This window comes from Sminthopsis crassicaudata, chromosome 1 (assembly GCF_048593235.1).
Source record: "Sminthopsis crassicaudata isolate SCR6 chromosome 1, ASM4859323v1, whole genome shotgun sequence".
Lineage (NCBI taxonomy): Eukaryota > Metazoa > Chordata > Mammalia > Dasyuromorphia > Dasyuridae > Sminthopsis > Sminthopsis crassicaudata.
In genome coordinates, this window is record NC_133617.1 from 18081799 (window position 1) to 18142917 (window position 61119).

Genomic DNA, 61119 nt, shown 5'->3' on the forward strand with positions numbered 1-61119 from the left:
ACCTGATACCATAGCACTGAGCTGACCCAAAGAAAGTCTCAGCCTCACATACTTACCCATGAGTGGCCTGGACAAGTCCTTGTAATCTCTGCTGCCCATTTATCCTGTATGCAGTTTGCTTTGTATGGATTTGTTTGCATGTGTCTCACTTATTAGATTGTAAGCTCCTTGTGGGCAGGGACTGTCTTTTGCCTTTTGTATGTGTTAGGCATTTATTGTGTTTATTAAATTGACTTGCCTTTTACATCTGTAAAACGGGGAGAAGACTCTTCTACTACTCTCCCAGGGTTGTTGTGAGAAAACAATGAGATAATAATTATAGTGTAATAATTAGAAAGTGCTTAGCATTAGGGACTGTACTAAGAGCATATAAATAGTGGTGGTAGTAGTAATAATGGGAGGAGGAGAAGACATAGTAATAGTAATAGCAGTAGCTGAAGTAGTATTCATAATAGTAGTAGTAACAGTAGTAATAGTATAAATAGTAATAGAAATAATAGTAGTAGTAGTAGTAGTAGTAATAGTGTAGTAGTAGTAGTAGCAGCAGTAGCAATAGTAGTAGTAGTAATAACAGTAGTAGTAATAGTAGAATAGTAGTAGTAGTATTATTAATAGTGTAGTAGTAGCAGTAGTAATAGTATAAATAGTAATAGTAATAATAGTAGTAATAGTAATAGTAATCATCGTAGAAGTAGCAATAGTAATAGCAATAGTAGTAGTAATAATAGTGTAGTAGTAGTAGTAATAGTGTAGTAGCAGTAGTAGCAGCAGTAGCAATAGTAGTAGTAGTAGTAATAACAGTAGTAGTAATAGTAGAATAGTAGTAGTAGTATTATTAATAGTGTAGTAGTAGCAGTAGTAATAGTATAAATAGTAATAGTAATAATAATAGTAGTAATAGTAATCATCGTAGAAGTAGCAATAGTAATAGCAATAGTAGTAGTAATAATAGTGTAGTAGTAGTAGCAGTAATAGTGTAGTAGCAGTAGTAGCAGCAGTAGTAATAGCAGAAGTAGTAGTAGTAATAGCAATAGTAGTAGTAGTAATAGTGTAATAGCAGTAGTAATAGTATAAATAGTAATAGTAATAATAACAGTAGTAATAGTAATAGTAATCATCGTAGAAGTAGCAATAGTAATAGCAATAGTAGAATAGTAGTAGTAGTAGTAATAGTGTAGTAGTAGTAGTAGCAGAAGTAGTAATAGTAGAAGTAGTAGTAATAGCAATAATAGTAGTAGTAATAACAGTAGTAGTAATAGTAGAATAGTAGTAGTAGTAGTAGTAATAGTAATCATTGTAGAAGTAGCAATAGTAATAGCAATAGTAGAATAGTAGTAGTAGTAGTAGTAATAGTGTAGTAGTAGTAATAGTGTAGTAGCAGTAGTAATAGTATAAATAGTAATAGTAATAATAACAGTAGTAATAGTAATCATTGTAGAAGTAGCAATAGTGATAGAAATAGTAGAATAGTAGTAGTAGTAGTAATAGTGTAGTAGTAGCAGAAGTAGTAATAGTAGAAGCAGTAGTAGTAATAGCAATAATAGTAGTAGTAGTAGTAGTAATAACAGTAGTAGTAATAGTAATAATAACAGTAGTAATAGTAATAGTAATCATCGTAGAAGTAGCAACAGTGATAGAAATAGTAGAATAGTAGTAGTAGTAGTAGTCATAGTGTAGTAGTAGTAGTAGTATTAGCAGTAGTAATAGTAGAAGTAGTAGTAGTATTAGTAATAGTGTAGTAGCAGTAGTAATAGTATAAATAGTAATAGAAATAATAACAGTAGTAGTAATAGTAGAATAGTAGTAGTAGTAGTAGTATTAATAGTGTAGTAGTAGCAGTAGTAATAGTATAAATAGTAATAGAAATAATAATAGTAGTAGTAATAGTAATCATTGTAGAAGTAGCAATAGTAATAGCAATAGTAGAATAGTAGTAGTAGTAGTAGTAATAGTGTAGTAGTAGTAGTAGTCATAGTGTAGTATTAGTAGTATTAGCAGTAGTAATAGTAGTAGTAGTATTAGTAATAGTGTAGTAGCAGTAGTAATAGTATAAATAGTAATAGAAATAATAATAGTAGTAGTAATAGTAATCATTGTAGAAGTAGCAATAGTAATAGCAATAGTAGAATAGTAGTAGTAGTATTAGTAATAGTGTAGTAGTAGTAGTAGTCATAGTGTAGTAGTAGTAGTATTAGCAGTAGTAATAGTAGAAGTAGTAGTAGTATTAGTAATAGTGTAGTAGCAGTAGTAATAGTATAAATAGTAATAGAAATAATAACAGTAGTAGTAATAGTAGAATAGTAGTAGTAGTAGTATTATTAATAGTGTAGTAGTAGCAGTAGTAATAGTATAAATAGTAATAGAAATAATAATAGTAGTAGTAATAGTAATCATTGTAGAAGTAGCAATAGTAATAGCAATAGTAGAATAGTAGTAGTAGTATTAGTAATAGTGTAGTAGTAGTAGTAGTCATAGTGTAGTATTAGTAGTATTAGCAGTAGTAATAGTAGAAGTAGTAGTAGTATTAGTAATAGTGTAGTAGCAGTAGTAATAGTATAAATAGTAACAGAAATAATAATAGTAGTAGTAATAGTAATCATTGTAGAAGTAGCAATAGTAATAGCAATAGTAGAATAGTAGTAGTATTAGTAATAGTGTAGTAGCAGTAGTAATAGTATAAATAGTAACAGAAATAATAATAGTAGTAGTAATAGTAATCATTGTAGAAGTAGCAATAGTAATAGCAATAGTAGAATAGTAGTAGTATTAGTAATAGTGTAGTAGCAGTAGTAATAGTATAAATAGTAACAGAAATAATAATAGTAGTAGTAATAGTAATCATTGTAGAAGTAGCAATAGTAATAGCAATAGTAGAATAGTAGTAGTAGTAGTAGTAGTTGTAGTGGTAATAATAGGAGCAGCAGCAGCAGCAGTACTAGTGCTAGTAGTGTTGTTCTTTTCTCCCTCTAGAAGTCAGTGTTTGCTATATATTTACGTGTTATATATCCCTGTGTCCCTCTTCATACGTTTACATTACATGTCCCCCTGCCCCCTCCTCCTCCTCCTCCTCCTCCTCCTCCTCCTCGTCCTCCTCCCCAGCAGGACACAGAAGGGTCGGATTGGTTCTGAGGTCGCGTTTCCAGCGGGAGTGCTCCCTTGATCACAGCATCTTAGTGGTGCTGTCTCTTGGCCCAGTCCGAGATTTATAATGAGAAGCCCTCGGAGGGTCTTCCCTCCAAGCCCACCGCCCTCACGTGATCACCCTCGGAGGCACCTGCACATCCCCCTCACTTTGCAGATAGGGAAACTGAGGCCAGAAGCCAAGAAGAGGCTCGCCCGCGTTCCTCTGGGAATGAGAGTTCTGGAAACCCTCTCTTTGGCCTGTGAGGAACTTCTGAGGTCGTTTGATCTTTTACAGATAAGGAAACTGAGGCAGACCAGTGAGATGGCCTCCCCCGATGCTTATTGAATTGAATTAACTTGTTTATAGACTAGGACCTAGAAGGGGCCTCCGCGGTCCTTTTATTCATGTGCTTATTTTAACAAATAAGGAAACTGAGGCCGGAGTAAAGTAATTCCCCCAAAAGGACGCTGCCACTCAGCATCAGGGGCAGGATTTGAACCCACGGCCCCTGCCTCTCAACCCGAATTCTTTCCGAGAACTCCAAAGGGTTTCGGGTGTCCCAAGTTGTGCTCCCTCTCTATGGCGGCACTTCTCGGGGTTCAGGTAACTGACATTGCTGGAATCCGCGAGAAGGAACTGGGAAAGGGCGTGGCGGCCGCCCTGCCCTCACTCAAGATGGCGCCGGGCGGCCGGGCGGCGCTTCCGTCCACGTGATGCGAACCCCGCCTTCGGGCGGGGCGCTGAAGTTGGGGCGCCTGCGCGCTGCGCCTGCGCGTTGCCGAGGGGGAGGTGCCGCCGCCGCCGCCGCCGCCGCTGCCGCCGCCGCCGCGGGGCTGCCAGCGCTGCCGGGAGCGGAGCCGTCGGAGCGGAAGCGCCGTCGCCGCCGCTGTCGGGGCGCCCGAGGCGGGAGCCATGTCGAAGCGGCTGCGGAGCAGCGAGGTGTGCGCCGACTGCAGCGGCCCGGGTGAGTGAGCGGCGCCGAGGCCGGCCGGGGGGCGCCGCCTCCGGCCAGTCAGGCGGAGCCCCCCGGGGCAGCCGCGGGGAGGCGGGAAACGAGCGGGGCCCGAGGCGGGCGGCGCCCCTGGCAGGTGTCAGGCGGGGGAGCGGGGCCTCGCAACTTCCACCCGGCCGAGGCAGCAGCCGCGGGGCTGGAGAGAGGAGGGGCCGACCCCGAAGGGGAAACTGAGGCCGGGGGAGGGGGAAACTGAGGCTGGGGGAGGGGGGCGGGGCGAAGCCAGTCCCAAGGGGCTGTAAGGTCCGGAGCCCGAGCTCGGAGAGGCCGTAGGAGGCCCTGCTTGTGGGGGAGGCCTGGCCAGCACTTATTAAACACCTTCTGTGTGCCAGGCCCCAGCGCAGACTTAGAGGGAGTCATGGGGCAAACTGAGGCTCTGGCGGGAGCTGGGGTGTGGGAGGTCACCGGCTGCGGCTCCCTGATTCAGAGTGGTCGGACCGTCTGGTCTGACCCTGCTCCGCCTGCAAAGTGGGGAAACTGAGGCAGGAGGGGCCCGGGCTGGCAGCCTTCATCTTACAGATGGGGAAACTGAGGCAGGAAGGATGGGAAGTCACCCATTTTATGAATGAGGAAGCTGAGGTACCCTGAGCCAAGGAGCGTCGGCGCCAGAGTTTGACTCCTGATCCTTCTCTGCTGCTCTCTGCAGAATCCGGAGTGCGGCAGGGTCCGGGCGGTGTTCCAGAGCCCTGTGACAGGGGCCCCTCCCCGAGGGGCTGTGAGCGGACCCAGGGGGGCTCCAGGAGCTGTGAGCCTTTGTTGCCTTCTGAGGTTCTGCAGGGTCACCGGGCCTCCTTTCCGTGGCCCGCTTGTTTTAAAAGAAGCGTTTTGTTGTTCCGGTGTTTTCAGCGGTGACCCCGTCCCGTGACCCCGCTGGGGGTTTGGCGGACTGTGGGGGGGGGTGCCGCCCTCCTCCAGGTGTTTGACAGAGGAGGAGTCTGAGGCCAGCGGTGCCGGGGCTTGGCTGAGGCTGGATTTGAACTCGGGAAGCGCAGGGACTGCAGCGCCAGCGTCCTCACCCCAGAGCGGCACGCTCCCGCCCGGCGCGCGCTCCTTGTCCCCTCGCAGCCGCGTCTGCGCTCACCGCTCAGGTGAAATTGACTCGGGGCTTCCCTTAGGTCTCAGTCACAGGGCTGTGGTTTGTCCTCAGGTAGCGTTCGATACCGGCCCCCCCAGCCTCCCTCCTGCAGACCCCCCTCGGCCTCTCTTTCTGGCTCGTCAGTATCTCCCCCCAACTGTGCGTCTGCCTCGGCCCCCTGCGTCGTCACTTCACGTCTCTCTGCCAGCGACTCCCCTCCCCCTCCGCCTCCTGACCTCTCACACCGGGACCTCCAGCCCAGCCTCCCGGACAGCGCAGAAGGCGTGCACGTCCCTGTGGCTTCCAAAGGCGGCGCTCCGGTCTCCATGTTTGAAGCTCTGGCCCTCACCTGTTGTGTCCAGTCAGGGGCAGAATTGGCCCCACTCACGCTCAGTCATTAGTGACTCCATCTCTGGTCACCTGGACAGAGGGTGTGTGTGTGTGTGTGTGTGTGTGTAGTGTGTGTGTGTAAGTGTGTGTATGGGTGGGTGAGTGTGTGTGTGGGTGAGTGTGTGTGTAAGTGTGTAAGAGTGTGTGTGAGAGTGTGTGTGTAAGAGTGTGTGTGTGTGTGTAAGAGTGTGTGTAAGTGTGTGTGTGTGTAAGTGTGTAAGAGTGTGTGGGTGTAAGTAAGTGGGTGCACGCGCCCACACCCATACCTCTCTCCCAGCAGAGCCCTAGTTGGGGTCAGAGGCAGCCGCCTTTTATCTTGGAGTCTCCGTGGCCGCTGTTGGTGCTTATTGATTGATTGATGCGTCTCCATGATGAGCGCAGTGAAATGGGATCCCGGGAGTTGCGGGAGTTACCGGCGGAGGGCCCAAGAGGCGGCGCATCGGTGGCCGCTGGTGGCACTTTCGCAGGGTAGGAAGCGGCCACGCCAGACTTCGGCCGGTCTCTTTCTGCTTGGAGGCTCCCTTGTTGGAGGCTCCCTTGTCGGACCCTCCGTCGGCCTTCCCTCCGTGCTCCTCTGTGGGGGAGGGGCGGTCTGCTGCTCAAGGTTGGGGTCGCTTTCCCCTGGACTTTGTATTGAGAGGGGCTCCGCGGGCCCTGGGGAAGGTTGTGCCTTATTTAAATCTATTCCAGCCCGAGCCGGGAGGGGACCCTGGATGGCTCCGCAGCCCGGCCCTCCACCTGTCCAGAGTCAGGGTCTTCTGTACAATTCTTGGCCGTCGGTGCTTCCGCACCATTTCTAGAACTTCATTTTTGTTGTTTTGAACTTTAGACAGAGTTAACTAAAACCTCATGTGGCAGTGTGAGTGCATGCATAGGAGCAGCGGGGTTATCCTTCCCTTTGAAGACAGGCCAAGTTTAAAAATGGCTGCTGCAAGAACCAAATGAGTTCACAGGTTCAGGAAGTGCATCTGACTGAGAATATCTTGATTCACTGAAATTGCACTTTTCCGAGCTCAGCTCTGCAAAGTTCTTGTCTCTCAGTTGGATTGAGTCACTGTGCGATTCCCGGGGGTCCCGGCTCTCCCCTTTATTTGGTCTTCTTTGAGTCTCCAAAAGATAATTTTTGGGCAGAGAAAAATTGCTTCCCTGGCCCCAGGATCGTTGCCGATGTGGCCTCGTCCTTCTGGGGCCTTTTCTGCTTTTCAGAGCCTCCTCACGTCCAGGATCTCATTGTAATGGCTGCTGTAGGCCTGATCTCTAGGGCCTTGAGTCACTTCCTTCCTGTTTTGAATATACTTAGAATACCTTGAAATGTGCAGTGCACTTGCAGACCAGGAGACTGGCTCTTTTGCTGCCAGCAGGACCCTCCCTCAGCCCCCAAGACTTTGAGCGGCTGCAGTTTAATATCTAACTTGTTGCACCTGTTGAAAGAGCGACTGTGGAGCCCTGACTCCGGCCTGTTGATGGCTTAGCTCCTTCCTTGATCACCGTCTTTTCCAAATTAACCCTGGTGTTTTCTAATACTTGGTGGTAGATGCTACTGCAGGATCCAAAGTTAAGAACGTGGGTTCTGTGTGACTGTCTCCTTATCAATCATCAGAAGGTTGGAGTTGTGTACATTTTGATTTACAATATTCCTATAGATGGGGCTCTTTTCTGGCATGTAAGAAAACAGATACTGCAGTTCTCTGCTGCTCTTTCTTACTTTCCTGTTCCCTTCCTGGACCCTCTAAATATGTGAGGGAAAGTGACTTATGTGGAGTACCAGCATAGTCTGCCAGGAGAAATGATTCTTTTTTTTTTTTTTTTTTTTTTCTGAGGCAATTGGGGTTAAGTGACTTGCCCAGGGTCACACAGCCAGGAAGTGTTAAGAGTCTGGGACCAGACAGATTTGAACTCAGGTCCTCCTGACTTCAAAGCTGGTGCTCTAACCACTGGACCACCTAGCTGCCCTGAGAAATGATTCTTTAAGTCAGCCGCATTGGTGAACTGGTCTGACCATTCTGAAACCCTATGATGGGCCAGAGCTCTGAACTTAAAATAAAGGATTCTTACAAGGTACTAAGTCAGTGGAATTGATAGAGACAATAATTACCTAATTTAGCATGGTTTAATCCTACAAGAAGATATTTCTTTTGGGCCAGAACTTGAAACAAGGTACTGAGTGGAATTGAGGAGACAATGGTTAAATCTAGTTTAGCATTGAGTTAATCCTACAACAAATAATGGTTTCTTAGAGATATAATGATTGGTGGATACTCAGTGTGGGGCATATAAGCGAGAAGCCTCAGCCAGAGGGACGTTTGGAGAGAAGCAAAGGACTGGTGGCAGGAGCTTAAGCTCTTGGAACCAAGGAGAGAGATAGGACTATAAGAAAGCTAACTGGTTTGGAGAAAGGAGACAAGACTTGGAAAGAGACAATAAAGGATTTGCACTTTAATCCCTGGCTGCATTTGGGGTACTTACTGAACTGAAAGGAAGGCTGCTTCCAGAGACCCCCTCAAGAAAACCCCAACAGAGAACATTACATTTTATTTTATTTTTTTTTTTTTTCCTTTTTTTTTTTTTTTTTTTTTTTTTTTATTATATATATATATATATATTTTATAATATTATCCCTTGTATTCATTTTTCCAATTTACCCCCCCTCCCTCTATTCCCTCCCCCCGACGACAGGCAATACCATACATTTTACATGTGTTACAATATAGTCTAGGTACAATACATGTGTGCGAATATCACTTTCTTGTTGCACAATAAACATTAGAATCCGAAGGTACATGCAACCTGGGCAGACAGATATTAGTGCTAACAATTTTCATTCCCCTCCCAGTGTTTCTTCTCTGGGTGCAGCTACCTCTGTCCATCATTGATCAACTGGAAGTGAGTTGGATCTTCTTTATGTTGAAGATTTCCACTTCCATCAGAATACATCCTCATACAGCATTGTTGTTGAAGTGTACAGTGATCTTCTGGTTCTGCTCATTTCACTCAGCATCAGTTGATGTAAGTCTCTCCAGGCCTCTCTATATTCCTCCTGTTGGTCATTTCTTACCGAGCAATAATATTCCATAACCTTCATATACCACAATTTACCCAACCATTCTCCAACTGATGGACATCCATTCATCCTCCAGTTTCTAGCTACAACAAAAAGAGCTGCCACAAACATTTTGGCACATATATGTCTCTTTCCGCTCTTTAGTATTTCTTTGGGATATAATCCCAGTAGTAGCGCTGCTGGGTCAAAGGGTATGCACAGTTTGATAACTTTTTGGGCATAATTCCAGATTGCTCTCCAGAATGGCTGGATTCTTTCACAACTCCACCAGCAATGTATTAGTGTCCCAGTTTTCCCACATCCCCTCCAACATTTGTCATTATTTGTTCCTGTCATCTTAGCCAATCTGACAGGTGTGTAGTGGTATCTCAGAGTGGTCTTAATTTGCATTTCTCTGATCAGTAGTGATTTGGAACACTCTTTCATGTGAGTGGATATAGTTTCAATTTCTTCCTCTGAGAATTGTCTGTTCATATCCTTTGACCATTTATCAATTGGAGAATGGTTCGGTTTCTTATAAATTTGGGTCAGTTCTCTATATATTTTGGAAATGAGACCTTTGTCAGAACCTTTGTTTTTAAAAATATTTTCCCAATTTGTTACTTCCCTTCTAATCTTGTTTGCATTAGTATTATTTGTACAGAAACTTTTTAGTTTGATGTAATCAAAATCTTCTATTTTGTGATCAATAATGATCTCTAGTTCTCCTCTGGTCATAAATTCCTTCCTCCTCCACAAGTCTGAGAGGTAGATTATCCTCTGTTCCTCTAATCTATTTATTATCTCCCTCTTTATGCCTAAATCATGGACCCATTTTGATCTTATCTTGGTATATGGTGTTAAGTGTGGATCCATATCTAATTTCTGCCATACTAATTTCCAGTTTTCCCAACAGTTTTTTCCGAATAATGAATTTTTATCCCTAATGTTGGAATCTTTGGGTTTGTCAAAGATTAGATTGCTATAGATGTACCCTTTTTTGTCCTTTGTATCTAATCTGTTCCACTGATCTACCGGTCTATTTCGTAGCCAATACCAAATGGTTTTGGTGACTGCTGCTATATAATATAGCTTTAGATCAGGTACACTTAGACCACCTTCCTCTGAGTTTTTTTTCATTAGGAGAACATTACATTTTAGAGAGAACACTGCAACTCCAAATCATTAAGCTGCACATGCCCTTTGACAGACACTCCTGTGTCTGTACCCCAAAGAGATCAAAAGAGGAAGAAGATCTCCATGCACAAAATTATTGGGAGCAGCTCTTTTTGAGGTGGCAAGGAATGAGAAACTGCAGGGAATGCCCATCCATTGGGAGATATGTGCAGGAAGGCAAAGGGCTCCAAATTGACCTTCTATAAAGGGCGTTGAGGAGACTTGGACCGACTGATGCAGAGTGAGGAGAATGATTTATTCAGGAACAGCAGTGTTGTGAAGACAAACAATTTAGGAAGTCTCCCGTGCTCTGGTTAATACAGGGAACAGCAGGGTTTATGCCTCCCGACAGGGCAGATGAAGACATGAATGTCTTTTTGGCCATAACAGTTTGGGAATCTGTTGCTTGACTGTGAATTTGTTACACGGCTTTGTTTTTGTTGCTTTTTCTGTGGGAAGTGGTGGTGCTGGTACTGTGGGTACTGGTGCTGCAGGTGCTGGTGCTGTGGGTACTGGTACAGTAGGTGCTGGTACTGTGGGTACTGGTGCTAGTGCTGGTACTGGTACTGTGGTACTGGAGCTGATGCTACAGCTGCAGGTGCTGGTGGTACTGGAGCTGCTGGTGCTTTGTCCTTTATTCTCGTCCTTCATTCTCAGGTCTATGACATCAGGGAGGGGATGCCGTAACGTGCAAGTGAATTGGATTTAAATGAGGGAGGGCAGGGCAACGTCACCAGCCTCACTTTCTCCTCCAGAGCCATCTGGAGCCAGTGGCCAGTTACAGACTAGAACACTTGAAGATAACCCTGGATGCAGTGGTAGATCTTGGAGTTTGCAAGCTGACATCTTTAACAGATTTCATTTTAACTGAGGCAATGCTCATTCAGTGCTTAAATGTAGGTAAGAAATAAGGCAGAATGACTTCTCTTACCTACTAAAAAAAAATCTGTGAGAGGGGAAGACCCTCAGGATTTTGGGCCAAAGTAGAAACAATTGCTATATACACTCACTGAGCCATCGGGCCCAAATTATGATACAGTGAAGCTTGACCTGTTGTTGGCCAGTCAATAAGAGCCAGAGTGATTTGGGGTTAAGGCATGATCCTTAAGAAAGAAATCCAGCATATATATATATATATATATATATATATATATATATATATATAGTATTTAATTTATACTTTAACATGTATTGGTCAACCTGCCATCTGAGGGAGGGAGTGGGGGGAAGGAGGGGAAAAATTAGAACAAAAGGTTTGGCAATTGTCAGTGCTGTAAAATTACTCATGCATATATCTGGTAAATAAAAACTATAATTAAAAAAAAAAGAAAGAAAGAAATCCAGCTCATACACCCCAAGATATCTTGCGAGGTTTCAGTGATCAAAACTTAAAAATTCCTCTGGGCACAGCCCAAGCAGATAAGACTATGGGAAGGAGAAGAGGTGGATACTGCTTCTTTTCCTAGTAGATGAGATGCTGATCTAACACTAGAAGGACCATTTATGTCAATTGGCACAAGAGTTTGATCGTAATTTTACTTTGAAATAACAATTTTCATTCTGTTTTCCTTAGAGCTTTGCATTTTGGTCCTCTGAAGTGTTCTTAAATTCTGGGCTTTCTAGTATCAAAGGATAAAATTCTATTTTTAAGATAACTGGAATGGTAAACTTTTTTCAGGCTGTCAGCTAAATGAAAGAGTAGGCTTCATTCATTTTTATTTAATATTTCATGGACTTTACTCAGATTTGTTTACTTAGTTAAGTCTCATTTATTTTGAAAATTATGAGGCTATGATCTAGGGATATATATGTGTGTATGTGTGTGTGTGTGTGTGTGTATTTTTTTTTTTTTTTTTTTGAAGCAATTGGGGTTAAGTGACTTTTTACACAGTCAGGAAGCATTAAGTGTCTGAAGCCAGATTTAACCTCAGGTCCTCCTGACTTCAAGGCTGGTGCTCATCCACTGTGCCATCTAGCTGCCTAAGGAATTTTATAGAGCACAGATAGGGACACTCAAAATGCAGCTTTCTTGATTGAAGTGTTTGCCTCATTTGGCTCCCTGTTTTTCCATGTCTGAGAATGATAAGTTTAAATTCCCTTCCACCTTTGGTGGCAGATTGTTCCCATTCACCACCACTTTCACCCCCCTTCCCCTCGTCATCCCCACTATCTCTTTTCTTCCTCCAACAAATATGCCTCTATCTCACCCCCATCCCCGCCAGCTCGCTATCTCCCTCCCTGCATCTCTCCTCCCCTTCTTGGCTCAGCTCCTTGAGAAAGCCATCTACCGCTGCTTCCTCCACTTCCTCTCTTCTCATTCTCCTCCGCAGTCCGGCTTCCCCCATCATTCACTTGTCCAGTGGCCTCGCAGGCAGATCACTCCTTAGTCTCTCTGCAGCCTTTGAGCCAGTCTGTCCCTTTGTCCTTCAGGCCCTGGGTTCTGAGGACAGTTTTTTCCTGCTCTCCTTCTGCATGTCTACTGCTGCTTTTTGGTCTCCTGTCCTCTCCTGCTCCTTTCCATGGCTCTGTGTGGGCTCTCCTGGCTTTTTGCTCATTGATCCCATCAGCTCCCTTGAACTTAATATGGCTTGTCCTGGATTCCCCCAGTAACGGGTCTTGCATTTGTGGTTGCCTCTTAGACTTTTCCAACGGCATGTCCAGGATGTCTTAAGTGCGTGTCCCACATGGAACTCGAGCCCTCCCACCTTCCAAACTTTGCTCTTATTTCACCGATCTCGCTGTCAGTCTCATCTCACCTGGGTGAGAGCAGTTGCCTTCTAACTGGCCTCCTGCCTCCCTTGTCTCTCTGTCTTGGAGCCAGGAGGACTGGGTTCAAATTCTCCTCCTGAGGTTTGTTGGTTGTGTGAACCTGGCCAAGTCACCGTATTTCCTCGGGTCTCATTTTCCTTCTCTGGAACATGGAGATAATATAATGCTACCTCATGTACCTGAAAACCCACTTGGAAAACTTTGAAGTGCTGTTGAGCTGTGCCTCATTAGCACATATTCTAGGCTTTGAATCCCCTGGACCAATCCCTGATTGAAGAGGGAGCCTCACGGGAACCCCCTAGAAGCGGCCTTCTGCTCAAAGACCTCTGGTGATTGAGCTACACATATCCTGTATATTCGTCCTCAACTTGTCTCCTTTCACCTTTGATCCATTACTCTTGAGCTACTCTCTCTCTCTCCAGGCAAAAAAAATCCCCTTTCTGGTCCTTTCACCCAATCCTGGTTGTCTTTCTTGGACTCTCCAACTTAACCAATGTTTTTCCTGTAATGTAATGTAATGACTGGAACTAGGCCTAGTACCTTAGAATTGGTCTACTCGGGGTCAGAAGACATAGGGACTGTTAGCCCCCTTTTCCCCCTTCTCTTAATGCCCCCCAAGGTCACATTCCTTTGTTTGGCTGTCCACACTAGAAACCTCAGATCCTTTTCAAAACCCTTACTGCCAAACTGTGACTTCGCCACCTTCTATTTGTGAAATGGATTTTTTTTTTCTTTTTTTGAGGCTGGGGTTAAGTGACTTGCCCAGGGTCACACAGCTAGGAAGTGCTAAGTGTCTGAGATCAGATTTGAACTTGGGTCTTCCTGAATTCAAGGCTGGTGCTCTATCCACTGCGCCCCCTAGCTGCCCCGAAATGGATTTTTCGAACCCTGGTGACATTTATCCCTAATGAACTTGCTTTAATTCATCTTACTAGCCTCAGCCCAGAGCTGTAGCCTGTCCGTAGCTTTTTGGATCCTAACTTGGCCATCTAGCTATTTGTGTGTCATCTGTAAAAGTGCTGAGTAGGCCACTTAGGCCTTTCTCCAAATCACTGATAAATGTGTTCCCCAGCTGAGCACAGTCCTTGGGGCCCGCCCTCCATCACCCAGGATGTCATGCTGACATTGGAGCATTAATGACCTCTTGAGTCACATCTCTTCAGCCAGTCCCAGATTCATTGAATTGCACTGTCTTTTGACCTCCAGGCCTGTTTTTCTACAAGAAAAGATGCTCTGCTAAAAATCTAGGTGGGGCGGCTAGGGGTCACCATAGTGCACAGAGCTTCAGGCTTAGAGTCCACTCTTAATGTTCAGAACCAGCTTCATACTTCCTAGCTGCAGGAGCCTGAGTAAATCATTTAATCCTGTTTGCCTCAGTTTTCTCATCTGTCAAGTGAGCGGGAGAAGGAAATGACAAATCACTCCAATGTCTTTGCCAAGAAAACCCCAAATGGGGTCATGAAGAGTCAGACATGACTGAAAAATGAATGACAAAAATCTATTATCCATTTTGCATCTTATAATGTTCTTTTATTTGCTTCATTATAAATTCCTTCTGTCTCCAAAAATCTGACAGATAAACTATTCCTTATTCTCCTAATTTGTTTATAGTATTACCCTCTATGTCTAAATTGGGAATCCATTTCTACCTTATCTTAATATAAAGTGTGAAATGTTGGTCTGTCTCTAATTTCTGCCATTGTCCTTTGCATTCTCCCCCACTCTCATTGATTTTTTTTAAAATTTAATTTTAATTTAATTTTTAAAATTTAATTATAGTTTTTATTTACCAGATATATGCATGGGTAATTTTATAGCATTGACAATTGCCAAACCTTTTGTTCCAATTTTTCCTCTCCTTCCCCCTCTTCCCCAGATGGCAGGTTGAATAATACATGTTAAAGATGTTAAAGTATAAATTAAGTACAATATATGTATACATGTCCAAACAGTTGTTTTGCTGAACAAAAAGAATCCGACTTTGAGATAGCGTACCATTAGCCTGTGAGGGAAATCCAAAATGCAGGCGGACAAAAATAGAGGGATTGGGAATTCTATGCAGTGATTCATAATAGTCTCCCCGAGTTCTTTCTCTGGGTGTAGCTGGTTCAGTTCATTACTGCTCTATTAGAACTGATTTGGTTCATCTCATTGTTGAAGAGGCCACGCCCATCAGAATTGATCATCATACAGTATTGTTGTTGAAGTATATAATGATCTCCTGGTCCTGCTCATTTCACTCAGCATCAGTTCATATAAGTCTCTCCAGGCCTCTCTGAAATCATCCTGTTGGTCATTTCTTACAGAACAGTAATATTCCATGATATTCATATACCACAATTTATTCAGCCATTCCCCCACTGATGGGCATCCACTCAGTTTCCAGTTTCTGGCCACCACAAAGAGGGCTGCCACAAACATTCTTGAACATGTGGGTCCCTTTCCCTTCTTTAAAATCTCTTTGCGATATAAGCCCAGTAGTAACATTACTGGGTCAAAGGGTATGCACAGTTTGATAACTTTTTGAGCATAGATCCAAATTGCTCTCCAGAATGGCTGGATGTATTCACAATTCCACAAACATTTTGATTGATATTCTTGACATTTTGTTTTTCCAGATGAATTATTATCTTTTTTCTAGCTTGGTAAAATATTATATTGGCAGTTTGATGTGTATGGCACTGAATAAGTAGATGAATTTAGTTAGAATTGTTATTTGTATTATATTAGCTCGGCCTACTCAGAATAATAGATAATTTTACAATTGTTAGATCTGACTTTATTTTTCTGAAAAGTGGGTTTTATATTGTCTGCAGTTACTTTAAATGGAACTTCTCTATCTCTTTTGACTTTGTAACATACAGAAATAATTTATGTGAGTTTATTATATCTGCAAATTTGCCATGGTTGTTTGAAGCAGTTTTTTTAGTCAGTTCTCTAGGATTCTCAAAATATACCATCATAGCATCTTCAAAGAGTGATAGTTTTGTTTCCTCATTGCCTACTTTAATTTCTTTTTTCTTCTCTTATTGCTAAAACTAACATTTCTAATACAACATTGAATGATAGTAGTGATCATGGGCACATTAACCATTTATAATCAGTTTCTTTTTCTAAATGTTCACTCGCCTTCTCTTGAATGGTCATTTCCAGAATTCCCCCAGGAATTGCTGTCAAGTTTATTGGCCTGGAGTTTGTGTTATTGCTGTAGTTGATGCAAGATAAGGAATGGATGCATCTTTGGAGAGTTCTTTGCAAAGGGCAGCTCTAACATGTGACTTCAAACTGCTCATTGAAATGATTTGTTAGTTCCACTAAATTCTGGAACTTGTCTGGGATGGGGGGGGCAGCGGTCTATGATGATTAAATCTTTTGTTTGGCATATAATCACTGCTTTAAGTGTAGATCCACACACAATCTTTTTAAAATTAATTGAAACAGCTTAATTGAATTGGATCCAGCTGCAGACAAATAAGACTCTTTGACATCCCTAGTCAATATGTGGTTTTGTTATGAACAAGTTCCTAAATTGTTGCTCTTCCAAGTGTTTGCACTTGTTGTAATATGTCATCCTGAGGTCTTAGCAAGAGTTTATGATCCACATTGGAAAGTCACTGACTATTGGCTGCATTATAGCCTGAAGCAAAATTTCAGGGTTAAGCTTTCAAAGGACACCTCCTTCTTCTGCTCCATTGGTTAAAGTGATGGTACCAGGCTTCTCTTGGTAGGACTGGTATACTCTCAGCTCCTTTCCAGATTTAGAACACTCCTTTTCAGTTCTAACGTTAAGTTTAGTTTAAGTGTAATTTGATTTTATCTAAAATTTAATTTATTTAAAACATCTGTATGTTCCCACTTTAGGTCCTTGTGTGAGCTTATGTTTGATTGAAGTCTGGCTATAGCTCACCCATGTAGAGATGGAACATATGACCTGAATATCATCAGCATTCTGTTTAGCGCCAGACGTCACCCTGTCCTATTGATTCCCCATCAGTTCAAGTCAGCAAATACTCATTAATGCTAGGTGCTCGGGATATAGAGACAAGTGATCAATCATCCTTGTCCCTGAGGAACTTCTGCTCTGCTGAGAGATACAGCATGCAAAAAATAGGTTTCTCTGAAATAATTTAATGAGAAAGAGGACTTAAAAAAAAAAAAAAGTGTGTTTTCTGCTTCTTTGGGAAAACAAAACTCAGTTTGTAATAAGTTTTGCCAGTTTTGCCTATGCTATATCCCTTTGTAATATTTTGTAATACAAAATAATTCATTTCCTTTTCTTAGATCCTTCTTGGGCCTCAGTGAATAGGGGGATTTTAATATGCGATGAGTGCTGCAGCGTACATCGGAGCCTGGGACGCCACATCTCTCAAGTGAGGCATCTGAAGCACACGCCATGGCCGCCCACACTGCTTCAGGTACCGGGTTTCATTGGATTTCTGATGATTTGTGATCTAAACTAGGACTTTCCTTGGGCTATATTATGAAACCTATGTCAGTACTTGAGCAGCATAGGGTGACATGAGCCCTTCAGTGACCTGACCTGGTGCTGTCTCATGCCTTCAGCTCTTTATCAGATCTGCCCCCTTTGTGCCAGAACAGTTGCATTTGTGTTCACATGACCAGTGGCCAGCTCTACCCTTCTCATATGGTGATGCCCTCAGCGGTATAATGGAAGGAGTGCTGGATTTGGAGTTGGGCAAATTCTGAGTTCAATTTGTTCCTCAACACTGGTCCTGTGGCCACAGACTTGCTAATCTTTATTTTCTCTTTTGTCAAATGGGGCTAATTTTTTTTTTTTTTTTGGTCAGTAGATTTTATTTACAGAAAGGAGTATTAGTGTACAAGTATTCCAAAAAATAGCTACATTAAAATGATACTAGCTTTTCTGCTTTAAGGAGTCACTTTCCTAATTACAGAATCTCAGACTTTTTTCTATTTAAGGGATCATTTAGTCTAATCGATATAAGAAAGATAAACCTTCTGCAAAAAATATGAAAAGTTGTTATTCAGTATTTGCCTAAAAACCTCTGAATATTGAGATGTTTTAAAGCCCAATGACCAAAAATGAGAACCTGAAAAATTAAACTAAGAAGGAATCAAAGCAAATGCTATAAATTGCAATATTTTGTTTTAAAACACTATTAAAAATTAGAAACAAAGTTTATAAAGAAGGAGAACAATAAAACAATGACAACTCTTTAAAAAAATTGAGAAGCAGCACTTTCCAATCTAAAAGAAACAAAAGAAATCCAAAATGATATTTCAATCAATATAAGTCCTCAGTGTTAATACAATCAACTGTTTCATAAGGAACAATTGATTACTTAGTGATCAACAATGAAAACATTTGGTTAGCAAAATGGTTGAAAAAAACAAGCCAAATGGGGCTAATATTAATGTAATGATCCCTTCAAGGGGTGGCGTGAAGACTCAGATGCAGCCAGTCCTCAGAGATGCAGACACTGCTAGACATATATCCACAGTCAAAATCATGAATAAACTATTAACATCATAAATAGCTATTTACCAAAACTCTAGTGGTGAAATATGTTCATCATTGTCTTTAATTTTCTGGGTACCTGCTAACATTTTTGAACTTTATTCCTGCAGTAACAAAGATTTCATGTCTTAGGACACATCTGATTTTTCTCTCAACATTGGCTTTAATTAAATTTTGTTTGTTCATTTTTTAAAATTTTTAACCCACATTGCTTTATGAATCATGTTGAGAAAGAAAAATCAGAGCAAAATGGAAAAACCATGGGAGAGATTTAAAAAAATAAAAAAGGAGAGAACATAACATGTGTTGATTACATTCAGTCTCCTTAGTTCTTTTTCTGGATGCAGTCTATTGGAATTGCTTTGAACTTAATTAATTTTTTAAGGTTGGTAATGGTTGAGATTGTGCTAGGTCCTCCAGCTTGTATTTAGTCTTTCCTTTGCCCTGTGCTGAGCAAAGTTCTGGCTTGCCTTTTGCCTTTTGCTTGAGACCCATTGTAATTTCATACATGTTTCTATTTTGGTTTGACACATTTTGTAGGCAAGGGGCACCCGAAGTTAAGCATGTGTTTCTCCTCCTATATTTGTCTTGAATACACATTTTACTGGATCTGTGGCCAGATACTTGCTTAATCCATGCTCGTCCTCTGTGACCTAAGCCCAAAACAAATGGTGTTTAATCCCTTCCATAAAACTGTCACACTCTGATGTGAAAGCAGGCACCTTAGTTGCTGTGTCATCCTTTCTACTGTAAGAGGGAATTGGGGTAGAGGGCAAATTAGTAATGATGAGCTCCCTCGTTCAGAGCACAACTTCTGTTCCATTCGGTTGCAGAGAGTGGGAGTCTGGGATTTTTAGAATCAGAGTGTACTATTAGGTTTGCATGAAGCAATAGAGATGACAGATTGAAAATGAGTCCTTTCGTTCTGAGGAGTCAGGAAGAACTTTTCCTAAATTGTAGCCTCTGACGGCGGTGCGGTGAAACTCTTGGGAGAGCACTGTGGATTTTATTCTTCTGCTTGTCAAACATACCGTTCTCTGACACTGACTTGGGGCCCTGCACATTCTACTTATTTCTGACACTGTGAGGGTCCTTTAGATCTCTCCAGTTTAATTTTTATTAGCTCTCCAGAATTAGTTTTCATGCATTGCTGATCACTGAATGAACAAAAAACTAAAATGTGATTTAAAATTTTTTTTTTTCTTTTTAACCTCTGCTTTTAGATGGTTGAAACTCTATATAATAATGGTGCTAATTCTATCTGGGAACATTCTTTGCTGGACCCTGCTTCCATTATGAGTGGGAGGCGTAAAGCTAATCCACAGGATAAAGTACAGTGAGTAGAAAGTTTATAAATACTTTTTTTTCTTTGTAATTGGGGAGCCCATATTTTGAGTCAGTCTCACAAGGGCAGCAGTGGAGGTAGTGAGCTACTTAATGCAAACACAATCATCTTTATTTATTGTTTCTCTGTTTTCTACCCAAGTTATCAAGACAATCATTATAGTAAATAAAACAAACTTGGGAGGCTGAACAGAATGTAGTATCATTTAGTAGAAAAAAAAACCCTGGCTTGCCATCAAGAGCTCGAGGTTCTGTGTAGCCCCCTGTCTTGGGCTGGGCCCTCTGTCTTGGGCAGTGAGCTTGTGCAGCAACCTGTGCTTGCACTTCCATGGTAGTATTATGCAAATAAATAGGTAGATGGGGGAGAGGGGTTTTCTGAAAAGTGAGGGGACTAATATTCCTGCTACTGATTTCTCACAGTAGACATTTCCAGACCCCTTTCATTTGGAGCTTTAAAGCATTTCAGCATTTTGTAGGGCTTGTGGGTCTCCTGAGGTATAAAGATTAGGGAATGATAGTTCTGAATTGTGAGTAACTAATTTTGGGTTTTGATTTTTAACTAGTCCCAATAAAGCAGAATTCATCAGGGCCAAGTACCAGATGCTAGCTTTTGTTCATCGCTTGCCTTGCCGTGATGATGATAGTGTTACTGCCAAAGACCTTAGTAAGGTAAGCCTGTGACTTTTTTTCTTTTTTAAAAACCACTGCAATTCTAGGAAAGCAATAACATTTTTTTCCCCCCTGAGGCTGGGGTTAAGTGACTTGCCCAGGGTCACATAGCCAGGAAGTGTCCGAGACCTGATTTGAACTCAGGTCCTCCTGAATTCAAGGCTGGTGCTCTATCCACTGCGCCACCTAGCTGCCTCAACAATAACATTTTTTAACCATTTTTATTTTAACCTTTCAGAGAAATTTGTTTGTTAAAAGCCACTTGTTTTTTGTAGATTCTGAGTCACTGATAACTCTGTTGTCTGAAGTTGGCAGCCCCTGCATTTGAAATGAACAGAAATCTCAGCAGTGATGTAGTCTAACCCCCCCCCCCCCAAAATAAAAAAACAAAAAACCCCAACAATCTGGTTTTGAGCCATTGTATAAAGATCTCTAGTGCTAGGGAGCCACTTTGAGCCAAGGCAGCTGGTTCTGGGTAAATCGAATGATTTAATAAATAATAAATAAACTTAAATAAATAAATAAATGATTTAATAAATAATCATTTCTAGATAACTCTATAATTGTTAGAAAGTTCTGCCTCCTCCCCTTGTTCCCCCCCATCAGGTTTAAATTTGTCATTTTGTCCCCTGGGGCCACTTTCATGTGACAAACCTTTTAAACTTTCCTTAAAGTTTGCCGTTCTTACACATCTCAGCCACCAGCCTCCCAGCCACCTCTTCCGCCAGACCCCAATTCCTTTAGGCCTACTCCCTGTGTGAACTTGAGGGCCTTTACTCCCCTAGTCCCCCTTCTCTGCAGCCTCGCCAAACCCTTATCGGAATTCTTCCTCAGGTGGACCAGTCTCTTACTCCAGGTTCAGTGGGATCGGCACACTGCACAATGCTGTGGGCCTCATGAGCGGACTCAGTTGTTTTCTGTGGAGGGGCCACAGCTTTCTCATACACGGAGAGGAAGAGATTGTTTTGGTTTAAAAATATTGACTCTGGGCCCTCTTCTCTTCTCCCTCTGCTGACTTCACTTGGTGATCTCATCGGTTCTATGTATTTCATTTCAATTGCTATGCTAATGAGCCTCAGATCTACCCATCTTGTCCTGATTTCTCTGCTGGCTTCCAGTCTTGTCTCCATCTCCTTTTTGGAGGCTTCTCAAAATCAGCAGACATCTCGAGCTTAATATGACCCAAGCTGAGCTCATTATGTTTCCCCTGCTACATGTTCTGTTGAGGCACTGCCACCCTCTGACTCCCAGTTGAGGAGTTGTCCTGGGTCCAGCCTCCCTCAGCCCTCCAATCCTTCGAGGCATCTTCTGTCCTCTGACCAGCCTCAGCCATGGCCGCCCTTCTGGTGCAGACCTTCCTCCCCTGGGACATTGCGTGGGGGGGAGAGAGTCTGCCTGCTGCAGGTCTGACCCCATTCTAGTCCTTGCTTCATCCAGCCACTAAAATGCAGGTCACACACCCACACCCACACACAATCTCACACACACACACACACACACACATTCACTCATATATACACACAATGCCATACATAAACACTTAGACACACCCACAATCCCCCCCCCCACACACACACACATATTCATAGAGCTCCAGTAGCTTGATGACAGAAGCCCTTTCAAAGCTGCCTCTCTGACCTTTCCAGACTTCTCATTGAGTCAGCTACTCCCGGCCTTCTGCTGTTCCTCCTCCTGCCTCACTGTCACCTGATTTCTCCCATGGCTGGGACTCTCCACTTCCTCATCTCTGCCTCCTGGCTCCTTCGGGAGTTTCCTTCAGGGCTATCTTTTCCCTGCCTTTGTGTCCTCAGCTCTTAGCCCAGTGCCCGGCACATGCCAGTCACTTCACAAATGCTTCCCAGCTGTCCGGGGTCCGCGTTCCCCTCCTCACCGCCACCGTCGGCCTTGCTCGGATTTTTTACACAAGCTTCTGTGATCAGGGCCGCTTAGCTCGGCGCTTGGGGACGGACAGCAGAGTGGATCGCTGTGTGCCCACGGGGGTGGGCGATGACAAAATTCTCAGCTTGACCCAAGAGGAAGGCCCAGGAAGCCTGCTGCGTTCCATTGTGCCTCTCACTGGTGGCACGGAACAGCCAGAGTCTCTCCGAGCCTTATAGAGCAGGGCCTGTGCTGGCCCGCCAGCAGATCCGGGGCTCTGGCCTTCCTTCTAATACTGTTTCTGTCTTTCTGTTTTTCAGCAACTCCATTCGAGTGTGAGGACGGGAAATCTGGAGACGTGTTTAAGGCTACTGTCTTTAGGAGCTCAAGCCAACTTTTTTCACCCTGTATGAAAATATATTCTCATATTAGCATTAAATTAGTACTAAGTCTATTTTGCCTGTGAACTGACAGCCAGTTGTTTAGTTGTGTTTTTTAGAAAACATTTGTTTGTAATGATTCTCTAATTGAAATGTCGTCTGCTTCTTGTTAATGACTCGTAGGAGAAAGGAAACACCCCGCTCCACGTCGCTGCCAAAGCAGGGCAGATTTTGCAGGCTGAGTTGTTGGCGGTGTATGGGGCCGATCCGGGCACACAGGACTCGAGTGGGAAAACCCCCATTGATTATGCAAGGTGAGCGTCCCAGGTTTCACCTCGCTCCTCTCCACTAGCAACGCTCCATGTCGCAGGAGTCCCACTGCCGCCGGCAGGCAGCATCCGGCACCCCAGAGGTCAGGGTGCTCCGTCCTTTCATTCTGGAAAGGAGCACTTGGAAACAGAGGGCAGAATTGCTCCCCAGCTACATATTGAGTGGAAGGCAGAGGTCTGTGGGTGTGAGGTCTGAGGCCTGGCACCCTTTGGCCTCCTCTTGCCCTGCCCTGAGGCACTGTCACCTGGGAATCCTCCCCTACCCAAATGCAGATGAGGGCGCGCCCAGTCACCCAGAACTCACTCTCCAGTCCGAGCTCCAGGGCCAGGCGAGTGGGCCGTCAGGCCCGTCTTTGGGGAGCGGGGAGTCTCCCCGGCCCATGAGAACCCGCAACGACAACGTAGTGAATCCCAGTGGCGCCTCATGGGCCACTCATCTCGGTGAACAGCTGTTGATGAGATGCCAGTCTCTGCCAGGAAATCTCTCTGCTTTGGTGAAATGGAAACTCCCAGCCTCTGCCTTCTCAAAAACTCCTCGCAGAAGCCAATGGCCACTTCCCTGCCATTGGTCTGGCGTCTGATCCCAGCCCTCAGCTGAGTGCGTCCCCTCCAGGGTTCCTGGGGAGCCTCAGAGCCCCTCAGCCCCTGGGCCTTTTCTCTCACTAACTGCCGCCCGGCCTGTTCCTCAATCAGCTGAGGCTTCCGCCCGCCTCTTCTCTGCTGTGGCATCTTCCTTTCTTTTCCTTTCCAGCCCAGGAGGGGTCCCCCAGAGCTCTGGCCAAGACCGTCCTGATGCCCCCATCCCCCAAGCGTCTCCTTGGCCGCTGTGGGTTCCCTTCTCCTCTCTGCACAGGGGACTTGGTAGCAGAGCCACAGTTTCCCCAACTTAGCTCTCACTGAACCACCTCTGGGTTGTGTCCGACCCCCCCCCACCCCAGTGCAGAACAGGCTGGGAGTGACTGTTAGCTCCCCCCCCCTGAGCCCCATTGAAGCTGCTGCTGTTGTCGGCTCTGCCCTCTGCCTGGCCCTCCCAGCCTGTCGTGCTGGCAGGGGCTCTCAGCCTCTGGGGCATCTCAGCCCTTGGCCGCCTCCTCGCTCCACTGCACAGCTTCCCAACTCGTTTCCTGGCTGCTGCCACTTTGCCTCCTTGCTAATCCACGCAGCTCCAAGAAAAATCTCCTAGGAAGACTCTGTCATTCTCTTGCTCCAAGGCCTTCAGTGGCTCCCTGTTGCCTCACCCTGCCTGCAAGCCCTCCTGCAGTCTGCCTGCCCAGCCCCTTCCTAGACTTACTGTCCCTTGAGGCAGGGGCAGGTACTGCACCTGGGATCAGACGCTGCATTCATGATCACATCCACCTCCCAGGCTCCCTCCAGAAAGGCTGGTTCTGAATGTCCTGCCCATTTGGGCCTCAGGCTCTCCCTCCAGCTGTGGCTCGTGTTTGCACCTCTCTGGTCCGTCCTGCTGATAGAATGGCCAAGTTTGTTCTCAGAAGCTGGAACGATAGACTGTCCATGATTAAGAAGTGGGGCCCCGCTTTTTTGCCCCAGATCTCTTTTTTGGAGGTGAAGAGGGATGAGCCTGTATTTAGTGGAGGCCAGCTTTTAGCAAGGTGGCTGTAACTGGAGGACGCCTGGGCCCTTCCCCTGGTAGAAGGAGGCTCTTTGTTCTGGGATGGCAGTTGGGGGCCGCTTTTGGAGGTGTTCTCAGAAGCGTCTTTGTCCTTTTGTGTTTTAAAGCCAGAGAGCTGTGGGTAACACAGACGTTGCTTTGTTTTCTCTCGACAGACAAGGGGGGCACCGGGAGCTGGCGGAGCGTCTGGTCGAGGTGCAGTATGAGCTCACGGACAGACTCGCCTTCTACCTGTGTGGCAGGAGGCCAGGTGAGTGGGCCGAAGCTTCCCTGCGTCCACGAGCCTGGTCAGCCAGTGACTCCTCCATTATCGGGAGGGACAGGCCGAGGCCGGAGGAACTTTGCCCATAAGTGGTCGAAAACCTCCCGATGGCCCTGTGTAGGATGCTGAGGAGATAAGGCCATAATGCTTTGATTTTCACCCTTCACCATTTTATGCCGAGGGTGGAGTGTTTGAGAGGAGCCGGAGCCCTACATCGCCAGGAGTGGTCTGTCCGAGAGTGGCCGCGCCAGCCGCAACTTGGAGCTTCTTGCCACTCTTGGGCTTAGATTTGGTTATTGGAAAGATACGGGAAAAGTCAGCCTTGTGTCTCTTAGTTATGGAGGAGGGAGGGGGTTATCCCCAGAGACAGTACCCTGCAGTCAGGATTCATTTTCTTAGATTTACTGTGCCAGCCGGGCCTTGCTGGGAAGATTTCAGCTGTACGAGATGGGCCTTTTCATTTACTAAAATGATACAAATCCTTTCCTCCAGGTTTTCCTGGTTCTTGTTTGTAATATAATTCCAAAATGGAATTTGCCAATTGGGATTATCCTGGTAGCTGTGCAATATTTCTGGCTCCTGCTCATGACAGAAAGGGCCTCTTACTCATTCTGCATCATACAAACCCAGAGAACAATGGTTAGCAGCAAACGTAGGGATAGTTCGCTCACATATAGGAAGGCATTTGATCTTGAGCCAGAGCACCATTAAAAAAGCTCGAGTTGGGCACAATCAGTAGGAAATTCTAGACTGTGGAAGGTCTTTTTCAGAATAAGACTTCCTTCCCCAATGCTGCTTCTGGAAGTTCTGTGCTGTTTGATGAATTCAGAGGTGGTTCTTAATCCTGACGAGGGCCATTGCTTGGTCAAAGCATGGAGAGGTCCCTTCCTGAAACTAAATTACCTTTTCCAAATACCCTTCCCATGGCTACAGTCCACCAGCTATATTGGGAAGAGCTAAGATGTAAGAGTCAGCAGAGGGGGGCAGCTAGGTGGCGCAGTGGATGGAGCCCCAGCCCTGAATTCAGGAGGACCCGAGTTCTAATCTGCTCTCAGACACTTAACACTTCCTGGCTGTGTGACCCTGGGCAAGTCACTTAACTCCAGCCTCGGGGGGAGAGTGGGGGGGGAGGGGAGTCAGCAGAGGAGGTGGGCTCCTGGCCTGTTCTTCTGCCCTGTTTTCAGGGCTTTTATCATTCCCAGAGGCTTTGCCTGAGTGTTACTGCTGCTGCTAAGCAGGCCTTCAGAAATACAAAATGGCGGCCTGACAGTTTAAGTGAGAAAACAAAGGAATCGGAAAATGTGGATTGATGGGCATAAAGTTCCGAGTACTTTTCCTTTACGGTGTTTCCAAAGCATAAAAACAAACGTTAGCTTGGTTTCTTTTTCAGATCACCAAAATGGACAGCACTTTATTATACCTCAGATGGCAGACAGGTAGGATCACCTAAAATACATTTGACACATCACTGACGTGAAGTGTCTCGTGGCCTGTAAGTGTCTTGTGGCATTGTGAATAATACATCATAACAAAGTCCATACATTTTTTTCTTTTATGGCTTTGCAATTGGAAATAAGACAGCTGTAAGTAAACCATTGTAGATTTTAGTTATTTATAAAATTCAAGTTTGCAAAAAAGATGCCAGTAACAGATTTACTTTAAGAATAAAAAGCAGCCTCGTTCTCCTGAGTTAACATCCTTATTTTAAGCAATTGACCAGAGTCTGTCTCCCCTCTTAGGAGGATCCTTTTGCTACTCAGTCCATTCACACCAAAATAACTGCTGCAGGAGCTTCTTCGGCCTCTTTCTTTAGCCCCGAGATCCCTAACAGTTTCTAAAGGGCGATTCCGGAAATTGTTAGGTTCCTGGCAGAAGGCCACCCCCGTCCCCTTCATATAAGCAGATGCTGCTTTCATTTTTTTACTTCATAAACTGTAACTTCTCCCCCCCCTTTTTTTTAAATAATTTATTAATTTTATAATTATAATGAGATATCAGCTTGAGAGGAGTCTTTTGTCTTTTAATTCATAGGAAGATTTTTAAGCTATTCCCAGCATTTGATATTTCAGGAAGGGAAGAATTAATATGGCCAATTAATTATGCTCAGAATTCGCCACTGAATTCTATTGGGGCATCCTGTAGCTGCTGTATTTTCTGTCCCACTTATATGTAATATACAGTAGTGTTATAGAAGCACTTTGAATTGTATTATAATTAGTTATAATGTTGGAGATTTGAACTATTAAACTGTTTCAGAGCTTGTGAAAACTGCTTGTTTTTCATGTTGAAAATTGTATTAATTTTGTGAATCTTCTTAGCAGCCTGGATTTGTCTGAATTAGCAAAAGCTGCTAAGAAGAAACTTCAATCTGTGAGTATTTCCGTATACTATTAATAATAAATTTGTCGTGTGGGAGTCGTACCAAATGCCAAGAGATGGGAAATTCCATCACAGCCTATGCAGTGGACTTGGCAGCTGCTTAAATTGCCACAAGTGTTGTGATGTGATGTCATCGTCGAGGGAGGGGCACCCCAGGGATCCCTGCTTGATCTGGGCCTGTCTCACTTTCTGACAAAGGCCTGAGTTCATGCTTCTAAATGTTCATGGGACACAAAGTCAGGAGTCAAGAGCAGGCTCCCCCCAAACCCGGACCACCTAGGACACTGTTCAGCACAATCAAATTTAATATGGATAAATATAAATTCAAAACAATTTCTTAAAGCTAAGATGAAGAGAAGGATAGAGGCGTCTTCATAATGACCATCACTCTGTAAGATGGGAGCAACACGATTCGTGTTAGGAGAGTTAGGAGGTCTGGGAGGAGGAAATGAGAGGGCTGCTGTGGCGGCCTGCCCCAGCCAGGTCATGGGGACGGGCGGATGCAGGGGGTCTGCCGTGTGCTATTTTAAGACTGGCCAAGAACAATCCTTCCCTCCTTTCTCTGTTGGTGAGGAGTGCACATCCTGTGGGTAACAGGCCACCGGGAAGCTATCGGCACTTCATTGTTCGCGGCAGTTCTCGTTCCTCATGTTTCTTCTTTTGTTTCAGCTGAGTAACCACTTGTTTGAAGAACTTGCCATGGACGTTTATGACGAAGTTGACAGACGAGAAACTGATGCAGGTGACTTATTTAGACTGGATAGAGTGGGCTGTCTTCCTCCTCAGGCCCATTTTTTTGAGGCGGGTTTTATTTTCTAGGTAGTTTCTTTAGCAAACTAATTTAGCAAAGACATTTTCCAATCTTGTGTGTGATGCAGAATGCATTCACCAATCTAGGGAAGTCTGGGGACCTCTTCCTTCTCAGGATGAGGCTTTTATTTTATTTTATTTTTTAATTAATTTTATAATTATAATTTTTTTTGATAGTACATATGCATGGTTAATTTTTTGCAACATTATCCCTTGTACTCCCTTCTGTTCTGAATTTTTCCCCTCCTTCCCTCCGTCCCCTCCCCTAGATGGAAGGCATTGCCATACATATTAAATATCTTATAGTATATCCTAGGTACAATATATATGTGCAGAACCAAATTCTGTTGTTGTTGCAAAGGAAGAATTGGATTTGGAAGGTAAAAATAACCTGGGAAGAAAAACAAAAATACAAACAGTTTACATTCATTTCCCAGTGTTCCTTCTCTGGGTGTAGCTGATTCTGTCCATCATTGATCAGCTGGAAGTGAGTTGGATCTTCTTTATGTTGAATACATCCTCATACAGTATCATTGTTGAAGTGTATAATGATCTCCTGGCTCTGCTCATTTCACTAGGATGAGGCTTTTAAATGCATAAAGCAGAGTGCTCAGGGATTGCACAGGAAGTCCATTATGTTAAAATACAGTTAACAGCATATTAAAGAACACCAGCCCGAGTTCATGACCCCAGTTTGGGAGCTCAGAATCCCTGGTGTCCAGTGGGGTCACATGCTGTTCACATCGTAATGAGAGGCTCTCTCTGCCCCTTTTTTCTCTCTCACCAGTGTGGCTCGCAACTCAGAACCATAGCACTTTGGTAACTGAAACAACAGCTGTCCCCTTCCTTCCAGTGAATCCGGAATATTCCTCGACAAGAAACCAGGCAAGTAAATTCTGTGGATGTTCTTCACCAAGACGTGTGTCATGTCCTTCATGTGGGTGCAGGGCTTTCTAATGAGCAAGCGGGTCCTTACAGTCAGCACTCCAGAAACTCATATTGGCATTGTATCAGTAGTCCCCTCAAAAATTTTCTTCAAAAATTAATTCTGATTCAGAGCAATTTGTCACCACTGGTTTTGATTAAACTCTGGATTTGTGTTAAAAAGAAAATATTAAATGGTTTTATTTGACTTTGCATACAAAAGTCAGTAGGTGATGTAAAAGCAACTAGTTTTGTGAAATATGTATAAATATATGTCAGGGAGGAAGGAAACGTGGGCTTTGTTTTAGCTGTGGGTCATTGTGCTCACACACCTCCCTTAGCTGCAAGGCGCCATGTTGAAATCTGTGCCCACCGGGTGGTTTTGGCAGCCAGATTGGCGGGGCCTGGAGGAAGGTCCCCGTGCAGCAGCGTGGAGAGGCCAGTCTCTGGGTGGTGGGTCCCTTTGGCCAGCAGAACTCCCGGGGCCGCCCATAAGACCACACGCTTGGGTCATTCTCCATGTGAATGGAGGCCGGACTCAGCCCCACGCCTATGAGAAGTTAGGTGTGAGCCTCTGAGAGAGCTGGAAACACTCTGTATCCTTTTCTGTCCTCAGGGGAGACAGAAGCTAGCCCGGTTTAACGCTCATGAGTTTGCTACGCTGGTCATAGACATTCTGAGCGACGCCAAGAGGAGGCAACAGGGGAACTCCAGCTCCGGTTCCAAAGGTAAATGGACAGGACCTCTTAGCTTGTCGGGTTTTCCTTTCTGGCCGGCTGAGCCTGACTAACCCTGGAGTGGAAGCAGCCGCCTGTCAGCGAGACTGCACGCAGCCTTTTCCCTCAGTCCTGTGGGATTTACCCTTAAAGCATATCACGACATTTGCCCAGGACGTTAGTGTGGCAGATCCAGCTCCCTTCAGAGTCGTTACAGCCACTGAGACAGGTCTTCTTCGATCCCTAATCCCGGCAGCATCCTTTCCAAAGATGACATTTACTGTTAGCCCAAGAGCGAAACTTGACTGGTGAGAAAGGAAAAGCAAGACAGAGATTTAAAGTCCTCTCTGGTCATCGTTGTTCATTTTTAGGAGGCCATCATGGGCGTGCAAGACTCGGTTTTCAGTGCAGTTAGAGAGTTTTAAATCCAAACTGTTGTGAGGAGATTTACTTGTGAGAGTAAAAGTCCTGGGCATGATCTGGCTGTCCCCAGCTGGGTCTCACAGGCTGCAGGAGAGGGAGATGAGAACCCGGCTCCTGGGGTCACCCCAGCTCTTTGGGGTGGGGAGAGAGCTCCTAAGTCCCATGGGGACTCTCTCCTAGACAGCAAACTATCTGCTATATGTAATTTTTTAAAAACACATTTCCATATTTGTCATGTTGTGCAAAAAAAAAAAAAAAAAAAAGTTAAAAAGGGGAAAAACCACAAGAAAGAAAGAGAAAACAAGCAAACAAAGAACAACAACAACAAAAAAGGTGAAAATACTATGTGTGAGCTACATTCAGTCTCCATTCCAAGTCTATTTGAATTGCCCTGAATCACCTCATTGTTGAAAAGAGCCGATCTGAGAGGTGTCGAGTGATAGCTCAGAGTTGGCTTAATTTGCATTTCTCTGATCAGTGGTGATTTAGAGCATTTTTCCTCATGACTAAAAATGAATTCTTCCATGGATGGAGACTTCTGAGATTTCTGGGGGCTGTAGCTTTCCCCTAAGTGACTGACAGTCAAGCTGCCCAGGAACTAGTTCATTACATTGTTGGGTGAGCACAAAGGCAGAGCCCGGGGCACCAGAGCATTCTGGGGGATGCTCCGGTTGGGCTCTGATTGTACCAGGAGCCCATGGAGTACTCCCCTCACCACCTCTCATTCTTACCCTCGCTTCAGACACGATGGATCCAAACTTCATTCAAGTTTGCAAATAGTCATGAAGTGTTTTCTGGGGGGAGATAGCACCCCCTGAGCCGGACATTCTCTTACGGGTGGGATGTGACCCTCCTGCCAGGAAGCTGCGGAGGGAGGTCAGGGAGCGTCTGTGGTCTCACCCCACCATTCTTCAAACTGCCTCTCTCTGTCTCTTGTCCCAAATTCCGAACTTTCCCCCTCTCTGGAGTTGGCCTTCGTGGGTGTGGCTCTCAGCTGCCGGGACTTTTCTGGAGCGAGTTCTGCTCTTGGATCTGGGGCCGCCGAGTCCAGTGATCCTCCGTGTGGGTTTTCTGGTCCCGCCTCCCCCCCCTTTCTCCATCTGAAGTCGCCGTTTACTTTTGTTGGTAGATAATGTGGAGCTCATTCTGAAAGCCATCGGCAGCCAGCCTAGCCTGGAGAGCCAAGATAACGACCAGCCGGACTATGACAGTGTCGCGTCCGACGAAGATCCAGATTTGGACACGCTGCCCAGCAAAGCCAGCAGGCAGAAGGTGGGCTGGCAGAGGGCTGCCCACAGAGTGGGGGAGGGTCAGGCTGAAACAAAACCCACCAATGAGCTCTGTCTCCGGTCACGTTTAATCTGGCGCTTGTGTGCTGCAGTGACTGCAGCGAGAAAGGGGAGCCGTGGCGTTCTGGGGCAGAGCCTGCCTCGGCCACTGGCCAGCAGCCATAAGGCCAACACTGAGGGGCTTCCCCTCGGGGGTCAGGGACATGAGGCTCCAGGCAGAGGGCCTGGGTTTGGGAGCCCTTGGGTTCTGAGGCCTCCTTGGGATTCAGGTCCTCCTGCTCCAGGGCCCTTCAGAGACTGCACGTGGCCAACTTTAAATCATGTCCCCTCCTGCTTTACTGACAAGTTCTTAACCTGTGGAGCAAGAGGTGCGGGTGGGTGTGGGGAATGTAAAGTGAGCCCGTAAGAGCCGGTCGGTTCCTGAGCGATTCCCGTGTTCCCCGACTCCCCCATCAGCATTCCCTCACCTGCTTTTTAAAAGTCACGAGCCCCAGATTGATGAGAAGTGGGGCCGCCGTTCTAGAACGGATCCGGAAGTGAAGCCTGACCTGGGGAGCCCTTCTCCCTGTTCCTTTTACAGAGAAGGGAGCAGAGGCCCCCAGAAGGCTCGTGGCCCTGCTGAATGGCTCTGCCTCAGAGGAGGCTGAGGTCAGGGCCCCGGGCCCCGAGTATGTTACCTCAGGAAGGGGCCCCAGGGCTGGGACGCTTGGGCTTCTCTCCCCCCAGGCAGCCGGTCAGTCCTTGCCTCACCATGGTGAGTGCTGAGTGGCCATCTTCCCCATAGCTCCCTGGGGCCTGCGTCATCCTGCTGACTCTCCCTCCTGCTCTGTCTTTAGAGCCTGGATTCTGACTTGTCAGACGGACCAGTCCCCATCCAAGAATTCATGGATGTTAAAAACGCTCTGGTGGCTTCTGAGGCAAAGATCCAGCAGCTCATGAAGGTGAATAACAGCCTGAGTGACGAGCTGAGGGTGATGCAGAAAAAGGTAACAGTCGCACCCCAAAAAAGCCCAGTTGGTTCTGGTAGTCTGGCGCCTGCTGAGAGTGCCCGGGGCGTGAGGGGAGAGCGTCCCGGGGCCACAGCAGGGGCTAAGTGGCCCAGGGCTGGAAGGGGACTGGCAGGTGCCCCCACAGGCCTTAGTGTCATGAGGGCCAAACTTATTTAACAGAAGAAGAAAGTGAGGCAGAAATAGGGGGAGCAACCCAGCCAGGGGTCCTGAGTGTCCAAGGCAGGAGTGAACCTTTCTGGTCCCGGTGCCTGTTTTGCTCTGCCGTGTTTGGGATGCAAACCCCAGGGCATTAGTGGCCAGATCCCAGCAGGTGGGGGGGCTTTTGTCCTGACTGAGCTTGAGGCAGAGGCAGGAAGTGGCCGGGCCGGACCAGGGCTTCCTGAGGTCTGACCTGGTCTCTGGCTGCCTCCCCGTCACTTTTTGAGCTTCATTGGATTGATTCTTCTTAGCATTTCATGCTTCCCCCAGAATGCCTCAGGACCCACAGAGCCCAGTTAGCATAATCTCTGCCAAAAGCTGACGGATGTCAGATTATTCCAAGAAAGCTCGGGGGCCTGAAGAAGCTGCTGTGTGGGGGTCATGGGGAGATGGGTGTGGCGCTGAGTGACCAGGATGCACCAGCTGGGCTTCTGCCCTAAAGGTCCCTCGGCGTCAGCGGGAAAGGCTGGCTAACAGGCCTCTGCGCTTCCAGATCAGCTGGTGGGCTTTAGTGATGGGGCAGCGTGTGTCCTTCCCAAAGTAGCTCGCTTCCAGCAACGTGGCAAGCACTGGGCTGGAGCCAGGAGGGGAAAAGCCCGTCTCTGACCTGGGCCCTTCCTGGCAGTTGGACTAGAGCCAACTTCTAAATATAGGAGGCAGGGAAAGTGAGGCCAGATCAGAGAAGTGTCCTCCCAGGGGCCTCCCGGGCACGGGTCTCCAGGGCAGGACCGCATCATTGCTTATCTGAGGGGCGTCTCTGCTGTCCCAGGGGCCTCCCTTTCTCCATAAACCCCTGGTCAAATGGCCTTTCCTCACATGTGGAAGATGCACTTGGTCTGTGACCCGGTGCTAAGGCCTCTGAGCCAGTCCCTGAAACAGGGACATGAAAAGTTTCCAGACACTTGGAAGTGACGTTGAGGAACAGCCAGGTGAAGCTGGGGAGATCTGTCCACTGGAGCCCCCTGCAAGTCAGGGATCTCATGATCTGAGCACTCACCCGAGGCGGCGAGGTGCTCCGTGGGCACAGCTCTGGGCCAGGAGGCAGGGAGGCCCGGGTTAAATCATCCTGGGAAGCTCACTAGCTCAGTGGTCCTGGGCCAGTCACTTTGCTGCGTCTGCCCCAGCTTCCTCACCTGGCAGATGGGTATATCAGGACCTGCCTGCCAGAGCTGTAAAGATCCAGTGAGGACATACTATAACCCAGCCCAGGGCTGGCACTTAGTGGGCACACTATAAACACTTAGTGCCTTCCCCTTAAGCCTTGCGTTTTTCTCTTCTTTCCAGTTTTGAAAACTAGAACTTAATCCCAATCTCTCCGGTTGCTACTTCTAGAGAATGAATGTCTGGAAGAGGAGCAGAAGTATCTCTTCTCTTTCACAAATCTTTTTAATCATCCTCTGTCCTATCAGCATAGCAGACAATGTCCCTTGATTATTCCACGGCACAGGAGTCAGACTCTGGAGAGAGTAGGCCCCGGGGTAGAAGCTTCTTCTGTAAAGGGCCTTCAGGACCATACGAGCCCCTGGGAGAGGGAATGCCCGTCACAGAGCCTGGGTGGCAGCTCGGCGAGCCCCGGGGCTGGTGCCTTTCAAACTGCAGTCTCAGAATAAGAAGAGGGAACTTGTAAAGTTGGAGGTTTTCATAGCCTCGATTATCTAGGAAAGATTCTGGCCACGTCTGGAGGGCTGTGACTGCAGCCTCTTCCAGGGCTTTTCATTTTGGCCCAAGGTGCCCCCGGGCTGAGAGATGGAGCTGAGACCAGAGCAGGGGGGAGGAAATGCACCCAAAGCTGGCACTTGTCGGACTCTGACATCAAACACCGGGTAGGGGGAAGGTCTCCCTCGGGGCCTGGCAGAACCACCGTGTCTGCTCCCTTGTCCTTTGGGGGGCACCGGGACTGCCAGGCTCCTCTGTCTTACCCACAAGTTTCCAGGTAAGTGCTCTGCAGGGCACGGCTTCTGGAAGTGTCTCCCATTTGCCCAGATGCTGACCTCCAGGGTCCAGCGCACTCTTGTAATGGTCATTTTAAGTTTGTCACGTGTCACCAGAAATGACCTCGTTGCCAATCTTCTGTGTCCTCTGTTCCGTGGAAGATATGAAGGGCAAAGGCCCATTTGTCAGCATTCTCTCATTACATGCATTCCATTTGGAAAGGGGGGCTCATGGTATCTTGGCTTCTTGGGCAGCTGATTTTTTTTTCTGGTACATTTTTTTGTGCCAGTTGCAAAATCTGCAACTGATCAAGCCAAACACTATTTAAGTTCGTCCAAGTACGTCATGTAAATTAAGACTGGGGAGGGCCCAGAAATCAGGACCGCTCCTCTTGGGGCCGTAGAAATCATTTTCAGCGATGGTCCGTTTCCTCAGGGTTCAGAGCCGGGTACGTGCCCGTGTTGGAGAGAATTTCACCCTCTGCCATTAGGAAAGCTGTCAGTGGCGGCCCAAGCTGGCGGCTCAGCGCGTCCTTCCCATGCAGCCCTGTGCGCTCAGAGCCCGCACCCAGACCGGGCCCTCCTCCCGGCGGCTTTCTGTGCACACCATCTGTCTGCACCTTCAAGGATTGCTTGGGGGGCAGGGAGTGGGAGGGTTAAAGAAGGAATATGAAGGTCAGCTCTTGAGAGCATCTTAAACTGCTGCAAAAAAAGATACGTTTTAACTATTGGTTATATCACAGAAGTTTTAATTTTGCTTTTTTAGTAGAGGGTTGGTCTTATTTCTCTTCTAGGTGAAGTCCTTTGAATTCCTAAGCTGCCTTCCTATTTTCACATTTCACTCACACTAGCGGGATTTGTGTCTGATCTTTCACACTTTGCAGTCCCTTGGGAAAGCTGTTAATTAAAGAAGAGAATGGTCCTCCCTAAGTGAAAAGTGAACTCGTGCCCCAAATTGATCGGGTTTGATTAAGAAAAAAATAGTGGCCTTCTGACGCAAGTCTGTCTGCTTGTGAACGTAACCGTTGGCAGTGCTGGGAAATCTGGTCAGGTTCTACAGTTGCTATCTAGGAGCAGAAGTCTGAAATTACACCCCACTCAGCTTACAAAGATGTTCGGGGAGATTAAGGCCTGAAAATGTGCAGGCTGAAACTGGTTCTTTGTGTTTAAATGTCAGCTGGGCTTAAGGAATGGTGCAGCTCCTTGTTGCTGAATGCTCGGCCCAGATTCCCCAGAGCCCCTGCCGTGGGCTGCCCTGCCCAGAAAGCAGGCAGCGGCCGGGCCCGAGAGCAGCTCGGATTCCCCGATTGGGGACATGGCTGGGCCCGGGGCAAGGACCGAAGCTGCAATGGCCCCTGGGGGGGCTTAGTCCAGACTCATAGGCCCCCCGTCCCCAGGGGAGCAGCCTCACCCCCATCAGGGAAGCCTTTGGCCGTTTTCTTCCTGCCTTACTTGGGTCGACTGATTCTGAGACAAGGGCCAAGGTGTGGGAATGATCAGGAATATTATGGAATAAAAACTTTTTCACGTAGTGTTCCTTGTTGGCTTTTGGGAAACCTGCTGATCTTCATTTTTATGGCTAAACTTCACATTCTTGCCTTGCGAAGCATCTCCATTTTCCTTCTGCTGCTTCCCCAGCATCTGTGCTCTAATTTTGGCACTGGCAAATTAATAAGGGCTTGTTAGAAAAAAATTCAGGTTGTTGTGGTGACCTTCAGTGGTGTGGATGAATGCACGCAGGGTCCACATGCCCGCTCTGGGGCCCAGCAGACCCTCAGAGGCCAGGCCCTGGCTCTGGGCCACCTCCCCTCAGCAGGCCCAGAGCCGGTGACCACGCGCAGCCCTGGGGCCAAAGGGAGCCCTGCGGAGGCTGCCCTTGCCCCTGGTTCCCCGCAATCACTCGTCTTTGTCTGTTCTGTGTTTGCCTTTCTGCTTGCTGCGGACAAACAGAGTCCCACTGCTCCCCTCTCTTTCAGCTTCTGACCCTCCAGAGCGAGAACTCGACCCTCAGGAGGCAGGCCACCACCCACCTCTGTCAGGGGCCGCCTGGCTCTGAGTACCCAGACCCCTCCAGCCCTTCCTCCTTAAAGCGGCGTCCATCTGCCCGGGGCAGTAGACCCATGTCCATGTACGAGACCGGATCCGGTCAGAAACCTTACCTCCCCCTGGGGGACGTCGCCTACCCAGAAGAGAGTGTGGCCAGACTGCAGCCTTTCCCCCCACACGTAAGTAGACGCCGTGGCCCCACCTGGGTGCAGGTGCCCCCGCCCCGTGTGTCCCCGCCGCTGTTGTAGCCCCCTTTGTGCTGCTTTGCCCACTGGAGCTCTGAGGCTTAGCCAGTCAGTGGCTGGGTCTGCTGGAGGAGCGTGTCGAGGAGCAAGGCTTCTGAAGGATCTCTTAACATGCACAAACGGGGGCTCTCGCTCGTGCCCAGGTCTTTCTGAGGCCCTCTTTTAGCCGTGTCTGTTAAGCTAGCCAGGGCATGGACAGATATGTGGAAACAGATGGGTAAGTAATCCTCCAGCAGCTGAGGATTGGAGGCAGACCCAGTGGGGGCCCCCGGCCCTGCCCAGGCGGGGGTCTCTTCCAGAAAAGGCCAGCTGGCCCCGGTTTGACTGGTCTTGCTCCTTGTGGGCTGGCTGGCTTCCAGGCTCCCTTTTAGTTTTGGAGAACGTATATTTTGTCATCATTTCCACCGTGAGACAGAGAGCCAGGCTGCCCATGTTTTAAAGGTGACCCCATCAGTGAGCTGCGGTCCTCTGGCACCATGTCCACAACCCTGGATCAGGGGCCGAGAATTGGCACCATGATATTTCATAGCCTCCTTTTGAAAGTGTTGCTGATCTCTGTGGTCCCTTCTGATTCCTGATCCAGGATCCTAGGATCTTTGGAGACTTGGAGAAGAATAAATCTCAGAAACGATCACAGGAAGAGGCTTCTGTTGTTGTGGGGCCTGTCGTGATAAATGCCGTAGGCCAGAGAAAGCCAGGGCTGCCAAGGGGATCATACATCCTCAGGCTTTATTGGAGGCATGGAAGATGTGTCTAGCACTAGGAATTTAAACTCTGGCCAGTTTTTTTGTTTTTTTTTTTTTTTGGGAAAAAATCTCCCTGTTGAGTTTGTATCTAATTTTATGAATTTAATTCCATGGCATAAAACCGTGTGATTATGAATTTAGATCCGCTTTATTTCAGTCCAGCTGTTGATGACAGTCAGGGAGAGGAAAAGGCCTTTGAGAGGAGATTTTATTAATTAATAAGCATGTACTTAACTCTTGATTTTTTTACATGTGGCTTTGGACTTTGGAGATCAATAAGAGACCAAACCAAATTCTGGAGAAAAGAGAGAATACGTTAAAGTTTGCATTTTTTTTATTCCTGTATTTCTCATTTTTAATGTCTTGATGTAGCGACTGAAATGGGCTTCTCCTTGTTCACGTTTGGAATTATTGAATCTCAAAATACATTCACTCCCCCTTTTTTCCCTGCCTGAAACAGTCCTCTCTGGCTTGTTCTGATAAAAGCTGGCATTTTACTATGGGATTTCACTTGGATCTGCATCATTGGACTGTCTTACCCCCCCTTTGGGTGTTGCCAGAGGTCAGATCTGGTGTCATGTCCCAGAGCATTTGGGCCTTCTTCCTCCACGCAGCGACCCTCTGCCGGAGCTCAGCAGGTCTGTGTTGATGGGTAATGTTTATCCTGCATTTGTTTGTGTGTTGTTTCTCTCTCCCCTTTTAGATCGGGAGGAGTGCGTTTGTGACCTCCTCTTCATCTCTGCCTTCCTTCCCCTCCACACTTTCCTGGTCAAGGGATGAAAGCGCCCGAAGGGTTAAGTACCTTCTGACTTGGTCTGTTCTCTGGCGGAGGCTGCACTGGCCGTGGCCGGGGAGCTTGGTGCTGCGGCCCCCCCTCCCCCTTGCTAACCACCCTTCCCCCCGCATGTAACAGCCCACCCTTCTGACTCACAGCGCACCTGCCGACACCTGAGACCCGCCTCCTTCTCTAACTTCACGTGGCTGATTTCCACTTGGTCCTTAACACGGTGCAACAGTCGTCCTCAATCGTTGATTCTGCATCATCTCTGTCTTTTCAGAATAATCAGGAGGAAATTAGCTGGCTGCTGGTTAATTATCTCTTCTTAGCAGGGCCCATTTTCACTCCTGGGATGACAAGGCGGTAGAAAATAAGCTGATTCTGGATGATCATTGAGTGGAGCTGGCGTCTCCCTGTTGGGGGGGGGGGCGGGGAGCTGGGCTTTCTGTGTTCACCATTAGGGTTGGGGGCCAGCTGATGGCTTAGGACTACTGGGGTCTCTCACGGGGTCCCTTTGCTTGGGCTCCAGCTTGTTAAGCTCAGTCTTGAGGATTCCAGAAGAGCTCCTTGGGGTGACCAGTCAACCCCGGGGGAACGTTCGGCACAGTGGCTCTCTCGGGATGGTCAAACACGCCAAGAGCAGAGAATGGTCCCCGGTGCGAGCCTGTCCTGTGCCCAAGGCTCAGGCAGTGAGCCCCTCAGAGATGCCCCCAAAGAGGGCCATCTCCTGTCCTTCATTTGGCAGCTCTCAAGAAATGTAGAAATGGAGGCCCATCTTCCCTTGGGTGGTCTTCACACATCCATGATGACATGGGTGAAATTTCATGACACCAGAAAAGATGACAGCTGCTTTGTTACTGGTTTAATCATTTTGGGCAACCTGTGAGGAGAAATTTAGTTTGGACCGGTGCCATCTTGTAGGCATCTCTGCTTTTGAACTCCCTGAGCCCTAGTTTAGGGTTGTAGTTTAATACTACATCCCTAATTAATATTAATATTAATACTAGTAATAAGCCCCTTGGAGGGCTTCCCCTGCCTGACGTCAGGCGCTCGTTGCCAGGAGGTTGGCCACGTGGCACACGTGCTTTAGGCCCCAGCAGCCCCTGAAGACCTCCTGCTTGAGAAGGAGTAAGAAGGGAGTACCTAGTCTAGGGAGAAAAGCTGTTGGCCCCGGCAGAGCCTCTGCTAGTTCCCAAGATGAAAAGTTAGGCCATAAAAGTGCCCAGATAGCGGAGAATTCTGAGTGTCCTAATGGGTTTAGAGTCTAATGGATTCTGTATACAGAGAAAATGGGAATTCTAGCTCCTAAAGTAAACCAGCACCAGCTACCAGGTAACTTTTCTATTAACAGCTTTGAAAAAACAGCACTTTTAACCACTAGATCTTGGCTCTGCATGCTTATAATCGTTCCTACAATCAAATGCTGAATAATTGGAATACTTGTTTGCACATTGGGAGGGAGAAAAAGGAATTGGGCATTCAGAATCTGGGTTCTTCAGCAATGGCCTCTTCAAAAAGTGGGCTGAATCATATCCTGGAACGGTAATGTATCTGTGTGGAGGGTACCCCCACCTTTTAGCCCATGGTATAATCATTTATTTGATTATTTGTTAAATTCATAGAGAGGAAGGAGATGGAACTGATTGTATAATTTCAATTTAATCCTATTTTCCAGTATCATTTGGATAGAAATATCCAAACTGGAGCAAACCTGGGAATAGAATTTAAATCCTCTCTGTTTGCATTCCATTTATAGTTTGGAATATCATACTGAATTGAATGAAGGTTGGAAATTAGGCCATTAAAACTTTGGAAAGGTCGTCAAAAGAGTTGTCACTTTTTTTAAAAAAAACCTGTTTCATTAAGGGAAACACATTAGGTTGTACTTCTGTGTTGCACTGATCTCGGTAGTTTACCATTTGGTCTTACAACTAAATTTCTTTTTTTCTTTCTTTCTTTTTTTTTAATTTTTTTTTTAATATTTTAATAGTTTTTATTTACCAGATAGATGTATGGGTAATTTTACAACATTGACAATTGCCAAGCCTTTTGTTCTAATTCTTCCCTTCCTTCCTCCCCCCAACCCAAGATGGCAGGTTGACCAATACATGTTCAATATGTTAGAGTATAAATTAAATACAATATATGTATACATGTGCAAACTACAACTAAATTTCTAATGGATGGAGCCATTCACTTGCTCAGTCACCCAAAAGTAAGACTTCTGCTCCGGAAGTTTAAAACTTGAGGTCAGCAAATGTCCACAAATTTCTTTTGACAATTGTGCTAGATTGTTCGGAACTGGGTATTTAAGTAGCCACTCCCTCCGAAGGAATCCTTTTTGAGTCAGATTTGAATCGATTTAGGTGGGAGGCTTGGGTTGGTTTGGGGGGAGTCGCCTACAGTTTGGGGCACTTCTGGGCAACAGCAGCCAGCTTAGAGGAGATCAGAAAGGGGTCCATGGGAAGTTGGATGGGCCCATCACTTTATCACTCCCATGCTAATTAGCAGCCCATCTGGCCAACTGCAGGATGAAAGGGCTGATGTTGCTATTCCCATTCAGTATTTTCTTAAATTATAATTATGGGGGCAACTAGTTGGCCCAGTGGACAGAGCACCAGCCCTGAAGTCAGGAGGACCTGAGTTCAAATCTGGCCTCAGATACTTCATACGTTCTAGCTGTGTGACCCTGGGCAAGTCATTTAACCCCAATTGCCTCAGCCTCGCAAAAAAATTATAAATTATTCTTCTTATTAGATGGTGACAAGACTTGATTTTTCTTCTCTCCTATAGATTTAAAGGTGCTCACTACTTACGGTTACAACTATTTAAGGACAGGACTAATCAGTGATGGTGACTGAACCCTTGGTTTTCTGATTAAAAACTTGGGCACCTTTGCCTAATTTCAAATTGGGATTCCCCAGATAATCCCTGGATGTTGATTTCTAGTCTAAATAACTGCAAGCTCCAGACAAGGTATAACCAAGACATTTCCCCGCTTCAGAATTAACATGGCAGAATCTGTCTAGCCATACAAGTGTAGTCCCTTCCAAAACAGGCGTCTCCGATGCTCAGAACCCTCTGGGAGCTCTGCTTGGAGACCTTTGTGCAAGCCCCCCAGAAATCAGCCCTGGAGGGTGTATTGAAGGTGCAACTCCAGAAATCACTGGTTCTGTTCTGTGGCTCCAAAAGCAACTCCAGAGGAGAGCTCTTAGCTTAAAACAAGGAGAAGCCTTTTGGTTTTACCCCAGAATTGGTCACGAGTTCAGAGGGCATAGTGCTAGCAGAAACTCCCATTCATGTGGCAGGTGGTTAGGAGTAATGAAGCCCCCAGAGGCAGGAGGAGTCGAGGAAACGGAGGCTCCCAAAGATTGCAGCTTCTCCTGACCTCAGGCCCACGCTCTTGCTGCTAAAGCCAGGGGACTTGAGAGCAGGACTTGGACTTTCTCTGCTCAAGACCCCTTTTATGTGACCCCAAGAATATAGAAAAAATAGGATTACCAATCAAGTATTACCTGAAAAATCATAATTCTGTGATCCCCCCTTTGTTACAAGACTCTGTAGGGGGGTCATGGACCTCATTTTAAGGAGCTGGGCTCCAGAGGATCCAAGTTGGAGCTACACATTAACGGCGCCATCTTGGACAAGCCTCTGCGGGCCCGTTAACTCGGCCAGTAAAGCAAGCGGGCCTTTGAGCACACCCTGAGATCCGTTCCACCTCCTTCCCCAGGACCCGAATTGTCGGCCATTGGTTCTAGAGTCAGTCCCGTCCTCTTTCTAAGGGGCTTCGTGGGCCTTCCTGCCAGCAGGGAGCCACCTCGGCTTCTCCCCTGGGGGTGAGAGGACCTGGATCCTTGGAGGTCAACCTGCCTCTGGTCCCATAGGAAGGCAAGCCGCATCCTCAGATGGCTGAGGGAGGCCGGCACGGCTGCGGATAATGGGCCCTCTTCTGTTGGTTCTAGGCTTCCAAGTTAGAGAAGCAGAACAGCGTGCCAGAGAGCGACTACGACAACACCACGCCGGACTCGGAACTGGATGACACAGGGTACGCGGGGCCCCTGGAGTCCGGGCGGGAGCCCTGGCTCGTGGCCTCTTGGATTAGGCAGCCCTTGTTGGCCTGCTCCCAAAGCAGCGGGATGGAATTCTGAAGTCTGGGGGACCCGGGACCCTGTCTCTGGCTAGAGCCAGGGAAGCCAGTCTTTCTGTCTCTTCTCCTTCCTCCATCTCTTTCGTCCTTCCTCCCTCCCTCACCCCACCCTCTCTCTGTCTCTCCTGTCTGTCTCTTCCATCAGTATTTCCTTTTTTTGGTGAGCAGTTGGGGTTATGTGACTGGCTCAGGTCACTCAGCTAGAAAATGTCTGAGGCTGGATTTGAACTCGGGTCCCCCTGAGGGATGGGGCTCCATCACCTCCTGCCCCCTTTCAGCCACATTTCTGCCTGAATTTCCACAGGGGTCTTGTGCCTCTAGGTGAACACGTCACTTCTATTCTAGCTCTTCACCTGTGGCCATGGGGCTTTTCTGCTCTGGGGGAGACACCAGGAATGACCCCTGTCACTGTTCTCATTCTATCTCTTCTGTGGAACTTAGAGAGCTAGAGTGGGCCTCGGAGATCAGGGAGGCTGCTGGTGGGCCGGGGCTGCAAAGCCAGACCCGAATCCTCTGACCCCAGGACATAGCGACGTCCAGCCCCAAGATGGACCCCAAAGGCTCAGTGCAATGAAGGAAGAGGCCAGGGGAGTACTGTGCCCCCTTTGCTTGCCCCTCCCTCATCGCCTCTGGCATTTCACCCTCACCTTCCCAGGTCGAGCAGAAAGGCGAGGCAGCGGAGCGCCATCTGGCCAGGGGACGGAGCCATCCCCGAGGTGGGAGACCTCCACAGCGGGTCAAGTCCCATCCTTCCCAGCACCGAAGACGTCATTCGGAAAACTGAGCAGATCACCAAGAACATCCAGGAGCTCCTGCGCGCGGCCCAAGAGAACAAGCATGACAGGTAAGAGACAACGCCGGGATCCAGAGGGCTTCTCTGTCACCTGTCAGTACACTGAAATCGGACCCTGGCCTGGCTGTGCCGGGCTGGCTGAGGGAGTCTTGTGGGAAAGGGGCATCAGAGACCGGATTGTTGAGGCCCGAGGGGCTCCCGGGGCCTCACCTTGATCTCAGAGCCGGCGAGCTTCCCTCCCGCACAGCCCTGGATGCTGATGGTGTCAGTGACCAAGGGGGATTCTCAGAGACTAAGATGACGTAACTCCTAAGTTCAAACCCAGCCCCCCACTCTTGCTGCTTCTGGGGCCCTGGACAAATGTCATCATCTGTAAAATGGGGACAAAAATGGGGATTTTTGTGACGAGCAGAGATAATATTTGTGAAGTGCTGCTCATGGCACTACCTTGTAGAGGGGCCAGGGTTAGTCACTTGTGGGTGGGGTCTTTTGGGCAAGTCCGGGGAAAAATGCTCTTAACGTGAAGAAAGCCTCACTTTGCCCGAACTTCTTCCTGCTGCTGCCATGCCAGGGCTGCACATTGCTACAGGTATAAAGTTGTGTTGACACCGATGATACTTTTCTTGCCAAAAACAAGTTACTCCTTAGTGAAAGATGATCTGATCGTTGCCCCGAATCCTTTTTCTCTCCATGTTCAGAGAGGAAACTTCTTAGACAAACCCTCCCTGTGGTTCTAAATCATGGAGTCCTTTGTTGGTTCCAGGACATTATTTGTTTTTTCTCACATCTGTTTTGGTTTCTCCTGGAGTCAATCTTGTTAAAGATGCTGAGAAGTAGAATTCTCGAATAAGAAAAATAACTCACATTTATATGACTGCTTTAAGGTTTCACAAAGCATTTCACAAATATTATTTCATATAATTCTTACCACAAGGGAAAGTTAATAGAGTTCTTTCTCTGAAGAATGCTTTTTCTTTGGGTCAGCGTCTCTGTCCTCCATCTTTGGCTCACGGGAAAGTTCCATGGACAGGAAAACTGAAGCAGAAAAACAAGTGAACTTAAATGAAATCGAGGGGGAAGTTCCAGGATAGTGAATCTTTAAAGAAGCAGCTCCTTGAGGTCCAGGGCCCAGCTTGTCTTGGAGTCTCTTGATGCCCAGTTCCCTTCATTGAGCACAGGAGGCATTTATTTAATCTACAGTCAGGTGTATAAGTTAGTACAGATGACACAGAAGGCTCCAAGGGCTAAAGCTCATCCAGGCACTGAATGGCAGGGCCCGGGACTCCAGATGCAGGTCTTCCTACTCAGCTCGGCCTAGGAGTCCCTGGCCCTCCCTGCTTGTAGGTGTTCATTCAGTGCATGCCTTTCTCTTCTTGTTTCTTCCCTTGGTGCTTTCTTTTTTGACCCACTCTTTCTTTATTAAATTATTAATTAATTAATAATGATTATTATTTTATTGTTATATAATTATATAAAATATATTAAATTATATAATCATTATTAATTAATTAAAATTACTAAACAATTATATTGTTTCGTCTCCAATTAGTTTGTAGTTTTTTGTTCCTTTACTATGTGTCATTTTTATTGCATCATGATCTGAAAAGAATGCATTTAATATTTTTTTGCCTTTCTGCATTTGATTGTGAGATTTTTATGCCTTAATACATGCTCACTTTTTGTGTAGGCACCATGTACTGCTGTGAAAAAGGTATATGCCTTCCTATCCCCATTCAGTTTTCTCTAAGTAGCATATCTAACTTTTTTAAAATTCTATTTACTTAACTTCTTGTTTATTTTGGGATTAGATTTATCTAGTTCTGAGGAAGGGAGATTAAGGTCCCCCACTATTTCCATAACTCAGTTAACTTCTCCCCTAAGAATTTGAATACTATACCACTTGATGCACACATATTACTTGTCTGTGGTACCTTTTAGCAAGATGTACTTTTCCTTTTTTATCTTTCTTTTTTTTTTCCAGAGGCTGGGGTTAAGTGACTTGCCCAGGGTCACACAGCCAGGAAGTGTTAAGTGTCTGAGGCCAGATTTAAACTTGGGTCCTCCTGAATTCAAGGCTGGTGCTCTATCCACTGCGCCCCCTAGCTGCCCCGTTTCCTTTTTTATCTTAAAAATTAGATCTATTTTTGCTTCTTAGTCTGAGATCAGGATTGCTCCCCCTGCATTTTTTTTTTTACTCCAGTTGAAGCATAACATATTCTGCTCTAGTCTTTTACCTTTTGTTCAAAAAAACTATAAGCCTTGATTATTGTGTTATTGCACTGATCCTTTGTAGAGGACTGAAACTCTGAAAAGGTGAACTTGAATCAGACAGCAGAGCACTTAAGACTAATTCCCTATTCGATGTGAGATAATGGCTCTATAAACATATACGTGGATGAGATGGTGATGTGATGGCTCTCCTCATATTGGTGCTTGCTGAATGTGTGGTGGTGAGGTAATCATAGGCAAGGATTGCAGGGCTGAGGGAGAGGGGTCAGGGTCACTTGGCTGCAGGAGGAGGAGGGGAGAGGCTAGAGACTCAGACTCCAGAATCCAGGATACATCTTTGGCAAGCCGTGTGGCAGCTTGCCCGCCTCCTTCACTTTCCCCCTAAACACCAAGGATTTTGATTGATCCAGACTCTGACTGATCCTGAGGCCCTCCAGGGAGCTAGCTCGGACCTTATAATCCTTGACTCTCTTAGCCAGTATCAAATGATTTTGGTGACTGATACTTTATAATATAGTTTGGGGTTTGGTTACTGCTAAGCCACCATCCTTTGTAATTTTTTTCGTCAGTTCCCTTGATATTCTTGATCTTTTGTTCTTCCAGATGAATTTTGTTATTTTTTCTAGTTCTATAATATAATTTCTTGGCAGTTTGATTGGTATGGCACTGAACAAGTAGATCAATGTAAGCAGAATTACCGTTTTTATTATATTAGCCAATGTAGGCAGAATCATCATTATTATATTAGCTTGGCCTACCCAAGAGCAATTGATATTTTTCTAGCTGTTTAGATCTGACTTTATCTTAATTGTGTTCTTATATATATATATATATTTTATACAGCTATTATATAATATATGTATGTTATAATAATGTATATATATATATATATATATATATATATAATACATATATTATATATAGTTCTTGGGTTTGCTGTTTAACCTGTAAATTAACATTTTTTTCCCCTTTCCTGTTTACCTTTTTAATGCTTGTCTTTTATTTGATGATTGAATTTTCTGTTTTATCAGAAATAATTGAAAATCCGCTATTTCATTGAATGTCCATCTTTTCCCCTGAAAGATTATGCTCAGTTTTGATTCTTGGTTGTAATGCAAGCTCCTTTGCCTTTTGGAAAACCATGTTCCAGGCTCTCTGATCCTTTAATGTGGAAGCTGCTAAGTCCTGTGTAGTCCTATCTGTGGCTCCTTGAATTGTTTTTTTTCTAGCAGTTTGCAGTATTTTCTCTTTGACCTGATAATTCTGAAATTTGACTACACTATTTCTTGGAGTTTTCATTTTGGGGGTCTCTGTCAAGGAGGTGTACAATGGATTTTTTTTTAGTGAATATTCTACCCTAGGATTTTAGGATTTTAGGGCAGTTTTCCTTGATAATTTCTTGAAAGATGTTGTCCAGGCTCTATGAGGGGGAAAGAAATGAGAGGGTATGCAAGAGAAAATCAAAAGCTTGAAAAAAGGACCAAAACTGATTGAAGAAAACAATTTCTTAAGATTGGTGGGGGCAGCTAGGTGGCGCAAGTGGATAGAGCACCAGCCTTGAATTCAGGAGGACCCGAGTTCAAATCTGGTCTCAGACACTTAACACTTCCTGGCTGGGTGACCCTGGGCAAGTCACTTAACCCCAGCCTCAGGGGGAAAAAAATACAATTGACCAAATGGGGGGGAGGAGAAATCCACTGAATAAAACAGCTCTGTAGAATTAGCCAAATGAAAAAGAAGGTAGAAAACATTGAAGAATTGAAGAAAATCATTCCTTAAAAATTAGAATTGCTGTGGAAATATGTATAGAAGAATCGCACGTGTTTAATATACATTGGATTATTTGCTGTCTAGGGGAGGAGATGGGGTGGAAAGGAGGGAGAAAAAAATACGGAACATAAGGTTTTGCTTGGGTGAATGTTAAAAACTATCTATGCATGTGCTTTGAAAATAAAAAAGCTTTAAATTTAAAAATAAATAAATAAAAGTTCTCAGAGAAAGGGAATTCCAGCTGAGGCATGGAGAGAGAAGGGAGGGTGATCTGGGCACGAGAAAGTCCCCCGGCCAAGCCCAGAGTCTGAAGGCGGGTGGTCTGGAGGCCAATGCACATGGAGAGGGGAGGAAAGGACCAGAAGACTGGAAAGGAGGAGGGGGCCAAGCTGTGAAGGGCTGGAAAAGCCTGAGGACTTTCTCTCAAATCCTGGGGGCAAAAGGAAGCAGATTTGTACCACCCACCTTTCTCCTTCTGCTCCACACCCCTTCCTGAGATAAAAAAGGGACCAGCCTTGCAGAACAATCCAGCAGGAAATCTGGTGTATTCTGGTGTTTTCCGTGGCCCTGGGGAGACCAGCCGCCACTTGTTGGTGAGAAAACACCCTGATGGCCTCCCAGAAGGGAGACCCTGTGAGTTCTGGGGCCCTGTGCCAGCACCCGAGTCCAGCTCTGCCCTGGATAGGCCACATCATGGGGACACCAGGGGACGTTCCATGGTGCTGAGTTCACTGGGCAGGGAGCTCCAAGATCCAGATTCAAATCCCATCCCAGACAAGGCCTGTGCCCTCTGCGACCCTCAGGCTCCAGGCTGGCTTTCGAGGCTTCTCCCCCGGAAGTCTTTTATCCTCTGGCTTATTGTGAGAGAATCAGCCTGGAGGCCTGTAGGAAGGGGACTGGTCCCCAGAGACTGGGCACTGCCTACTCCCAAGCCAGCCTCGGTCCCCTTCCCCAGTAGCAGCAACTCCTGCCGAGGTCAGCGTGGCCCTCGTGCTGAGAAGTGCTCCAGAATCCCTTCCAGTGTTTCTTCACTAAGCAGATTTTCTCCAGAGCTGGAATTATGTGGGAAAATACACAGTTTTGTGCTTCATCATGAACTTGATGGAGGAGCATGCTCTGTGGAAGGGGCTGGGATATCCCTGTGGCCGTCGGGCCTCTGCACACACCAGGCCCTTGGTCCAGGTCTTTGGGATCTGATGGAGCTGGCGTGCTGTCCTGAGGGGTCCCATGATCCCCATCCACTGCTCAGGTGCTGGAGGCCATTGGTTGGTTTGTAATGAAAGCCAGCCTGCATTTGTGTCTTAGACACATTCATTTATATTCACAGAGGGCTGCGAAGGTTCACAGTCGTCTTTCAGAAAATACCATAAGGGGGCAGCTAGGTGGCGCAGTGGATAGAGCACCAGCCCTGAATTCAGGAGGACCTGAAGGAGGACCAAATCTGGTCTCAGACCTTAACATGTCCTAGCTGTGTGACCCCGGGCAAGTCACTTAACCCTAGCCTCAAAAAAAAAAAAAAAAGAAAAAAAAAAAAATACCGTTTGGGCCTCAATGGCTCTTGGGTTACTGTTCTTCATCTTGCTGTGACTGTGTGACTTCTGAGACCTTTGCCCAAGGAGACCAGGCCTGAGGGAGTAAGTGGCCCACTGGACAGTGCTGGGGCTGGTACCCCACCCTCTCCGGGGCCCCTAATCATTCTTTGCCCTGCAGGGACTTCACAGCAATTGCTACCTTCCAGGCAGGAGCAGAGCTGGGGTGCTTTGGGAGGCTTGCGGGCTTGTGCACTGGGGGCTACCCTCTGAAATGCTCCTGAGTAACCTGTGGCTTCCTCTTGCAGCTATATTCCGTGCTCGGAGAGGATACATGTGGCCGTGACTGAGATGGCAGCCCTCTTTCCCAAAGTAAGTCACGAGTCTGGGGTCCTGCTGGGGCGTTTGCCCACAGAGATCTGCAGTGGCCTGGGGGCTCTTCTCTGATGGTGGTTCGCCTTCTGACCTTAGAACTCACATGCTCTGTGGGCCTCAGGTTCCTCTGCTGTAAAATGAAAGGGGCTGGTCTTTGATATTCTTGAAGGTCCATTCTGAACTTAATCCAATTTGGAAATCCCTGAGAAAGCATCTTCTGCCTCTTGGCAGCTGGGTCCGTGAGGGAACTTCAGTTCAGGAAACTGTGGGGTGAGAGAATATTCCACTCGATAGCGTGTAGATCAGCCAGCTTTTCGCAGTTAGTCTCTTGCGTGTTGATGAATTTTCTCTGCGGTTTTCCTGTTCAGAAACCCAAATCTGATATGGTGAGGACTTCGCTGCGCCTCCTGACATCCAGTGCCTACCGACTCCAGTCAGAGTGCAAGAAAACACTGCCAGGGGAGTCCAGTTGTGCCGCGGACATCCAGCTGGTCACGCAGCAGGTCATTCAGTGTGCGTATGACATCGCCAAGGCCGCTAAGCAACTGGTGACCATCACCACCAAAGAGAACAACCACTGAGGCGCCTCTTCTGTTTTCTAGTCTTTGTAAGATCCGATTTCACATTTAGACATGGAACTTTACAGATTTTTACAAAAAAAAATTTAGTGGCAGAGTAAACTTTTTAAAATAAAACTCAGTATTATTTTTGCATGTTTTCTAACAAACTTTCCACTATTAATTTAACCCACTTGCCTTATTTTGTGCCTGTTTTGCCAGTTTTGTTACTGATTCTAGTATGTCGTAAACAACTCTTGGGTTGATTTGTCCATTACATGCAAAAAAAATCTCGATGTTTGTCATCTCCAGCAACTCCCTGTCGTCTCTGGTTATGTGAAAAGAGCTTTAGAAAAAATGTCCTCAAGACAATTGGATTCAACCTGTATAGTCTCTGTCCCATGTATATGCGCTGTGCAATTTGTAGAATTTCACCAGGTTCCTGCACTTCCTGGGAAGTTTGGAGTGTCCGAGCCCAGGCAGGAAAAGGGTCTGGCCCCTTGCTGGTCGCCTGCCTCGGAAGCAAGCAGGGGGCCCGTCTCTCATCTCCAGGCTGGCCCTTCTCTCCCAGCTCTTCCTGTCACTGACGCCTCCTTGCCACAAGGCACCATGGCCCTTCCCCTTAGGTCTGTTGGACCAGGATCGCCGGCCGGAGGGTTGATGTTCAGTTAAGACCTTTCGCCCTAGGATTACAGAGAATTTTTTATGAGAACTGACTGCAGAGAAGCACATGGGTTTAGTAAGCCCAGACCTGTTCTACAGTGCCCCTCGGACGTGGCTGCTGTCGACTGAGGTCAGAAGTCCGAAAGAGCCTCTGTCCCCCTGCCGCAGCGCTGTGTTCTCACCCTTCCTGAAAAGTAGCTGCCACTTGTTAAAATCTCCTCAGCCGAACGTGTTCCTCAACTGCCAAAATGTCCCAAAGCTGCAACACTCTGGACCGGGACTTCAGAGAAAGAGGGTCCCTTCACCCAGATTGTCAAGGTCTGTGTGGGTGTGGGGCAGTAACGCAGGGCCTCTGGAGGTTAGGTCGTTGAGAGCCCTCCTGCCTCCTGCCTTGGCTGTGGTCCCCAATCTGCTCCAGATCCTCCCCAAAATAGGCCGTCATTGCTCTTTGTTAGGAGAGCATTGGGACGCTCTCTTTTTAAGAGTGATGTCCTGCATTAGCCTGCTTGCCATTTTGCAGATGGACCCTTTGGAATCATCATCGTAACGTGGTCTGCTGCTCCAGATTTGTCTAAGCTTGTCCACGTGCTAAATGAGGCTTGCTTTTCACAAAACGTTTGATGTAGAAATATGTTAGTAGCTTTCATCATAACTGTCATGGAAGCAGCTCTGTGGTAGCATTTCCATTGCATCGCGAGTTGGATTTTCCCCCAGATTTGTTCTTAAAGATAAAGGGTGTGTGTGTGTGTGTGTGTGTGTGTGTGTGTGTGTGTGTGTGTGTGTGTGTGTCTATGTCTGTGGCTCCCTGTGTGTCTCTGTGTTTGTGTGTTTGTCTCTATGTTTGTGTCTCTGTGTGCATGTGTGTGTCTGGGTAGGTGTTGGGGGAAGGATTCCCTTTTGGTCACTCTCGTCCCCTTGTTTGCATTCCCACCAAGTGCCATAATCTTGTCAGATGCTCACGTGGAGCTGTCCCTGTCCCTGCCTTAGATGGGGGTAACTGGGGGCAGGGGGTTACCCCACCTTTGTTCCTGCCTGGGACGTCTCTGTGCCCGGTGCCCTCTCACCCTCCTTTGTAAATAGTGGCTCCTCCAGTCTGGGTTAGCCCCCCGCCCTTGCCATGCCAGTCCTACAGAAGTGCAGATGACGGTTCTGAATTGGTGCCATTGATGAATCGATCAATAGAAGTCAGAGTGTCTCCAGGACCTGGGAAGCTGTTTTTTCACATTGATGAGTGTGTCTCCAGTGACCTCTGCGTTCCTAAGTAGTGAACGGTAACCCAAGATACTGCGATGCCTTGGGATGATGGAAGAAGCAATAGTGTTCGGAGGCAGGATGCACAGCATGAGTTCTTTACCTCTGCCTGGGCGCTGCCAAAAGCACACAGAGAGCTCCGTAATGAGCACAGCTTACAGAGGCAGGAGTGATCGCCGTGGTCCAGTCCCTCGTGCCCCGTTGCAGAGGCCTCCTGTCCCAGGGGCCGAGGGTACATCGCCCAGGTAGCCATTCGGCCCTTTGCACATGGGTTAGGCTCCGAGGGCACTGAGGAGCCCTCCTGGTGATGTCTTCTGAAAGCCTGCACTGCTCCCCTTCCGAGCAGCCAAGCAGACAGAGTGCACTTTAGGAACGGGGCCACTTTAGGAGCAGATGCCACTGAGGCCTTTTTTCTCCTCAAGACTCCTCAGCTGAAGATCCCTTCCTGCCCATGGAGTGCGAATCGTTCATGCCTGCCAAAAGGGGGACGATGGAGCCCTTGGAGGCCCAGCTCAGGATCTGGGGTACAATCGCTGATGGGACTTCAGTTGCAGGAACTCAGAGGAAACCCTTTATTCTTTCTGTGGGTGCATCAGTGAGCTTCCAGTAAGTTCATCTCATGTTTCTTTCCTTGTCCTGGGTGAAGTGAAATCCTTTTCTTTTCAAAAATGCTGCATAGGAAAAACAAAAATGCCTTTTTATCGAAAAATGTATTTATCGGTGTCACTCATCATTCTGTACTTATGATTTTGCTTTTGTTGTACATTCTATTATTGTAATTATTATACAACCTTTTAAGTGTTGTAAAATTGTTTTGCGTTATGTGCCTGCTAGTTATGCAATAAACAGGCTTTACAAATGTCTGTGGCTGGTGACAATGTCCTTCCCAAGCAAGGACCTGACTTTTCCATAGAAATCTGATTATTCCCCGGCTTGGTCCTAAGTCAGAGTGGCTCAGAGTGCTCCCTCTATTCCTTCCATCCATTCATCATCCACCCAGCCATCCATTTGTGTGTCTGCCGCACCCATAGGATAATAAATCTTGCATCCCTTTGGTGATCACGGTGGAATGGAAGGAACTACATGGGAAATTTGGGAGATCTTGACTTAAGATTTGGCTTGACCAGTAACTGGTAGTATGATCTTGAGCAAGTCACTTCAAATCTGACCACTGATGTTTATCAGCTGCCCATTTTGTACAAAGTACAATGGTAAATGGCATTTTCCTTCTGTGGACTTTAATGTCTTCCTCCTGAAATAATCCCCAAGAACCCTTCTAACTGGACCTGGGGTCAGGTTCCAGTCCCATCTCTTTTATTTTGCCTGTAAGGCCCATTTATTTGTCTGGGTTTCACTATGGGAGGAGGAGCCAGGACTGGATCACCTTCAGCTCTCTGCCATCCTGCGTGTGGGAGGCCGGCAAAAACATTTAATTAGTGATAGGTATAAAGTCTGTAGAGCAGGGGACTTAATCTCAGGGTTGTGGGTTTGAGCCCCATGTTGGGCGCCAAAATGTAATGTTCTTTTGGTTTTCTGGAGGTCTTTGGCGCAGCTTGCCTTTCGGTTCAGTAATTACCACAAGAATAGCCGGTGTTAAAGTCCAAATCCTTTATTATCTGTCTCCTTCATTCATCTATTATTTGTTGTAATCTGAAGATCCCACAATTTAGTGAAGGTGGATCCTAAGAGAACCAGGAAAGATGGATGAGTGGGGAAGAAAGATCAGGTGATCTGGCTCTGCCAGATGCTGGAAAGAGAGAAAGCAGCCCAGCTGGAGGGAGAAAAATGAAGAGCATTTCTCCTCTGCAGACTCCTTCCTGAGGGCTGGAGATAAGAAATACAGAAGCGGAGGGCCCGACCACAGCGAGATTACGTTCCGAGAATGGAACACAAATTACACAATAGTCACGATAGAGTTGGGGAACACAGGGAGGTAGCAGCCGAGTCGGTTTGTTTTTTTTTTTTTTTTTTTTTTTTTGAGGCTGGGGTTAAGTGACTTGCCCAGGGTCACACAGCTAGGAAGTGTTAAGTGTCTGAGACCAGATTTGAACTCAGGTTCTCCTGACTTTAGGGCTGGTGCTCTATCCACTGCGCCACCTAGCTGCCCCCCAAGTTGGGTTTTAAGGAAAGAATAGGAATTGGATGGGCACTGAAGGCAGAAGCTACCTGCAGGTGTCACGAGGTAGGTGGAGGTAGGTGGAGATGGAACCAGAAGACTGGAGGTGAGGATTCAAGGGACAAGTCAAGTCAACCATGAATTCAGGGAAAGGAGCTCTAGTGGAGGAGGCTCAGCGAATCTGGATTAGATACTCCCTGTGTGAGACCTGAGCACTCCTCATTTGTAAAATGACGGGGTTAGATTGTAATCTCCAAGGTCCTTTCTAGCTCAGAATCTAGTCATGATTCCCAGATCTACCCAGCTCTAGTCTCTCCTGAGTTAGTCACCCACTGCCAACTTCTACTGGCTAATTCCAACTGGACATTCCAAGCACACAAACTCCCCATTTCCAGAATTTGCCCTGCCATTCTTCCAAACTTTACTGTTACTACTAGTCCATGGAGCCATTATCCTTCCGGCTATTCAGGTGGACAAAGTCCTGGTGTCAGCTCTTAATCATTCTTTCATTTTTTTTCTTATTTATTTTATTTTTAAAAATATTAACAGACAAAACAGAACATTGTTGTGTGCCCAGCAGAACATCAAGGAGAATTCAAAATATATCACAACATATTACCATTTCAAGAAATATAAAAGTAGAAGAAATTATATTCATGAATATTCATCTTTTCTTTCCTTCCTGGTAGGTAGGTCTTTTGTTCTCTGCTGTGTGCTTTTTACTTTATTCTTTTTTTTCCCCTTTCTTTTTCACCCCCACCTCCCTGAAGCAGGTTGTAGTTGCACAGATATATTTATGTATACATATATAGATACATACACATGTCTTTGTTTTTTGCTGAAGCACTTGGGGTCAAGTGACTTGCCCAGGGTCACACAGCCAGGAAGTGTTACGTGTCTGAGATCAGATTTGAACTCAGGTCCTCCTGAATTCAGGGCTGGTGTTCTATCCACTGCGCCCCCTAGCTGCCCTGAGCCACCTATGCTAATGTCTGTCTTAAATAGTATACATTTCCATTTAAAATAAATAATTTGACTATATGAAGTTCCTTGAAATTGATCTTTGATATTGGCTCTTCCATGTTAAATTTTGTCGAGTTCAGGTTTAGCTGAAAGAAAGTTCTGAAAACCTGCAAGTTCATTAGTCTATTTTTTTTTCATTCAGTATTATGGATAATTTTGCTAGATATTTTTGACTGCAGGCCTAGTTCTTTTGATTGCCAATGTATATGCCAGGACCTGCAGTTTATTTTTTATTTATCTATTTTTTGGTGGCTGCTAAGCCCTGTGAGGTTCTAATTATAGCTCTAGCTTATTTGAATTGTTTTTTTCTTGTTTCTTGCAAGGTTTTCTTTTTGATTGATTTGATTGAAATATGGCAATAATATTCCTATGTTTTTCACAAAGGGATGTCTGAGGTGGTGATTGGTCTGCCTCCTATCCTGTGACAGCGTGGAAACGCCTCACTTCCCCCTGACTCCTCCCATCTCATTTTAATACATCAGTACATTGCTTCCTTTTGCACTAGATTCCACTGTCCTGGACTATTCTTTGCCCGTAAAGTTCCATTTCCCATCTGCGTGCCTTTGCATGGGCTGTGCCCCACGCCTACTGTGCCCCTTGGATTCCCTAATCTCTTAGAATCCCTGGCTTCCTGTAAGACTTAGTTGAATAATCAAAACCAAGAGTGAGCATGCTACTGCATATATTAAACACCTGCTGTGTACTTGGAAGACCAAACAAAGGAAAGAGTTTCTGCGACCCTGGGATTACTCTTTCCTTTATGTCCCCAGTCTCAGCACAGGGCCTGGCACATGGGCACTTCATAAGTGCTTGCTGACTTGCACCAGTGATTGCACTCACTTCTGTTCTGACTTTTCCCCTCCTTCCCTCCACCCCCTCCCCTAGATAGCAGGCATTCCCATACATATTAAATGCTAGAAAAATATATGTGTGCAGAACCGAATTTTTTTTTTTTTTTGCACAGGAAAAATTGGATTCAGAAGGTAAAAATAATTAACTGAAACTTTAGAATAATAAAAATGAAGGTCATGTAATTGGAAGGAGCACATTTTGATTTGGAGGAGAATTCCTCCCTCCCTCCACTGCAATTGGCAGAGGAGTATGGGAGTAGAGCATGTACATACATAACATATGCATATACAATACCATGTCCTAACATGATATATATATACATATATAATATCACATTTATATATATACATATATATATAAAACCCATATCTCTAGCTTTATATAACAACCTCTCTATGCTTATTCTCAGCTATTCCTTGTAACAAAGATTTAAAAGTGAAAGGAACCTAGGATATACTATAAGATATTTAATATGTATGGGAATGCCTGCCATCTAGGGGAGGGGGTGGAGGGAAGGAGGGGAAAAAACTCGGAACAGAAGGGAGTGCAAGGGATAATGTTGTAAAAAAAAAATTACCTATGCATATATACTGTCAAAGAAAATGTTATAATTATAAAAATTAATTTTAAAAAAAAGTGAAAGGAAATCGCTTGGTTCACATGAACTCGATAGAGTGTTTTGTGCTCAGATTCCTAAAGGAGAATCTGTCCCACTATCTTGGTTCCTGGCCAAGCTGGCTTCTCCTCCTGTCTGGGGAAGATTTTGTACCCATTTAAATGGTCCTGGATGACTGGCTAAGGTGTGCTTTGGTCTGTCTGGCTTTGCTGTATATCCACATGGCTTGGCTCAGGCCCACCATGGGAGCTGAGAGGGCAGGAGAATGAGCCACCTGCTGAATGATGGGAAAATAGTCCTGAAGAAGAGAACCAGGTAACAGGAGATTTGGCTAAGGAGAAATCCTTTGAGAAAGGGGGGATATGTAACTTAAACCTGATGCAACGGGGCAGCAGAAAGAGACTTGGGCGCTGAGGTTGGGGAAAGGCTGGGCTGTGGGGAAAACCTTCAACAATGAATTTGTTTCCACAGGTAGCTCCGACTTAGCCTTATCTGAAAAGGCCCTGGGGAATGGGGGGGGGGGGGGAGAAAGGATTCATTCAAACTGAGGGACGGTATCTGGATTCCTGAGCTTCCTTCCCCTTCTAGCTTGCTTTGTGGCTAAAAGACCCAGGAAGGAAAGAAAGCAAGAGAAGCAGGCCAGTCACTATGCTAATAATAATAATTATTATAGCTAGCATATAACATTCTCAAAGCACTTTATACTTTTTCTCATTTTATCCCCACAACCACTCTGAGAAGCAGATGCTGTTATTTATCACTGGTTTACAGATGTGGAACTGAGGCTGAGGGAAATTAAATGATTTGCCCAGGGTCACATAGCTAGAGGGATACAAAGAAAGGCAAAAACATGGTCCCTGCTCTCAAGGAGCAGGGAATTCTAATAGGGAAGAAACAATATGTAAATAACCAGGAAGCTATAAGACAGAAACAGAAAAGATGAACTCAGAAAGGAAGGCATTATTAGTAGATTGGATGGGAGGGGGAAGGAGATGGGAAAGGCTGCAAGAAGAAGCTGAGGAGACAGTGTTTTTTTTATACATAGGGGGTTGGTTAGTGGAGGGGAGTCAAGGGTAAGAAGACCAGAAAGGTAGGAAGGGGCTTTAAAGGTCAAACAGGGATTTTTATATCTCATGCTAGAGAGATTCAGTGGAACTCATTATGGGAAGGGGTTCACATGACAGATCTATGCTTCAGAAAAATCACTTGGGCAACAGAGTGAATGGACTGGATGTGAATGAGAAGCTATGGGTGCAGGACAGTGGAGGTCTGGCTAGAGCAAGCAGCAGCAGAGTCCGGCGTCAGGGTGGTGAGGATGACCTAAACTTGGACTAAATCCTGGGTGAAACCTCACTGTTGATTGATGGAAAAGGATGACACAGCCTCCCCATCTCCTCCTCCTTTATGCAGACAGCTTGAGTTGTTTACTCACTCTAGATTGACTGCTTCCTTCTGGATTGGGAAAATTTGAGCCTCTTTTTTGTTTCCAAGCTTAGGAAATGTGATTAAAAAAAATAAAATTGATCCACTTAAACCTGAGCTGTTTCTCATATTTTATATATTTTATAAATGAAAGGAAGAAAGAGCAAGCATTCCCTGCCTTAGAGAGGAAATATTTGGTTTGCATTAAAAGGTCTGGATCTCAAGGCAGGAGCTATTAGAGCAAAATACAGAGAGGTCCATATTAGACTGTGGTCCAATTACCTCCATTTCCTCTTGACTCACCCATTTTTCAACCTTTTAAGTCTGGCTTCCAACTTCATTTTACAGTGGAAACTGCTCTCTCCAAAGTTGCTGATGAGCTCCTTCTTTCCAAATCCAATGGTGTTTTCTTAATTCTCTTTATAAGGCTGGTGACCGCCTTCTAGATTCTCTCCTTTCTGTTTTTCCGTGATACCTTGGTTTCCCCTTGCTCCTCCTGTTACCTGTTTAACCCCTCCTTTTCTAACTCATCATCTGCATCTGGACTCCCCCCATCCCCATCTCCTCACCCTAACTGGGGGTATTCCATAGGATGTTTTCCTGGGCCCTCTTTCTTCTTTCTATCCTATATTCTTAATTCCCTGTTCCAGGTAATTATGTCAGTTCTATGGGCATCTTTGCCAGGTGGCTGGGGCAGCCAGATGTTGTCATAGCAGCCAGGTGGCGCCATAGTGCACAGAATTCTGGACCTGAAGTCAGAAAGACTTACTTTCCTGAGTTCAAATTCAGCCTCAGAGCCTTAGTAGCCATGTGATGCTGAGAACGTGACTTAACTCCTTTTGCCTCAGTTTCCTCATCTGTAAAATGAGAGAGAAATGGCCAACCGCTCCAGTATCTCTGCCAAGAATGAAGTAGAAACAGTTGGACAGAAAAGGGCTGAATGGCAAAAATGCAGATGACTCAGATGGACATTTCAACCCGAATGTGCCAGTTATCTCAAATTCAATATATTTACAAGGCTAGGGCCACGATCACCATGCACGTTCACTTTAGCCTTCTCATTAGTTTCCTCGCCTCATCTTTCCCCTCTGTAATTTACTTTCTGTGTGGTTGCCAAAGTGATTTTCCTAAAGCTTAGATCTGACCGTGTTAATTAGGGGTTCCCTCTTGCCTTTGGGATCAAATAAAAATTCCTCTGTTATTTCAAACTCTTCCCGGCATGGCCTCAACCTCCCTTTTCAGACTGACTATGGGTAATTCCCTTTCTTAAATTCTATGGCCCCAACTGGCTCATCAAAAAGGACAAGAAGTTCTTCCTCACTAATATCTTCATTTGCATGGATTCCATACCCCATGCCTCCTGGGCTTTCCCTCTTCAGCCCAGTCTCCTTTAAGGCTCAGCTCACCTCAGAACACTGCATGTGGTAAAAACTATATGGTATCATCATCCACTTGGAAAGACTCAACCATTCTCAGAAATACAATGGTCCAAGGCACTTCTGAAGAACTCGTGATAAGAAATACAGAGAAATGCAAATTCAAACAACTTTTTAAAGGTTACACTTTTCTTGGCTTTTTTGGGGGGGTGGAACGGGAAGGTCTGTTTCCTTTCACAACGTGACTAATGTGGAATTGTGTTTTGCACAAATGCAAATATGTAACCTGTATCAGATTGCTTGCCTTCTCAATGTGGGGGGAGGGAGATGTCAAAAGCAGAACAGAGGTCTGTACACATCAGGCGATCATTTGACGGAGGCCTTTCATACTGCCATGAGGACTTGTGGAAAATTACGTCAAAGTCTGGTCGCATCAAGAAGCATGATGGCGTCCTCTCATGGGCTCTCGTGCTTTCCTCGTGGCCAGCAGACAAGTAGGTCTGAGTGCTTGCTTCCATTGCTTTTTAGCATATTTCAGCAAGGTTTCCCCTTGTTCCTCCTGCTACCTGTTTAACCCCTTCTTTCCTAATTCGTCATCTGCATCCCTACCTCCCCACTGACCACACTGGCCAGAAATTATTTAACTCAAGAAGGCCACGGACCAAGACCGAAGTGAGAGGATAGTTGGTCTGTGACTCTTGTTCACCGATTGTATGCTTTATGCAGCCTTTGAGCTGAGATGCAGCAGACTTTGGATTGATTCTTTGCCTCTCGTGCTCATTTTAGAACACCAAGAAAAGTTTCCCACCAGCCATCATTCATCCATGGAACCACTGGGGACGAGTTCACTTCCGTAGGCAGCCTATTTTCTGGGGCTGTACACGAGACTGATGCATGCAATGCCAAAGATTGCACGGTGTTTGGGAGGCTCTGAAGGAACGTGGAAGAGAGAAAAGTGGGGAGACTGGTGCCAAACTGAAGGTGCGACCTCGTGGCTGTGTGCCTGTGAAATGTGGACAGCCAGTAAGGAGCCCGAATCGCTTCCATTTGTACTGTCTTAGGAAGATGCTGACGATCGCCTGGCAGGACAAGGGACGAGAGTCCTCGAGAGTCCTTGCAGCATTTCCATGTGACACTTGCTTGTGTGACCTCTCTGTAAAATCGTCTTTTAGACAAACACACATTTGGCAGTTGAACAGCGTGGCCTTGCCAGCGGGGTTGTGCTCGCTAGGCAGTTTAGCTTGAGACAGGGCCTTTTTTAAACGTGCTATCTAGAGGCAGCTAGGTGGCGCAGTGGATAGAGTACCAGCCCTGCAGTAAAGATGACCCGAGGTCAGATCTGTTCTAAGACACTTAACACTTCCTGGCTGTGTGACCCTGGGTAAGTCACTTGCCTCAGCAAAAAAAGAAAGTGGTACCTAGATCAGCAGATCGTGCTTTGGATATAGGTTTTTTTTTAAGGCTGAGGACAAGTGGGATTCAAATATCCCTATTCCTGACAGTCTTTTGGCTGCCATGTTTCCTGACTCTGCTGAAACCCCCAGATCGTTTTTAAAAAGAAAAAAACAACTCCCCTAAATCTCACACTTGGGAAGTTTTGGAAGCCAAGTGTACAATTTTACATTTGTCTTGTTGAGTTTCATCTAATCAGATTCAGCCCTAGCATTTAGTGTCATCCAAGGTAGCTTAGCTGTCACTTCTAACAGGAGGTGCTTCTCGTTAGTCCTCTGGAATGGTGCATTGGTCATTATGCTGATGAGAATTCAGCACAACAGAATTCCATCACATTTATATGCCAGTTCTTGTTGATTATCTCATTTATGGGCACTCCCTCAGATCCTCACGCTGCCATCTCAAAATAAACTATATTTTTATGTATACTTAAGAATTTGTTTTTTGCTCCATATTTAATCACTCCCTTAATCTACCCTCTTTCCAATTTCCCCACCTTCTCTTTTTCCTTCTATTTCTATATCTAACCTTGTGTATTCTACTTTTTTGAACCATTTCATATGGTTTAAATGTCAGCTAGTCCTTCCCCTTCCTCCTCCTTCTTTGTAAATATGTTGACTTGAATACCTTGGTTATGTAGGATAACTTTCCCCAGCCTTCTTTTCCCTTGCTGCTCCACCCTCCTCTCCAATCTGTTCTTCTTCCCCTCTTTTTCCATTCTTATTATTTTTATTTTCCCCAGTTCCATGCAAAATAATTTTTTTACATTTGTTTTTCAAGTTTTAAATTCTCTTCCTTCCTCCCCACCCTTAACCCTTTAAAAAGGCACATGTGAAGTTTTTCCATTCTTTTAAAAACCAAGACATAACAGAACC

General features: G+C 46.0%; 1 protein-coding gene across 8 annotated transcripts; it reads left to right on the forward strand.

Annotated features, from left to right (window-relative positions):
• The first annotated feature begins 3915 nt into the window (after window positions 1-3915).
• Window positions 3916-49611, forward strand: GIT2 (GIT ArfGAP 2). Of its 8 annotated transcripts, none has more exons than XM_074295336.1 (20): window positions 3916-4088; window positions 16868-17001; window positions 19310-19422; window positions 19994-20099; window positions 22298-22384; window positions 22541-22671; window positions 24472-24566; window positions 25969-26014; window positions 26897-26948; window positions 27627-27699; window positions 28555-28652; window positions 29308-29419; window positions 30960-31102; window positions 31956-32105; window positions 36235-36483; window positions 37999-38088; window positions 42036-42118; window positions 42876-43064; window positions 48850-48913; window positions 49285-49611. In XM_074295336.1, the coding sequence occupies exons 1-20, from the start codon at window positions 4037-4039 to the stop codon at window positions 49495-49497; spliced, it is 2280 nt and encodes a 759-aa protein (XP_074151437.1). In that variant the 5' UTR covers window positions 3916-4036; the 3' UTR covers window positions 49498-49611. The 8 variants fall into 8 exon arrangements, with proteins under 8 accessions (XP_074151437.1, XP_074151429.1, XP_074151396.1 ...); XM_074295295.1 differs by lacking the exon at window positions 3916-4088 and adding an exon at window positions 5921-6069 and having other exon boundaries at window positions 31956-32060; XM_074295276.1 differs by lacking the exon at window positions 3916-4088 and adding an exon at window positions 5924-6069.
• Window positions 49612-61119: the final 11508 nt, after the last annotated feature.

Bases quoted from the DNA above. Each gene is read 5' to 3' on its own strand.
- GIT2 (XM_074295276.1), top strand. From the start codon at position 5,970: ATGATGAGCGCAGTGAAATGGGATCCCGGGAGTTGCGGGAGTTACCGG. The intron at 22,672-24,471 runs GTGAGCGTCCCA...TTCTCTCGACAG, and splicing joins ACCCCCATTGATTATGCAAG to ACAAGGGGGGCACCGGGAGC. The intron at 26,015-26,896 runs GTAGGATCACCT...GAATCTTCTTAG, and splicing joins ATACCTCAGATGGCAGACAG to CAGCCTGGATTTGTCTGAAT.